Source organism: Bos javanicus, chromosome 21, assembly GCF_032452875.1.
Source record: "Bos javanicus breed banteng chromosome 21, ARS-OSU_banteng_1.0, whole genome shotgun sequence".
NCBI classification, from domain to species: Eukaryota; Metazoa; Chordata; class Mammalia; order Artiodactyla; family Bovidae; genus Bos; species Bos javanicus.
The window spans coordinates 13907046-13977402 of NC_083888.1; the positions used below are offsets into that span (position 1 = coordinate 13907046).

At 50.1% G+C, this 70357-nt stretch overlaps 1 protein-coding gene across 3 annotated transcripts; it reads left to right on the forward strand.

Annotated features, from left to right (window-relative positions):
* The first annotated feature begins 5210 nt into the window (after window positions 1-5210).
* FAM174B (family with sequence similarity 174 member B) lies at window positions 5211-46263 on the forward strand. Of its 3 annotated transcripts, XR_009732031.1 has the most exons (5): window positions 5211-5712; window positions 12339-12371; window positions 28321-28452; window positions 44538-44629; window positions 45683-46263. XR_009732031.1 is itself a non-coding variant. In XM_061394305.1 (4 exons), exons 1-4 carry the CDS (start codon window positions 5369-5371, stop codon window positions 44539-44541), a joined length of 513 nt encoding a protein of 170 aa, XP_061250289.1. In that variant the 5' UTR covers window positions 5212-5368; the 3' UTR covers window positions 44542-46263. The 3 variants fall into 3 exon arrangements, 2 of the variants coding, with proteins under 2 accessions (XP_061250289.1, XP_061250290.1); XM_061394305.1 differs by having other exon boundaries at window positions 5212-5712; window positions 44538-46263; XM_061394306.1 differs by lacking the exon at window positions 12339-12371 and having other exon boundaries at window positions 5231-5712; window positions 44538-46263.
* The last annotated feature ends 24094 nt before the right edge of the window (window positions 46264-70357 follow it).

Below are 70357 nucleotides of genomic sequence, written 5' to 3' on the forward strand. Positions count from 1 at the left end.
ATACTATCAGTAACTATCATTGAAACGACAGACTCATTCTTGTTCATTTTTTGAGAAAGTGCTCACCAAAGACCTGGGGCTTCCCAGGTGGCGCTAGTGGTAAAGAAACCTGCCTGCCAATGCAGGAAACATAAGAGATGCAGGTTTGATCCCTCAGTCAGGAAGATCCCCTGGAGGAGGTAATAGCAACCTGTTTCAGTATCGTTGCCTGGAGAATCCCATGCACAGAGGAGCCTGGAAGGCTCGTCTGTAGGTTGCAAAGAGTCAGACATGACTGAAGCGACTTAGCAGGCACTGCCAAGGACCAGGTCTGAAGTTTGTCAGGCACTCTTTTGATTAACAATGACATTCCATGAAAAAAGTGGCTGGTTCAGTTTGCAGCTCTAAGAATCGCACACATGCTTTATCTCGAGACAGTCATCATGGCTCATAATGCAGAAATAGTGGTTTATGCATACTTCTCATTTCATCACATCTAACAGTAAAATGTTCCCTTCTCAAGGGTCAAGGTTTAATCATTTCATGACTCTATCAAGGACATTATAAAGTGAAAGTGACTTTTTTTCCCCCCTGCTGTGCATGGTCATAAAAAATGCAATTACTATGAGTGTAGTTTGTCTTAATTCATGCTAAAGCATCAGTTTTCATCACGATAGCTTTTGCATCATCAATGAAAAAGCCAAATAACATCTTACTGTTATTACAGAATTCATTTCGACTTTTCAGTTTCCCTGGAAGGGTCTCAGGGACCTCAGGAGCCCCAGACCACACCTTTAGAACTTCTGCTTTAGCTTGCCATTGATTCTAGAGGCGATCCAACATGCTTCCAATAAACTCTTTTCCTGAAATCAGCCCAAGTTGCTTTCTGTTGCCAGTCACCAGTGTTCCGTGTTAAAAAGATTATTGTTTGTGGTTGGTTGTGAGAAATGAAGCATTTCCTGCCATATTGGTAAATAAGGATGTCGCAGTCATCAGCAACTGCAGCCCTCCAATATGGGAAACAGTGTCAGACTTTATTTTTCTGGGCTCCAAAATCACTACAGATGGTGACTGCAGCCATGAAATTAAAAGACGCTTACTCCTTGGAAGGAAAGTTATGACCAACCTAGATAGCATATTCAAAAGCAGAGACATTACTTTGCCAACAAAGGTTCATCTAGTCAAGGCTATGGTTTTTCCTGTGGTCATGTATGGATGTGAGAGTTGGACTGTGAAAAAGGCTGAGCACCGAAGAATTGATGCTTTTGAACTGTGGTGTTGGAGAAGACTCTTGAGAGTCCCTTGGACTGCAAGGAGATCCAACCAGTCCATTCTGAAGGAGATCAGCCCTGGGATTTCTTTGGAAGGAATGATGCTAAAGCTGAAACTCCAGCACTTTGGCCACCTCATGTGAAGAGTTGACTCATTGGAAAAGACTCTGATGCTGGGAGGGATTGGGAGCAAGAGGAGAAGGGGACGACAGAGGATGAGATGGCTGGATGGCATCACTGACTCGATGGACGTGAGTCTGAGTGAACTCCGGGAGTTGGTGATGGACAGGGAGTGCTACGATTCATGGGGTCGCAAAGAGTCGGACACGACTGAGCGACTGATCTGATCTGAATATGAGCTGCTGAGCCCTATGGACAACCAGGAAGGAGAAGAAAACGTGCTACCTGGCAGGCATCAGCCTGGAGTCACTCCCTACAGTGAGCCCCAAGGAAGCCCAGGATGGAAAAAACACAGTATACTGGCCCCAGAGAGAGGAGGTACATAGAAAAGGAATGATTTCAGCGAGCCCAGACTCTTGTATCTTCCCATACATAAGAGAAGTGCTAAATTCCTTAACTTGGGATATCTGGTTTTCTTTAATCATCATCTTGTGATGTTCAGACCACCTGCACTTCGTGGCAAAACCTCTATATAACCTGGCTCCTTCCCTCACCTCTTCAGAGCAGTTCTCCCAGGGTCACTTCAGATGCTGTCTCCTGGGCTTGAAGTCCTAAAAATTCCCACTGAATAAAACATAACTCTCAACTTTTAGATTGTGAATATTTTTAAAGTCAACAGTTGATTCAAAAATGTTTGAGGAACTCTAGGGCAGTTTATAAGTAAGTTCTTCGTTGTGATGATTTGCACAGCGAGTAATCAGGAAGAAGGAAAGGTTCTAAAGTTTCATTTTACTAAAATAATCTAACATTTATGTACATTCTTGGTGTTGTACATTCTTGGTGGTAGGTTATGTACATTCTTGGTGTTAAGTTATGTAATTCTTGGTGTTAAACAATCAAGCGAGTCTACCCCAGTCCATGAATTGTGGTAAAAGAAGGATAAGGAGACAAATGTTTTCTTCCTTCTTAGGGACATTTCCAGTGACCTTTCTGAGCTAAGTATGGCCATCCTCACTTTAGACATTAAAGACTTGGATTCTGTGGGTAAGTTTTCAGCCAAGGCCATTAAGTGGTCAAACCTCTTACCCTGAATAGAGGCTCAAAAACCCAGCACTTCTTTAACTCTCCATGGAGGGATTTCTGATAAGGACAAAAATCTAAGCCTGTGATATCTGAGGTTTATGCCTTAGAGGGCAGTCCTGCAAAATCATGGACGTCAGCAGTGGTTCTTTAAGAAATTTCTTTTCTAAATTCTATCACGATGATATGATAAAATGCTGGCTCTCTATCAACACACCATTTTTTGACAGAAAGTGGTATTTTAGAAAGTTGGAAGAGACCTAAAGCTTGTGATCTGTCCAAATTTCTCACATTCAACATGCATTTCAAATAGTACCTCCTGGGTGTTAACTTCTGATAGCCTGCTTGTTCATCCCAGTAAATCAAAATGTATCACATTATAAGTGACAGGCAGCTTGTGTGTGTGTGTGTGTGTGTGTGTGTGTGTGTGTGTTAGTCTTCAGCCATGTTTGACTCTTTGCAACCCCATGGACTGTAGCCCACCAGGCTCCTCTGTCCATGGAATTCTCCAGGCAAGAATACTGGAGTGGGTAGCCATTCCCTTCTCCAGAGGATCTTCCCAGCCCAGAGATTGAACCCGGGTCTCCTGGCAGCTTCTTAGATGTCCCCAATGATCCTTGCTTCCTGATACTCTCACCCTTGTATAACCCCTTCCCCTTGTGATGAGATCTGTAACTTGCTTCCAACCAACAGAATATAGCAAAGGTGTTGGGATGTTGCTTCTGTTGTCAGGTTTCCTAAGACAATGATTTCAATCTTGCTAACAGAGTTTCTCCATTGCCTTCTAGACTTACATATTAAAAAAAAATTATTTATTTATGGCTATGCTGGGTCTTTGTTCCACACACCAGCTTTTTCCAGCTGCAGTGACTGGAGGCTGCTCTCTAGTTCTGGTGCTCTGGCTTCTCATTGCAATGGTTTCTCTTGTGGCAGAGAATGGTTTCTAGGGCATGTGGGCTCAGCAGTTGTGGCTTGCAGGCTCCAGAGCTTGGGCTCAGTAGTTGTGGCACATGGGTTTAGGTGCTCTGCGGCACGTGGGATCTTCCCAGACCAGGGATGGAACCTGTGGCTCCTGCACTGGCAGGTGGGCTCTTGACCACTGGACCAAAAAAGTCCTAGACATGCACATTTTGATGAGGCAAGCCGCCATGCTGGAAAGGCCCAAATGGTAAGAACGGTGGACAGCCTCTGGCCAATAGCCAGTGGGGAATTGAGGCTTTCAGTCCAGTAGCCCATGAAGAGCTGAATCTGGCCAAAAACCACTGACTGAGCTTGGATGCAGATCCTTCCCCAGTTGAACCTTCAGATGAGACTCTAGCCACCAGCATCGACTGCACCTTTGTGAGAGACCCTGAAGCAGAGGACCCTAAGCTATGCTCAGATTCCTAAACCACAGAAACCCTGATAAAATATGTGTGTGTGTTTTAAGCTGAGAAATTTGGGGATAATTTGTTAGGCAGCAATAGCAAACTGATACATTGTACTGTATTTTATTTACCTGTTGCTTTTTTACAAAATAGGACCAGGAGTGAGCTGTGTAAGGTCACTGAATACTTGTCATATCACCAGAGAAGCTGGTCATATCACCAGCTTCTGGTCAGGATCCAGCCTCATGCTGAAAGGTGGAGGCCTGCAGGATAGGTCCTAGCGATCCAGGAAGGCCCTTTGTGACCTCCATCAGGTCCCACCTTTGGGCCTCACACGGGAACATCCACAACTATCTTTCTCCACTGAAGTATCATCTAGCTTGCAAACCAGAGGCAGCAAGCCAATTACTCCCTGGGGGCTGAAACTTCAACCTAGGAGGAAGACTGCAGCTGCTGCTGCTCCTGCTAAGTCGCTTCAGTCGTGTCCGACTCTGTGCGACCCCATAGACGGCAGCCCACCAGGCTCCCCGTCCCTGGGATTCTCCAGGCAAGAACACTGGAGTGGGTTGCCATTTCCTTCTCCAATGTATGAGAGTGAAAAGTGAAAGTGAAGTCGCTCAGTCGTGTCCGACTCTTCGCAACCCCATGGACTGCAGGAAGACTATTCTACAGCAAAGGTACAAAGTCAGGAATGCACGCTGGGCTTCCCTGGTGGTTCAGATGGTAAAGAGCCCACCTGCAATGCGGGAGAACTGGGTTGGATCCCTGGGTTGAGAAGATAATCCTCTGGAGGAGATCCTCTGGCAACCCACTCCAGTATTCTTGCCTGGAGAAACCCATGGACAGAGGAGCCTGGTGGGCAACAGTCCATAGCGTCCCAAAGAATCAGACAACGACTGAAGCTACTTAGCACGCAGCACAATCCAGTTCAGAAGCAGAGGTGCAAAATGTCTGCAATAGCGAAGCCATGAGATAAGAAACTCTTAGGGAAAAAGAAGTTAATTGGGGAGACGCTGAACTATAAATATACACAGTGCACAGGGCATTCGGCCGCACACTTCATTCACTTCGGAGGCTTCGGTTTCCGCATCTGTAGAATGGAGTCTTTGATTCTCTGTCTGGCACAGCCTGAGTTGCTGGGAGCTAAATCAACTCTTAAAGGAGGGTGACAGCAATACCTGTCTCCTAAGGGGGGGTGATGGTATCAAACAGATAACATGTGTAACGTGCAGCACAGCTCCTGGCGGCTGCTACTTCTCCCAGGGTGTCCCAGGTCCCCGGGGGAACAGCGCAGCCCGCACCCGGCCTGGTGGCCTGCCCCGCCCACGTGGGGCCGCGGCCCGTCGAATGACTCGGTGCAACGTGTTGGTGGCTGCGGCGGCCGCGGCCGCGGGCGGCGCGGACTCTTCCGGGCGCCGCAGCTTCCTGCCAAGCACCGCGCAGCCGCCGGGCTCCGCCGCGGGAGGACCCGGGGCAGGCCTCGGCGCCGCTGCGGGACTCGGGGCTCCGCCGCGCGCGCCCAGCCCGGCCCCCGCGCCGCCGGCCCGCACCATGCGCGCCGCGCTGCCTCCCGCGCGGCTGCTGCCGCTGCTGCTCCTGCTCGCGCTCCTGGGCGCGCCCGCCGCCCGCGCCAGCAGAGCCCAGTCCGCCGCCCCTCCGCAGCCCGGAGCCGAGCGCCAGCCGCGGCCGCCGCCCGGCCCGGGGCCCGGGAACGCCACCGGCACCGGGTCCGGGGAGGCGGCGGGCGGCGGCGGCAGCTCCAACAGCAGCGGCGACGCCTTGGTGACCCGCATCTCCAGCCTGCTCCGCGACCTGCCCACCCTGAAGGCGGCCGTGATCGTGGCTTGCGCCTTCACCGCCTTCCTCATCGCCTGCCTGCTGCTGCGAGTCTTCAGGTGGGTCCAACCGCCCCTTTGCAGCCCCGCGGGCCAGCCTGCCCCGCCGCTCCGCCGCCCCGCTGTCACCGCGCGCCCTCGGCATCCGCGCGCACACCAGACGCTCCGGCCCCGGTGCCTGGTTGCATTTGTGCTACCCCGGGACTCCCGGCCCTGCCCCTCAGGCTTTTTCCCTCTTGCACACTAGAATTTTCTCCTGTTTGAACGATAAATGTATCCATATGTATATGTATAGATATGTGATCAGCCAGTCAGTCGTGTCCTACTCTTTGCGACCCCATGGTCTGTAGCCCACCAGGCTCCTCTGTCCATGGAATTCTCCAGGCAAGAAGACTGGAGTGGTTGGCCATGCCCTCCTCCAGGGGATCTTCCCGACCCAGGGATCGAACCCGTGGCTCTTATGTCTCCCGCATTGGCAGGTGGATTCTTTACTACTAGCACCACGAGGGAAGCCCGTAATACATGCATATGTATACATAAAATTATACGTATATAAAATATTGAATTCCTTTTAACTTTTCATTAATGCTTAACACTAACAATACCGCTTCGAATTCTGACAGCCTTACGCAGATTTTATTTTTATACCCATTTCCCAGATGAAAAATTTTCTGGAGAGGCAAGGTGGCTTGTCCAAGTAAACTCAATGGTGGAAGTAGGATTCGAATCCAGGTCCACCTTACCCATCTTGCTGCCCCACCCTCTGTTTCCTTTGAGGGTCCCTGAGGTGCCACCTGCTTTTTTTCTTTTCATTGGTTCTGCTACGAAAAGAAGCAGTGTCTATCAGGTGGGCTGATTCCAGGATACCTGTGGGAGGCCCACTTTTTTGAGCCAGAGAGTTGGAGCCGGGCTCCAGGACGTTTGGCGGCCTTGGTGACCTCGGTGACTTTCTGCCTACCTCTGTGCCTGAATGAACTATCGCAGTGAAGATTTGCAGGGATGCGAGAGATCTTGGAGGCTGTTGTAGGTCTCTCAAGTTCAGGGAGAAAGTGGGAAATTAGGAAGACTGTCTGGAGTAGGGAGCTGGAGAAGGCTACAGGCAATGCAGGGAGGGCTGCATTTCCCCCCATGGCTGGGAAATTCTAGTGTTGCAGGAAATGAACCAAATGTATCCTGTTACTCAGGCGGGCCTCCCGGAAATCTGGGCGTCTGCGTGTCAGTTTGTCCCAGCCTGTTCCCTCCCCTTCTGAGTTTACACAGAGTGCTTGGGTGTTTGATCAGCTGTTGGAGGTTTGGGGCCAGGGGTTTGCGAGCATTTTCAGAGCAGGAGTAGAAACCAGATCTGCAAAGGCAGGTCTGGGAGCTCTCCCGTGAGGTTTGTTGCTGAATGCTGTGTGACTTGGAGGCAAGGTGTTTCTTTGTGGGTCCACGGGATTAAATATGCCTGTGGTCCTGAAAAAATGGAGAAGGGAGTGCTGTGGGCCCACATTCTCCTCCCCCATCCCCTCTCCTCCCCTCTCCTGGCTCCAGCCACATTGTTCCTCTCTGTGCTGATCCCCTGATCTCTTCTGCACCCCATCGTACCCGCTGCCCTTCTTCCTCTGCTCGCAAACTTCAGTGGCTCCCTGTAGCCACTACCTGGGTGTGGCATTTGGGTGCCTTGAAATTAGCCCCGGAGCACCTTGAGGCCATCCGCCCGTCCTCTGGACCGCCCATCGCTTCTCTCCTTACACTCCTGGCTGATGGCTTGTGGATTTTCCGCTTCTGGGCCTGTCCCTGCCGCACACTTGCCGTGACTGCACGCGGCCACCAGGGCCCGGCTCCCACGCCCCTTCCTCTGGGTCGTTTTCCTGCACATAGGGGCCAGGAGGTCACTTCCCTTCCTGGCCACCCCCAGCCCCAACCTTGTTCATCCTCCAGATGGCCCTTCTCACATCAGGCTGGTGGCTCCCCTGCTCAGCAGATGGTCCTGGAGGGTGGGCACATCCCATCCTGTGCCCAGGCACGGCCTGGCCATCATCAGACGCGGCCGTCATCCTTTATGGCCTTCCCGATAGCTTGGTTACATTGAACATGGATGCCCCAGAGCAGCTCTGAGCCTGGGGGTTTGAAACATTTTGCTCAAAATAGGCCGCCCAGCCCACAAGGCGGTGTACTTTTTCAGAAGGTATTTGAACTATTTTGCCAGTCTGCTCCTTATTACCCAGGAGAGGGAGGAGAACACTCAGCAGCCTGTGGCCAGATGTGAGGGTGCACGTCTGAGCTGGAGAGGACGGGCCCTTGCTGGCCAGTGAGCCGACTGTGCAGAGAGGGTCCGACTTCTCAGGAGAGGCCATTATGGCCTTCTTCTTGCAGGGTCGAGTTTCCAGGGGGAACAGCTGGCACTCTGGATCTGATGTGGAGGGGAACTTTACAGCATCGGACAGCTGGGAAAGGCCTTGATGGTAGACAGTCCGGCCCCACGTGCTCCTTGGCAGAGAGGAAAATTGCATCTCAGTGACAGTGTTAGTCTCTCAGTTGTGTCTGACTCTTGCGACCCCATGGGCTGTAGCCCACGATGCTCCTCTGTCCATGAGGATTCTCTAGGCAAGAATACTGGAGTGGACTGCCATGCCCTCCTCCAGGGGATCTTCCCGACCCAGGGATTGAACGGCAGGTCTCCCGCATTGCAGGAGGATTCTTTACTGTCTGAACCACCAGGGAAGCCCAGGGAGTGTGGGCTAAGTTATACAGTAGATTCTAGAACACTGCAAGCCCAGGGTATATACTGTGACCTTTCCACAGGCCCCTGCAAGCTGCCTTCATCAGGCTTCTTGAAGGCCTGTTGCCCTGGGTGGACATCCTCCTAGCTCCTTTGCCTGCAGTGAACACATCCTGGCCATTCTGCCCCCAGTCTCCCTGCGTGGTCTCACCTGGGCCACACCCCTCCCCTGGGGCACATCCCCCGTCCCCCCAACCTGCCGGTGCTTCTGGCTCACTTTGCTCTGTCTCTAGAGTCACAGCCGTGTCCTTCAGGCTGGTGTTCCCGCAGCCAGCCTTGTCTCCTCTCCGTGCATCCTCCTTCTCTGTTTTCACACTTCTGCCCTCCCATCCCCGCAGGCGTGGGCTCCTTAGTGTAGCTACCCGCTGGCTTTTCGTACCTGGGGTCCCACTCCCTCTCAAGCCTCCATCTCAGCTCTGCCGGCTGCCCCAGCCCTGCTTTATGTCCAGGTGTCCTCCAGGGACATCTTGTGGCCCTAGCTCCGCATGTCACTCTGATCATCTGCATCAAGTCCACTCCGCCGTCAAGGCGTCGTGACCAGCTCACTGCTGTTTGACTGCCTGGGTGTCACCTCCTCTGAGAAGCCCCCCAGCCAGGGCCCCCCAGTGCTCCCAGAGCACACTCGAGATTTGAATTTTCTACTTGGGGTCAAGAGCGTCACCGGACGTCCCAGGTGGAGGGCTCCTAAGAGCGAGACTGGCCGGTACTCATTTGTGCCTCTCTAACGCCTCCTGGGGCCCCAAGCACAAGCTGGCATCTAATACGGATATTTTTAGCAAATGAATGAACCCCTGAGTATTTTGCCTTGTTGGTGCTTCCCAGAATGTCTCTGCGATGAGCTATGTGGCTAGTGCAGGGAGCCTGTGAGGTAGGAGTTTGTCTGGATGGGGGCCACCATTTCCAAGACGATGGATATGAAGAGGTGGAGAGTGTAGTATGTGTTATTGCTTATATAGAACCCTAGCCCATGTGTCTGTTTTCCCTGAAGGAGTCACTTTACCAGACAGCAGAAAGAATGTGGATCCAAGGAAACTGTTAAACTTAGAAGCAAAGAAAGGTATACACTTTTAATCAAGCAATTCCATTTCTAAGGTACACACATTTTTTTACTGCGATATCTATTCTTTGTTTCAAATTTTATTACTTCAAAGAGGAAGCAAAGATGCGTGATCAATGAAGTTCAGAGCAGTTCTGTTTAATAGTGAAAATGTTTAAGTAAGCTTGGTATCTAACAGTTGATTATACAAATTATGGTAGTCTTTATAACGGAATACTGTGCAGCCGTGAAAAATGATGTTGGTCTAACACTATATACTGTTAAGTGGAACAGGTTACTAAAACCATGTGTAGTATGATCTCATCAAATAGATAAATTATATATATATATATGAATGTGCAAAGAAATTTTTGTGTGTACACATGTGACTGTGGGAGATACTTAAATTTTTTTTTAATTGGAGGGTAATTGCTTTCCAACGTTGTGTGGCTTCTGCTGTATGTCAGCATGAATCAGCCTTAGGCATACATGTGTCTCCTCCCTCTTGAACCTCCCTCCTACCCTCCACCCCACCCCAGCCCTCTAGGTTGTCACAGAGCGCTGGGCTGAGCTCCTTGTATTACACAGCAGTCTCCCACTGGCTGTCTTGTGTTGCACGTGGTAAGTAAGTAAGTAAGTCACTTCAGTCGTGTCCGACTCTGTGTGACCCCATAGATGGTAGCCCATCAGGCTTCCCCATCCCTGGGATTCTCCAGGCAAGAACACTGGAGTGGGTTGCCATTTCCTTCTCCAATGCATGAAAGTGAAAAGTGAAAGTGAAGTCGCTCAGTCGTGTCCGACTCTTTGCGACCCCATGGACTGCAGCCTACAGGCTCCTCCGTCCATGGGATTTTCCAGGCAAGAGTACTGAGTGGGGTGCCATTGCCTTCTCCGGCACGTGGTAATGTATATGTTTCAATGCTACTCTCTCAATTTGTCCCACACTCTCCTTCCCTTGATGGGTGCATATATCTGTTCTCTATGTCCCCATGATTCTTTATAATTTATTTATTATGTGCTTATTGTTTATGATGTGTTTCTACATTGTCTGAATTTCCTTTCAGCAGACATTTATTCATTTTCTCTCTGTGCACTCAACTGTCTGCTGCCCCCTTAAATGTGTTCTCCTGAGGACCTGTGTAAGAGTCTGGGGTGGACCCCTCGCAGTGGGGCTTCTGGGTCCCAGGGGTGCTCTTACTTGGCTTCCTTGAGGATGTATCAGCTTACCTTCCCACCCTCAGTATCTGGGGCTCTCAGATCCTCCCATCATATCTGACACTTAGTATTATCTGACTTTCTAATGTTTAAAAAAAAATAGATTTTTTTCCTGGTAGTGAGAACTTTTGGGGTCTACTCTCTTAGCTAGACCTCTTAGCTAGTCTCTTTTCTCATCTGTCCTTTCCCGGGTATGACTGGGTATCTCTATGCTTGTTTTTACAGATCTCCACTTCTTCCTGAGGTTGAGCGGCTGTCTCTTCCCATACATATTCTTTTTATAATTAAATTTATTTCCCTTATGCATTAATCAATCTGATGTCCCATCTACAGAATCATTTACAGCTTTTTCATGTATTGGAATTATTATGGAAAACTATTTTAAGACTGAAGACAAACTTGGAGGAGGGAAAGGCAGTTTTAGTGCCCGTTGGTGAGGGTATCTTCATGTGTGTGTGTGTGTGTGTGTGTGTGTATGTGTGTGTGTGTGTGTGCAGTTCTGCCTGGCTCGCAGTAGGGCCAGCCTTCCTGGGTCTGTTACTGGTTACATGGTTATGAGAGCTGGAAGGAAATCAACAAAGAAGCTGTGTTTAGGAAGTAGAAAACTCCTCTGGGTTTGGATGTTAGGAAGCATCTCATGGGGTTGCATGGACTTGGGGATAATGCGTGTAAAGCCCAGTAGCTGCTGATCAGAACCATTTGCCCTCCCCCGCCCATGCTGTCTGAGATCAGGCTCTATCCGCTGAGAGCCAGGGGGAATCCGACTTTACTCTCTGGTGTCTTATGAACGAGGTGGAGACAAGTCACAGAGTGCCACCTGAAACCACGACTCTCCTTTCCTCATCCTGGGAAGCTCCCAGCTCTCTTGCCAGGCCAGGTTTCTCCCAGATCTCTGTTGGCTGCCTGCCCACCCCCTTATTTCAAAAGCTCTGTAAAATCGTCTTATCTGAAAGGATGGTTTGTTTTGGTGCTTCCTGGGGGACGAGGAGGAAGACAAATTCTAGGTGATCTGATATTGCCCAGCTGTCGCACTTGGATCAATGGCAAAGATACACGCCATCAGAGCCTGAAGATGCTGGAACCGCGGGAGCTTAGTTAATTACTAAGGCAGGTCTTTGAAAAGGAGCCAGAACATTTCCTGCTTCTCCTGGGATCCCCTCATCTCCCATTGTTTGTCCAGAGAATGAAAGTTATTTAAGAGAAAATATAGAAGCTTAATACTTTCAGGATTTGGGGGCAAGTATTCTGAAATGTTTTTAGTTATTGTTCATTAGTGTATAAATATTATTTTAATAAGTTGGAGTTTTGGGCAGGGCCCTGGTTACAAAGTTAAACCCCTTTTTATGACTTTGGGTTTGTGGTGCTTGTGTAGCACCAGGAGGTCATTTTTTAAAAAAAATTATTAAACTATGATTGATTTTCAATGTTGTGTTTAATTACTGCTGTGCAGCAAAGTGACTCAGTTATACACATAGATATTCTTTATCCTACTCTTTTCCATATGGTTTATCACAGGCTGTTGAAAATAGTTCCCTGTGCTGTACCTTGTTTATCAGGAGGTCCTTTTTAATTGCTTGGTTAAAGCTTTGAATTAAGGGAAGAGTGATAGCTGTGAAACATATCTATCTTAGTTTTTGCTTTGCAGAGTAATTTCCTTTTTTCTTTGTTTTCCAGTTCTGTGGAGATAACACAGACATACCACACTATGTAAGTTTCCATGGACAGCATAATGACTTGATTATGTGCATTATGAAATGATGACCACAATAAACATAGTTAACATCCATCATCTCTGATAGATCCCCCCAAAAGGAAAAGAGATAGTTTTTTTTTTTTTCCTGGTAATGAGGAATTCTGTGGTCTTAGCAACTTGCCTGTCTATCACACAGCAGTGTTAGCTGTAGTCATGGTACCCGCTCCATCCCCAGGACTTACTGGTCTTGCTGGAAGTTTGTACTTTCATCCAGTTCCCATGGGTGTTTAATTTTATACACCACAGTGAAGGAAGTGTTAAATAAATCGAATCCAGCAAAAGTCCAAATTAAAAGCAGAGAGGGGAGGGAGCATGCCCTTGATTGAGATCTCCACCAAGTTAAAAAAGGGACTGTCAACCAGAATGAGGTAAGTTAGAAAGAGAAAAACAAACAAATGTAGTATAGTAATGCATATATGTGGAATCTGAAAAAAATTGGCAAAGACAATCTTATTTACAGAGCAGAAATAGAGACACAGATGCAGAGAAGGAAAAGAATGAATGTATGGACACCAAAGAGGGGAAAGGGAGGTGGGGGGAATCGGGAGATTGGGGCTGGCATATATACACTATTGATGCTCCGTATAATAGCCTCTGTTTTACACATGGTATAAACGTCCCTGATGCTGGGAAAGACTGAGGGCAGAAGGAGAAGAGGGCCATCAGAGGATGGGATGGCTGGATGGCATTCCCGAAAGAATCGACATGAACTTGGGCAAACTGCGGGAGGTGCTGAGGCACAGTCATCACCTGGAGTGCTGTGGCCCCTGGGGTCCCAAAGAGCCAGAGGCGGCTGGGCAACTGACAACAGCAACAGCAGAATGGAACAGAGCGCCGATGACAGCCCGCTGTGCAGTGCAGACAGTGCCGAGAGGAGATCGCGGATCAGAGCCCGCTGTGCAGTGCAGACAGTGCCGAGAGGAGAGCGCCGATCAGAGCCTGCTGTGCAGTGCAGACAGTGCCGAGAAGAGAGCGCCGATCAGAGCCCGCTGTGCAGTGCAGACAGTGCCAAGAGGAGCGCGCCGATCCGAGCTCGCTGTGCAGTGCAGACAGTGCCGAGAGGAGATCGCGGATCAGAGCCCGCTGTGCAGTGCAGACAGTGCTGAGAAGAGATCGCGGATCAGAGCCCGCTGTGCAGTGCAGACAGTGCCGAGAAGTGTGCTTACTGCTCTGTGGTGACCCGAATGAGAAGATATTAGAGAAAAGGGGGTTACAGGTGTGCACGTGACTGGCTTGCTGTGCTGTGCAGTAGAAACTAACACAGCACCGGAAAGCTCTGCATGTGGGAGGAATAGGGCTCTTAGAGTTTCTTTCCTGGGGCGGATTCTGCCTGCCTTGGGGTCATTTGGCCCCAAATGAACAAATGTGTCTATAGACCAAAATATGTCTTTTTTATCTCCCAAATTCAAATCATCTGGCAATTTCCGGGAATGTTTTTGGTTGTCATGACTTGGGGAGGGGTCATTTTGTGGCCAGAGATGCTGCTGGTAGGCATTCGCCAGTGCCCAGGACAGAGCCGCTCACCAGTGCCAGCCCCTGATGCCAGTAGTGCAGGCGGGCACCTTCTGGCAGTCTCCGTCAGCAGGTGACCTAACTTTTCTGGGCTTCTGCTTCCCAGTGCTAATTAAAGTCCCTGCTGCTCAGGGCTGTTGGGGTGTTTGCAGTGAGACTGGGTCTATCAAGTCCCTGGCTCTCCTTTGAGCAGCCAGGTGTCTCCTATTATATTGAAAAAATGATCCAGAAAGCAGACGTAACTTATGCCCAACCTTTTGGTCTTGCTTCTGCCAGTAAATGAGGATTCAGCCATATGGCCAGGATCATTAGACAGGTGCATCTGCTTCTGAGCCTTTCAGAAATGAAACTGGTGACTCTTTAGCCTGTGTGAGCTTCCCTGGACACTGAGGACCCCACATAGTGTCCGTCCCCGCTACTACTGAATTTCCCTGGGGAAGGAGTGCCTCATGACTGTCCTTATTAACAGGACTGTGGGGCCCCAGGACCTGCCATTGAGTTCTTCTACCAAATTGGAAAGGGACGAAAATCCCTCTTTAATTTAAACCTGAGCCCTCCAGATTAGCTGGCTTTGCTCACAAGCTCTTATGTCCATGTACCCACTGAGTTTGGGGGCTTTGCAATCACAGGCTCTTCTTGAGGTATGGTGGGGCACAAGTAGGGGTGAGGTGGGGGTCTCCAGTGTCAATATCTGCAAGAAATTCTGTAAGGAGAGTGTCTCAGGAGGGAAGCCCTCCAGGATTTAAGCAGAGAAGGTTTCATGGGTTGTGAGTGGAATTTTGGTTTTATGACTGATGTTTTGTTTCTATTTACAAAGGGAAATTCTGGAACCATGAATTTAGAATCATGTTGGCATGGTTTCACTTTTAAAAATCTGTATTTAATCTGAGGCGATCTGCCAGGAATCCAGACTTCATCCCCAGGGTGCAGGGAGAAGGCAGTCCCTTCTCATCGGCAGGTGTGGAGCAGAAGAGGGGCCGTGGCAGAGCCTGGACAGGGCTCCTCAGGCCTGGGAGGGCCTCGGGGCCTTGTAACCTCTTGGATGTGGGGCTTCTTTGCACTCAGAGCTCCACTGGTCTTGCTCCTTCTACCCATAGTACAGATGAGGAAACTGAGGCCCAGAAATGGGAAGAGTTTGTTAAGCTCACTCAGTGAGTTTGTTGGAAGAGGAAAGCTCTAGCCTAGGTGTGCTGATGCTCAGATGTGGTGTGCTTGGCTTTAGCCTGGTCATTTGGTTCTCCCCAAAGCTCAGCTAAGGATCCAGCAGAGAGCATGGCTGAGTGGATGGAGAGATCCTTCCAGTGTGTTTAATGAGACTGACTGGAGAAGGAAATGGCAACCCACTCTTGCCTGGAGAATTCCTTGAACAGAGAGGTACAGTCCATGGGGTCTCAAAGAGTCAGACGACTGAGTGACTAACGCTTTCACTTTCACTGGAAGATAAGAAGGTGTGAAAGAAACAGTCAAGGTGAGGAGTTTCCAGTTCAGTTTGGGAGATGGGATAATGCCTTTGTGTGATTTTCCTTGGCAGGTAAGAAACAGTCCAATTCTGTAGGGAGTCATGTGTCAAAAGCAGTACTTGATAAGTTGCAAAAGGACCTATCAAAGCCCCAGGGACTTTGGTGGGGGACGCAGGGGTCAGGGAAAGGCATGTGGGGGGAAGGGAGGAGGATTAGGACTTGACGGGGTGGGAAGAGAAGCAGAGGGTCTTTCAGGACCAGCTGGCCGGGCAGGTTTTGGGGTGGACAGTGTTTGCGGAAACGATCACTTGGGAATCATGGTGACAGTAATAATAGTAGCAACTAATATTAAGCCCTTACTGTGTACCAGGCTCCGTGTCACACATTTCACATGTTTCCTCATTCCTCGGAGTGTACTGTCCGAATCCCGTTTGACAGATGAGTAGATCAAGGTGCAGAGTGATGGAGTGTCTTGCTCACGGCTGTGAGGCTGGTGAAGGACAGGAGTCTGATTTCTTTCTTTCTTTATGGATTTATTTATGGCTGTGCTGGGTCTTCATTGCAGTGTGTGGGCTCCTCACTGCTGTGGCTTCTCTTGTTGCTGAGCGTGGACGCTAGACCGTGCAGGCTTCAGTTGTTGCGGGGCACAGGCTTAGTTGCTCCGCGGCGTGTGGCATGTTCCCAGACCAGGAATGGAACCTGGGTTGCCTGTATTGGAAGGCAGACACTCAGTCCTTGGACCACCAGGGGGGTCCCAGGGGTCTGATTTCTGATGCAACATCCTCCTCACCTTGGTGAAGAGGTGGTCTGGCAGGGGAGAAGCCTCGGTGAGAAAGAGGGTGACAGAAATGCCCAGAAATGCCAGCCATGCAGCTGGATGTCTCGGCCTGGGGTGGAGAGGTTGGGAGTGCCCTTGAGAAGTGGCTGGCCCTGAGCGGGGCTTGTGGTGGCAAGGGCTGACCCACTGTGGCATGCCAGGGGCACAGGGGTGCTGAGAGGGTCACTTAAGACGTGTGTCGTGAGCACAATGACCCCTGAATTTCTGGGCTGTGTTTGGGCCCCCTGGGTCCACCAGAGAGTCCCTCCTGGTCCTCATGCTGCCCATGAACCAGTGGAGCTGCCCTGAGGGGCTTCCTCCCCCGCCTTTAGCTTCACTGCCCTCGCCTGGCACCTCCCATGTGGGCAGAGTGGACTCAACCCTTTGCAAACACGCCTGGGAGCTGGAGGGAGGAGCAGGTCTTGGGACATTTGCTGTTACTGCATTTCACGTGACTCCTCAAATAGGTCAGACCGGGTCATGCTTCTTTTTTCTGGGACGAACGAGAGGTGGATCTGTCCCTCAGGGACTGGGGGAAGGAAAGGGAAGGGGGTGGAGGAGTAACCCTGAGGTGTTATGAAGAAGAATCCCAAGGCCTGTTGTTGAGCTGGTTGGGGTTCTTTGGCCTGCGTTGCCTCTGGTCCTGTGTGAATGGAAGCCCCAGGAACACTGGGCCTTTGGGGTTCCAGGTGGGTTTTGGGCTCAGCTGATGATGGTGTCAACTTTGTTAATCTCTCGGGGATGGTGCCAGGAAAGGAAAGGAACTGCTCAGCTGTACAGGTGACGACCAGCTCCTCTACATGGTGATGGAGCTGCTGCTGAGCAGATCCCAGACCTCAGCTGACCAAGCGTATCAGTCCACCTCTCTGGGCCCATGATTTTAACTGTATTGTTCTTCGTCACTCATGCGTGGCACCCAGGTCCAACTAGACTGTGGTCAGGAAACTAAGTCAGAGGTTACAGGTATGGCCCACAGGTGTGTTTTTGAGTTTTGTTTTGATCAGCACAACGTTTTTGATTTTTGTTAGAGTTGATTTGAAATGTTTTAGGCGTACAGAAAAGGGATTTAGTTATACATACACACACACACACACACATATATATGTTCTTTTCCAGATTCTTTTCTGTAATAGATTATCACAAGGTACTAAGTCCCCTATGTATGAACCAAGTTGCAAACTTTCTAAAATACAAACGTGCATTTGCACGTCCAGTCACATCAGGCGTGAGTGACACGGCAGCTTGCCCTCCGTCTCCTGTTGCTGACGACCCTTCGGCTCTGCCATCTCCCACCTCCTCTCCCTCGTCCATCAGTAACTCTTCTGGCCTGTTCACTCCGTGCCAGCCCCCGAGTGCCAGCTGTTGTACTGTATTGCTGTACTTTTCAAGGTCCTGTACTGTAAGATTAAAAATGTTTTATCTTTTGTGTTAGTTTTTGATGTATTATTTGTGTGAAGAGTATTATAAACCTATTGCAGTACAGGGCTATATAGCCGATTGTATTAGTCGGGTACTGAGGCTAACTTTGTTGGACTTATGAACAAATTAGACTTACCTGCTCTTGAAATGGAACCTGTTTATACGTAGGGGACTTACTGTAGTGAATATAATTCCCTGTTGGTAACGGTTTGTTTTCTGTGAATTTATTTCTGTTTTGTAAATAAGCTAATCTGTGTCATTCTTTTAGATTCCACATAAACACACAGTGTTTTTAACAACTGAGATAATTGAGAACACTTCAAATTGGGACTTCATCTGTTTTTTTCAACAGATGGGAATATTTATGGAAACACACGGCCCCTGTAAGGAGGGAGAATAATGGTGTGCGGGGGTGGGGGGAGCTGGGCAGGCGCAATCCCATCTCATCTGGGTTTGTGAGACCCAATCTTTGTGTCTCCTTGCCTCCGAGGCGGACCGATGTTTGTTTACATCGCACGGCTGGCTTCACTGCTTTCCTGTGCCCTTGGGCTCTGCGGCGTTTGCGTCATTCTTCCTGGCTGGGTGCTGGCACTGGAGCAGAGAGCCCAGTGAGGTGGGGAGGGGAGGCCCCAGCTCAGGGGTCGGGCCTGACACCGATGCTCCTGTACCTGGAAGGCTCTGGAACACCTGCGTTCTTGAGGGCTTGGCTGGAGCCCTGTTAGCGCTGGGCTGACCGAGGCCTTGAAGCTCTCGCTGCTTTTGTCTCATGTGACCGAGAGCCTCAAGCTGCCTCTCTGGAGCGGAGCCAGGTGAGATTCAGATCACCCCGGGTCTGGGCTCGGTTTGGGGCCAAGCCCCAGGCAGTAAGGGGAGGAGGCCAGTGATCGGGAATTGTCCCCCAGTCCCCAGCCTTCCCTGGTGGCTCAGACAGTAAAGAGTCTACCTGCAGTGCGGGAGACCCAGGTTCTATCCCTGGGTCAGGAAGATCCCCTGGAGGAGGAAATGGCAACCTACTCCAGTATTCTTGCCTGGGAAATCCCATGGATGGAGGAACCTGGCGGACTACAGTCCCTGGGGCTGCAAAGAGTCAACATGACTGAGTGACTTCCCTTTTCACTTCCCCAGCCTTGGGTTTGCCGCTGAGCCCGGGGTTGATGCCAGGCCATTGCCCCTTCTTGGGATACAGGCACTGTTGTGGCTGTCTCTCCTACACCTGCTTCTTCCCACCATGGTGGGGCTGGAAAGTGGGTTTGGAGGTTGTGTCCTTTCTCCAAGCTTGCTTGGCTGTCTAGGGAAGGCTCAGTTATGTCACGTCCCGAGGGAAAAGATGTAGGGCAGAGGTCGGAGGTTGGGCACTTCCCTGGGGGCCTGGTGGTTGAGAGTCTGCCTGCCACTGTGGTCGACGCAGGTTCGATCTGTGGTCCGGTGACTAAAATCCCACGGGCACCTAAGCCCGCGTGCCACGACCACTGAAGCCCGCGCGATTGCCCTGCGGCGGAGACCCAGCGCAGCTAAAAGCGTTACAAACAGGGAAGGCCTGTGTCCTTGGGGCCTTGGAAGCTTCGGCCCGGCACCAAGGCGGGCAGCTGACTCTCAGCAGCTGCTCGATTCGGCCTCTCCCTTACACATTCTGTTTCCATCTTCTTTATTAATTTTCCAAATGTCAAAGGTGGCGTGTTCCTTGGAATGAGTAGTGTGGTTTCAGCAGAAAGCTGGCCCCTGGGCCGTAGAGCTGTTGACTTTACTGGGCTTCACAGCGGGCACAGCTCGGGTGGAGGAGAGGCCAGAGATGCTGGGTTCGGCCCCTCATGTCAGCAGGTGAGCAGGAGGCGGAGGGCAGCCTCTGGGTAGGACGGGGCCATGGTAGGGACGGGCCATGGGCCTCTCCAGGGAAAGGGTCTCCTGCCCCAGAGGCAGGCCTGACACACCCCTGGCCTGTTTAAATCTTTACCTGAATTACTGCCTTTGAATTGTATTTACTTGTTTATGTGTTTTTAAAATAGCTCATATATTCACATGGCTTGAAATTCATGGGGAGCCAGAGTGCGCAGTGAACAGTCTCCTCCCAGCCCTGCCCCTGGGTCACCAAGCTTCCTTCTCCGGATGCTGTCAGTTTCTTGGGACTCTTTTGAGAGAGATTTTATAAATACAGAAATGAATGAATGTGGTAGACATGCATGCATACAGACATATCTATCTTTCCTCTTATTTTTAAAAAATATTTATTTATTTGGTTGGTCAGGTCTTAATTAACTATGGCGCACAGGCTCTTCCTAGCATCCTGCAGGATATTCTGGCAGGGCATGGATGCTCTAGTTGTGGCACACGGGCTCCAGAGTGTGTGGGCTCCAGCAGTTGCAGAGCAGGGGCTTTAGTTGCCTCGAGGTACGTGGGATCTTAGTCCCCTGACCAGGGATTGAACGTGCATCCCCTACATTGCAAGGTGGATTCTCAACCACAGAGCCACCAGGGAAGTCCCTGTCTTTCCCCTGTTTTTAACGACAGCTTTGTAAGTTGTCACATGCCTTGCAGCTCACCTATTTAAAGTGCCCAGATGGTGGTTTTGTAGTACATTCACAGAGTTGTGCGCCGTCACCTTGGTCAATAGTAGAATATTGTTCCAGAAGGAAATGTGAGCTCACTCCCTGCCTCCCTCCTACCCCGCACCGCGGTGAGATCTGCTCCTGGAACCCCAGCGGCGCTTGGCAGGTGGTCAACGTGGATACGAAATTCAGGTTCAAGGTGAGGACTTGGCCGGAGGCTCCCAGACAGAGGAGTTGGAAGGACTGGGGTGGAGTCAAGCCTCTGGATGCTCGGCCTGCAGATCCGATTGCTGTGCCCCCAGATTGAAGTCCTGACAGCAAACGAGCCCACCCGGCCTTGCGTTGTTCTGTGTATCTTCGAAGGGGAGGCTGGGGCGAGCAGGCCCCTGTCCACGCGGGTCCTCTGGGCTCCCCTCATGCCCCAGCCTCCAGGGCGCATGGGGAGACCAGCTTCTGAGCAGCTGTCCAGCGAGCCTTTGAATAAACAAACCCTCTGGCTGTAGGATTACATTTCCGAGGAAAGGAGTTGGGACTTCTCTGTCTTGTTAGAAATGTGTGTTCGGCCCCAGTGGAAGGGTCCTTCGTCTCTTCTAGAACTTCTCTGGTCTTGCTGAAGCCCAGCACAGGCATTTGTTTAAAACCACCCTTCGCTGTCTCTCTGTGGGGGCCTCCTGGTTTAGCGGACCTGGCACCGGAAGAGCAAAACGACGGCCACGGGGCGCCGTGCTGTTGAGCATGGGCCAGCCGCATCATTCTCATTTCCCTCCCTTGTTCCCTGAATCTCCCGCCTGTTGGGCAGCGGGTGCTGTGGCAGTTGTGGCAAGCTGCCCTCCTGCTGGTCTTCCCCATCCCCGCGGCTGCCCCCAGGTCCAGAGGAAGCAGGTCCGTAACTAGAGACACCAGGATAGGAACCCAAGTCTGGCTCTGACCCGGGCCTCTGTCTAGAACCAGATGCTCCTTCTCAAGCTGTGTCCCAGAGGCTGACCCACTGTGCCCAGGCACCCCTGGGGAGCTTCAGATTCCCTGTAGCCACATCCCCTTCGCCCTTTCCTCAGACCAGGATGCTGGTGAGCAGCCCCGCGGGAAGGGGCCATTGGTCGTCTTGGAAAACCAGTTGACTGGTAGGCCCTGAACGGAAACTTGGACAACGTTGTCACCGAGACCCTTCATCTGTGTGGCTCTTTGCCTCTAGGACCAGAACAAGGGTCCTGTGGTTTCAAAGGGTTTGACGAAATGGGAGAATTCTACTCGCGTGGAAGGTTTGTTAGAATGTGGGAGAATCAGAAGATGGTGCCTGTCCTCACAGCTGTGCTTGTGCTCCTCTGAGACCCAGGGACAGTCAGAGCTCCTTGTGTGTGTGTGACCGGAAGCCCTGGCTGGACGGGCTTCGGTGACAATGAGGGTAGTTTCTTGGTGTCAAGGAGGGCTGGCGTCATAGGCGGTTTGGAGCAGGATCTCTCCTTCCAGTCTGTCCTCTGCTGTGTTGGTTTATTTTCCATTCCTTTCTTTTTTTTAAAATAAAAAACTTTTGTTTGCATTTTTTTTGGTGGCATTTATTCCTGGGCTGTTAAGTTTTTATTTCTTGAGTTTCTTCCAGGGTATCTTTTTTCTCCCATACGGCCTCCTCTTCTGGTTTAGCGACAGTCTGTTCTTTTTTGAGTGCGGATCCTCTCTGTGAGGCAGGGAGAGCTCGGGTTGATCTGACCCTGAGCTCTGTAAGTCCTGCTCTGCGTCCTGGGGGCTTGGTTCGCCTGGACCTGCTCCACGATCAGAGAATCTACATGTAAACCTGTAAATTCAGCACCACTCCCTGCATTTCTGGTGCTGCCAAAATTCAGCACTCTTTCTGGACCAGCAACCCTTCGTCCAGCCCCACTGTTTGGCCCGTGCACGCCTGCCAACTCTAGCATTGTAACACCGGAATGACATGCATTGCGGCTTTAAAGTGACGCCCATCACATTCATGGTGGTTTTCCAGATATGCATATCCTTCATGGCCTGGGCAGTTTCACGGGTGTTCTTAAAGTGAACACGAAGATTTGAACCTCTTGGTTTGTATGATTTTGTGGGGTTTTGGGGTCAGTTGAATGGCGAACCATTTTTAGAGGTCACCTCAGAAACTGCTTACTGGAAAAGGATTTTCCGTCTCTAGAAGGTGGCGAGGTGGCTCTCACCTGGGTGATTCCCTGCCTCCTTTGCTGCCTGACCAGCAAAGGTCACTGGCTCCGATTAGTCACATACTCCCCCCAACCTCCCAGTCATGGCTTCAGGGTGGCAATACACTGATTTTGACTCAGACTTAAGTCCCAGGTCCACTCCGGGAACTGGGGGTGTAGCCAGTGGTCAGGCCTCCTCTTCCCCTAGGGACCATGGGGCAGGGGGATTCACAAAGGATACAGATGCCCAAAGGAGGGAGGAGATGGAGGCTGGCCTGTCTCAAACCAACTCGCATCCAGAGGGAGTCACTATTAGAAAGCGTTTATTATGAGCAGTCTGCCCTGATCGCTTTGAAATAGGAATGTGTGAGCTGTGTTAAGTAGCAAGTTCCAGAAAAATGTATACCAAGGGCAGAGAGTTCCCTGGTGTTAAAGTTAAGTGGAGGCGGACTCTAGTGGAGTGTGGCGTGAGCTTGCAGAAAGAGTGAGCGGAGAACTGGAGCCTTCCTCTTGGCTGGCACAAGGTGGTTCAAGGTGACCCTCCAGGGAGGTTTGTGCTGGGGCAGCCCTCGGTCCTCGGCCGTGGGGACGTCGGCCTCTCTGAGCCTTGGTTTCCTCGTCTGTAACACAGAGATAACAGTGCTGCCTTACGTGTGTGCTAGGTCCCTTCAGTTGTATCCAACTCTGTGTGACCCTATGGACTGTAGCCCACCAGGCTCCTCTGTCCATGGGATTCTCCAGGCAAGAATACTGGGATGGGTTGCTGTGCCCTCCTCTAGAGGATCCTCCCAATCCAGGGACTGAACCTGTGTCTCTTGTGTCTAACTTGCATTGGCAGATGGGTTCTTTACCACTAGCATCACGTGGGAAGCCCATTGCCTTATAGGATCATTTATGTCTTGCATGCAATCTTAATGTTAATTGGTTAGCTGGCACTCAGGAGGAGCTCAACTCTTAGGAAAATGAGTTAGACCAGAGGTCCCTAACCCTAACTGGCTTGTGTCAGTTGGAAAAGATGAATTGATTGGAAAAGATGAGTTATTGGAAAAGATGAGTTAGACCAGAGGTCCCCAACCCTAACTGGGGTTCCTGTTAGGAACCTGGTTGCACAGCAAGAGGTGAGCAGTGGGTGAAATCAAAACTACTTTGCCCCTCCCCACTTCCATGGAAAAATTGTCTTCCATGAAGCTGGTCCCTGGTGCCAGAAAGGTTGGGGATGGCTTTGTTAGAGCATTCTGAAGAGACAGAGGCCTTGGCGCAGTTGTATGCGCTCTCAGTGAGTCTGTTTTCCCCTTGTCTCACGTCTCCCTCCCGGAGGCAGGATGACTGCGTTCTCTGACTCCAGGCCAGCGAGGCTCAAGAGTCAGAGCCTCTGCAGGAAATGCTGACTGACCCTGTTCATGCACTTCCCTGCTTCTGACTCCCACATGGTAAAGAAAGAGCTCACCTTTCAATCTGAGAGACACACGAGCCACCCCACCCTTGCCCCATCCCGGCCCACTCCAGTTGTATGCCATGGTTTCCCTCCAGTGCCGCCCTACCAGCTTCACAGCTTCTGCCACAGATGAAGTTGAGCCTCTTTCAACCTCTCCCAAATCGTGGTTTCCCCTTAGTAACAGACCCAGTAGCAAAACAGCAGGAATTACTCCTCTTTTGTGAAGGGTGTTGTGTCTCAGAGATTTGTTGGAAATGCAATGTCTTCATTGTTTCAGAACTGGTGTTTGATGTATGCATGAGGGTTCCTGCAGAGGGTTGTTAGATGGGGTTCTCCAGAGAAACGGAACCAAGAGTGTGTGTGTGTTGTGTATGTGTGTGTGTGTGTACACATACAGGCCAGAAGTCTAAGACGAGCTAAGATTTCAATTCTGAAGGCAGAAAAAAAAAAAAAATGGTGTCTCAGTCCCCAGGCAGAGGAATTCTGTCTTCCTTGTGTGAGGTCAGTCCTTCTTATCTATTCCGGCCTTTGACTCGTTGGGTGAGGGCACTGGGGAGGGCAATATGCTTTGCTCAGTCTACCAATTCCAGGGTTAATCTCAACCAGAATCGCTCTCACGGACACATCCAGAAAGAGTGCTTAAACAAATGTTGGGGTACCCTGTGGCCCAGTCAGGTCAATGCATAAAATTAACTGTCACACCTTTGGTGTAATCTTGAGGTTTAAAATTATCTTCTCAGGTGACCTGGTTTGGAATGCCTGGTGTTAAAGCAAGTAGGCCATGGTGTTCTAGAGGCTGGGTTGTGTTCCAGCTTCTCCCATGGGTAGGTGTTCAAGGGTCTTATTTTAAGCTCAGTAGGTTAATTTTCTCATCACAAGACTCTGTATAAGCAGTCAGGAAGAAGGAAGGTGATTCTGTGGGTGATGGGGATTCATTCCCGTGAAGCAGGGCTGAAGTCAGAGCCCCCAGAATCTTCTCCCAGGGTCAGCGGTCAGTCCTGCTCCAGAACCAGTGACTAAGTGAGGTTTCAGGTTCCAAGTGCAGCCTGAGGTTTACAGTCTAGATTTTGCATCCTGTAAGCCTCATGATGTTTGAAAAATGGTTACCAACATGCCGGAGTCCAGGTCCAGGAGCTGGGGAATCAGCCTGAAGGGGTGAGCGGTGTCGGCAGACGATGATGTAGCCTCTGACTCATAGTACGGAACTGCATGTTTATTTCAAGCTTCAGGTTCTCTTCTATACTTTGACAAAAGCATTAGGTCAGAGGTTTGACATTTTCAGTTTCGCCCACCCAGATTTATTGTCTCCAGAAATCACTGTTGCCCTTCAAACAGAGTTCCTGCTTCAGCTTTACTATTATCTACTTCCTCCTATGTGTCCTATACTTAACTTGTGATTACATTGTAACTCATGCCACAGTCCTCAGTTTATTTCTTATCTTTCTAAATCCTGTTTGCCCCTAGCATCTTAAGATCACTATCTCCTAAAAAGGCTTCTAGCTATTCTTAATTATTCCTAAACCCTAAACTCAGCAAACTTCTTTTGCCATAAACATTTCCCTCACAAACAGGTCTCAGATAACAGTCCTTCCCATGGCCTCAAGCTGCGGCCTACGTGCTCATCCTGGGACATTCTTTGTAAAGATCCTTGAACAAATGTCAATGGTTATTTTATAGATTATTTTCTGGGCACAACTGCAGAAGGCTTTGTGCTTTCTCATGCTTCTCTCAAGAACAATAAGCACCTTAACATTCTTTCCAGCCAACTCAACTGAAGAAAGGAAAGAACAAGTCAGAATCACAAGACCTAACTCCTTCATCCTGGGACCATGCCTGCGGGATGAGGAGAGGGGGTTGGGGCCGTGCCTCCATTCTGTCAGTAATGCCTAACGTGGCTCCAATGCCTCCATTCTGTCAGCAATGCCTAACGTGGCTCCAACAGTGGTGACTTCATCCAGAAGTCATCTGGGTGCTCGTCTCTTTGGGCATCTACAGGAACCTTCTTGAGCCCTCAGGTCCACAGGCCATCTCCTGTTCTAGTGTTCCAGATGCTCGTGCAGGTGTGTGTGCCCAGTGGGCAGCCCTGGCACTGGGCACAGCTAACAGAAGGGCAAGTCCTTTGCAAAGTCAGGTGTTCCTCTGAACAGCTGTGACCCATCAGGGCGGAGATAGGAGACTTCCTGAGAAAGGTGTGGTGTGTGGGTCAGCATACTTTTGGGGCTTGACCCTAGTCTAGAGGGCTCGGGGGTGGATGGTTTTCTTGTGGCTTTGTCGTGGGTTGCCTGTGGCACATGGAGCCATTTCTGGGCTTAAATATCTCCATCCAGTGTTGGAGATTAAGTTGGTCAGGGTTTGTAAGTCCTCTGAGGCAGAACAAAAGATCTATTTTATTCCATTGGCAGGAGGTGGAGGGAAAACAAGAATCTTGATGGTGAGAATCTGGACTGGCGGGGTTTGTCACATTAGCATTTAAGCTCCTGCACAAACCTGCTTGCAAAATACTGCTGTCCTGTGGCCCCAGGGAGGCCACTGGCTGTGCCCCTCTTAACACCTGGCTCGGCATTTGCACCTTGCTGCATCGTGCTTGAAATGCATGTGGTGTCTCACACATACACACACACACACACACACACACACACACACAGTGCTTGTGATGGAAGCAGAATGGCAGATTGCTTTGTAATGAGGCTAGGGGGTTGTCAGGCTGTATACCTGATGCCCCAAAGTCTCTACACAGAGAACTGCAGGCAGCAAATACTATAGGCTATGTAGGTTGCTTTATGTCAAAGGTGTAGATAAATATATATATTTTCTATGTAAATAATCCTTTCACAAATCATGTTTTTGATGAATACTAGGCAAGAAAAGAGCTTCCCTGGGCTTCCCTGGTGGCTCAGACAGTGAAGAATCTGCCTGCAATGCTGGAGACCTTGGTTTGATCTCTGGGTTGGGAAGATCCCCTGGAGGAGGGCATGGCAACCCACTCCAGTCTTCTTGCCTGGAAAATTTCATGGACAGAGGAGCCTGGCGGGCTACAGTCCATGGGGTCGCAAAGAGCTGGACACAATTGAGAGACTAATGCTTTCTTTCTTCAAGAAAAGAGCAAGTTGCTGTTCCTAAGAAATTCTTACTTGAAGGTGAACTTCTGTTTTCACTATTTTGCAAACTTCTTGAGGCGTTTTGTGTGCTGGGGGCAAAGAGACCCCACATGTGTCTTTGACATGGTCTCTATGCAGGTACGGCTTACGGCCTGTAGGAAGCATGTTTAGAGACTATGATTCTTCAGCGCCGTATTTATGATTTGGGGGTGGTGGTGGTTTGACTGGTTTCTCACAGACAGTTTCAAATATTTATTTTCAAAAGAAGGACATCAGAGGATACAAGGCATTTGGGGAAAAGTTCAAAATAGTGGAGAAATAAATGCATAGAGCATCAGTAGTTGTAAAACAATATTGTTCCTTGTGGCATCATAAACTCTCAGCGTGGCCTGATCAATGCTGCATGCTTCATAGAGAAGGTCTGACACTGGAGACCAAAAGGCTTGCTCAGCAGTTTCCTGGGGGCCCCCAGTGACCGTCTACCATCCCAGAGGTAAAAGCCTAGGGTTACAGCTCCCAATGGTCGTAAATCCTTGTGATGGAAACAATACTCATTTGTCCAAGTCCTTGTCATATGAGAGAGGCGTAGCCTGTTTAACTCCTTTTTGTTGATTCTTTTTCTTAAAATTTATTTATTTGGCTGTGCTGGGTCTTAGTTGTGGCACACAGGATGTTTTAGCTGGGGCATGTGGGCTCTAGTTTCCCTGCCAGGGATTGACCCCGTCCCCCTGCACTGAGAGCATGGAGTTTTGGCCACTGGACCACGAGGGAAGTCCCTCTCTGTTGATTCTTTTCACCAGCAGCCCTTTTTGCTGAGAGCCTGCTGCCTGGGCTGATTGAATGCCTCGTCTCACTTCATCCTCCCTGGCCTGTGAGGCACAGATCTTGTTCTCAGCCCATTTTCTTTATGAGTACACTGAGGCCTCAGGAGATTGACCGACTTGCCTGTGATCACGCAGGTAGAAAGTGGCCCAGCCTGGGTTCTGATTCACTGGGCGGCCCATGGGGCAGTGCACACGGTGGTGCCAGGCTGTGACGCCTGTGCTTGGAGCAGTGACCTGCCGACACAGCAGGGCTGGGGCGAGGGTGAGGGGCTGGGGGTTGAGGGGACGAGGTGCCTCAGGCCTGGCCCAGGGCGTGGCTGAGCTCCATCCACAGTGAACATTCTGATCTTTGGCTCGTCGTGGGTTTTCTTTGCCTTACTTTGCCTTTTGAAAATCTTGTGTTTGGGTGTTATGGATCCTGATCCCTGGGCTTTATAGCCCTCAGGGCACATCTTTGCTTTGTGGGTGAGAACCAACGAGGGATGCTGAGGTCAGGATCCCGCCCGAGGTCCCATGGCCAGAAGTGAAGGAGCTGGATGGGGTTTTGCCAGATCTCCTGGGAGCTGGGCTGGGGGTGGCAGCGTGGCTGACTTCAGTGGGCATCACCCTAGTCTCAGGCATGTGCTTCCCCTCGTCCAGGTCTGGGAAGAGACTGAAGAAGACCCGCAAGTATGACATCATCACCACTCCCGCCGAGCGAGTGGAAATGGCCCCGCTGAACGAAGAGGATGATGAGGACGAGGACTCCACAGTATTTGACATCAAATACAGGTACTGGGGGGCTTCCCTGGTGGCTTGGTGGTGAAAGAATCCACCTGCCAAGCAAGAGATGCAAATTTGATCCCGGGGTCGGGAAGATCCCCTGGAGAGGGAAATGGCAACCCACTCCAGTATTCTTGCCTGGGAAATCCCATGGACAGAGGAGCCTTGGGGGCCACAGTCCACAGGGTCGCAAAGAGGGGGACATGACTGAGTGACTAAACGACAACAACAGAGGCTGGGTGGGGACAGCGGCTTCCTCCTGCGCTCACAGACTCAGGAAGGTGGGGAGGTCCACCTTGGAAGACACTGAGTGGCCAGGAGTATAATCTTGTTTTTTGGCTGTCTTTGACCTTGGGTGTTCTGCTTACGTGGGGAGAAGTGCTCTGATCCCTTCTGGGAATGCACAGCACCCAGGAAGCCAGCAGGGAAATGGGTGTTCTCAGCTCTTTCCAGATGCTGACACTTTAAAGTGAAAGTGAAAGTGTTATCCGCTCAGTCGTGTCCAACTCTTTGCAACCCCATGGACTGTAGCCCACCAGGCTCCTCTGTCCATGGGATTCTCCAGGGAAGAATCCTGGAGTGGGTTGCCGTTTCCTTCTCTGGGGGATCTTCCTGACCCAGGGGTTGAACCCGGGACTCCCTCATTGGGAGGAACCAGCTTTACAGGAGCAGAAGAGGGGCTGGATTTCAGACTATGAGCTTCCCAAGCACAGGCTGGCGGGGGTCTGGTGCACACAGCCTCCTGTGCCTCACGCCGTGCACGTGAATGGAAACTGCTCTTTTGGGCTTGGTTAGCTGGTAATGGAGCGTGTGGAGTGGGGGCTACTCCTTGGATGGAACTGACTGCTGAGTTCCAAAGGCTGGTGTTTTTCTTTAAGGTTGCCTATGGAAAGTCAGAATGACTGTGTGACTTCAGGATTGTCTTCTGGGTTTTGGCTCCTTTGGGGTGTACTGCTTTTGGGTCTGTGGGATTCTCAGTGTGAAAGCTGGGGTGACTGGAGTTTATTTGCTTATTTGTTTATTTATGGCTGTCTTTGGCCTACGCTGCGGCATATGGGCTCTCCAGAGTGTGGGTGTGGACTCTATAGTGGGGGCACACGGGCTCTCCATGGCTCATGGGTGAGCCATGAGCTCAATCTGGTGAGCCACTAAGCACCCAGGCTTAGTGTCTAGAATGTGTGGGCCTCGCTGCCCCGAGCCATGTGGGATCCCAGCTCCCCAACCAGTGATCAGACCTGTATCCCCTGCAGTGGAAAATGGACTCCCCACCACTAGACTGCCAGGGTGGTCCTGGTGAATGTAGTTTAGAGATGAGGGTGTGGAGACCCAGAGAGGGGCCCTGGGTTGGCCAAGGTCTCAGGTCTTAGTGGCAAAGATGAGACCCCAATGCAGGCTGGGCCCAATCTGGAGATTCCACACTCCCCCACAGGGTTCTGTAGGGAAACAGAATCAACAGGATATGTGCATACAGGAAGAGGTTTGTTACAAAGGTCCAGGTCTGAAGGCCTGGGAACCAGAAGAGCCGGTGGTGTGAGCAGTGGGAGCACAGGAGAAGACCAGTGTCTTGGCTCAACACAGGCACAGAGCAAATCTCCCCTTATCCTGACTTTTGTGCTGTTCAGGCCCTCAACAGGTTGGATGAGACCTACCCACGCTGGGGAGGGCAACCTACTTTACTGAGTTGATCCAGACAATCATTAATCTCAGCAAGAACACCCTCCTGGATATACCCAGACTACTGTTTGACCAAATATCTGAGAACCGTGTCACCCAGTCAGGTTGACCCATAAGAGTCACATCGCACACAGATTTCCCATGACTGAGAAAGTCAGTCAGTTCAGTCCCTCAGTCCTGTCTGACTCTTTGTGACCCCATGGACAGCAGCACGCCAGGCTTCCCTGTCCATCGCCAACTCCCAGAGCTTGCTCAAACTCATGTCCATTGAGTCAGTGATGCCATCCAACCATCTCATCCTCTGTCGTCCCCTTCTCCTCCTGCCTTCAATCTTTCCCAGCATCAGGGTCTTTTCCAATGATTCAGCTCTTCACATCAGATGGCCAAAGTATTGGAGCTTCAGCTTTAGCATCAGTCCTTCCAATGAATATTCAGGACTGATTTCCTTTAGGATTGACTGGTTTGATCTCTTTGCAGTCCAAGGGACTCTCAAGAGTCTTCTCCAACACCACAGTTCAAGAGCATCAGTTTTTCGGTGCTCAGCTTTTTTTATGGTCCAACTTTCACAACCATATATGACTACTGGAAAAACCATAGCTTTGATTAGATGGACCTTGTCAGTAAAGTAATGTCTCTGCTTTTTAATATGCTGTCTAGCTTGGTCATAGTCTTTCCTCCAGGGAGTGAATATAGGTCATCCATATCTCTCCTGAATTGTCCTCTTCTAGCACGACCTTGGGTGTACTTGGCTATAAATGAGTTAGATTCAAGAAAGCAGTGTTTGAGATTTTGATGAGAGCTGTGTTGACTCTGTAGATTGATTTAAAGAGAATCAGCCCTTTATACTAAGTGGACTACATCTGACAGAGAAAGACATATTATATGATATCGCTTATGTGTGGAATTAACAAATACAACAAAGTAGTGAATATAACAAAATAAAAAGAGGCAGACTCACAGATACAGAGAACAAACTAGTGGTTACCAGTGAGGAGAGGGCAACGGGGAGGGGCAAGATAGGGGTCGGGGATTCAGAAGTACAACCCACTAGGTATAAAAGTAGCCACAGAGATACATTGCACCACACGGGGAATATAGCCAGTACTTTATAATAACCATAAATGGAGTATAACCTTTAAAAGTTTTTCCTTTAAAAATTTTGAATCATTATATTGCATACCTGTAACTTACATAATGCTGTATATCAACTATACCTCAATAAAAAAAAAATAAAGAGAATCAGGCCCTTTATATTCTCTCTTCTCATCCATGAGTGTGGAATGACTTCCCATTGATTTAGGTATTTTAAGAAATGTCTTTCAAAAATTTCTCCATTAATGTATTATGAATTTTTGCTAGATATATTCCAAGGTGTTTTACAATCTGACATATATATTTTTTACTTTCAAATGCTATTTTATTTATACTCATGTCTGAAAAAAATGTACTGTTGTATTCACGTACATACTGATATTGGAAAAAGAGTTGTTAATGAATCACACATAAATTTTATGGGAAATGCACAACATTAAGACATGGGTTTGTTATATACAGAGGAACAAACCATTAACTATGATTTGCATTTTAGGTAAATAACGGCCCCCTTTGAGAAGAATCAAAACAATTACTAATATGCATCTGTACTGCAGAATACTATGTACATAAGAAGTGGTTATACTGATTTTATTGCTAAGCCATTTTATCTATCTCACATTCGAGTCACCGAAATAAAATGAAATGTGAAGACAATGCTGTCTTCATTGAGTCACAATGGAAAGGCTTGGCTGCGTCCTGCAGGCCTGCTGGGGTTATTGTACAGGAGGGAGCCCTGGATGGCTTTAGTGGATCACGGACTGTTCTGATTCTGAGCCATGGAATGGGATCTCATTTATATTTGGTGTCTGAGCTGACTCCTTGGGGGCTGCAATGGACGGAGCGATTTTTGTGGTAGCCCCAGGTCTGACTGCATAAGAAAAGCCTGAGCAAAGAACTATAATGGTCTGTCTGGACAGTCTTAACTGTAGGCTTGTTCCTGAGTATAGGTGGGAAGAGGGTCTGGATATAAGTATTACTGTCGTCTGAACACGGCTGGGTGGAAGTCGTGTCTGATGGCATGAGGAGGAGGAACATACAGAACCCACTGTCAGACCAAGAACCTTCCCCAGTGAATCTCAATGCTTCAGACAATGGAGCAAGTTCCTTTCCTAGGAACAATTAGTGCTGTATTGGCATTGCTCCTGGCTAGGACAGTCACCAGCAAAGGCAAATGATGGTAAATGATGGGTAATTTTGCAAAGGCAAAATTAAAACTTTTTTTTTCAGTTTTCTTGCATAGCACTCTATAAGTTGAAGGAAAACATATGACATACATGTATTGGGAAATGATTGCCACAATAAGTTTAGTTGATATCTAGCACGTCACATAGTTAGAAAACCGTTTTTTCCCTTGTGATGAGAACTTCTGGGATCCACTTTCCAGGCAGCCCTGAGGTCCGTCATGCAGCAGTGTTACGTGGGGTCATTGCGTTGTGCATTACCTTCCCAGGAGGTATTCGTCTCCCACCTGGAAGCTTGAACCTTTTTTACCGCCTTCGCCCAATTCTCCCATCCCCAGGGCCCTGATTCTGATAACTGCAAATCTCATCTCCTTTTCTATGAGTTTGGTTTTTCTAAATTCCACATATAAGTGAGATCACACAATATTTGTCTTTCTCAGTCTGACTTACTTCTCTTAACGTGATGCCCTCATGGTCCATCTGGGGTCTTGTAAGTGGCGTGATTCCTTTCTGTTTGGTGCTGAGGAGTGTTCCATTGTGTGTGTGTATGTATACCACACTTTATTTATTCGTCTGTCAGTGGACACTTTGGCAGATGATTACATGGAACCACCTGGTAGGTGTTAAGGTAGCAGATAATACTTCTGCTGTTTGAGAATCTGAGCCTGCTCCCTGGTCTGTGGCCATGCTCTGGAGTGTGTTCTTTGGTCACTGTAGTAATGCCCCCCGCCCCGTTCTCTAAGTCACACAGCAGCAGCATGGGGCCTTTCACCCGTGGTGATTTTTAATACAGGAATCACTTAAGGCCCCCAGGCACCTCTGTGCCTCTCCTCCACCCCGATTCTGGGCAGAAAGTCGGGACCCAGCAAGTCCTTTCATATTAGTCTTTCATCCCCGATCATCTACCGTAATGGCCCCCGTGTCCCACCGGATCAGTCTCCACGCCTGCGTTTCTGCTTCTGGGGCTGCAGGCTTCTCTCTGCTGTCACTTTGGGAACAGCTTCAAAGACAAGTGCCTCTGTAAGCCGCTGCCACACGATTCATGACCTCAATCTGAGCCTCCTTTTAAAACATGTCGCCTTCTTACTTTCCATGGTGTCTAGAAATGCAGTTGATTTTTTAAAAATGGTGATTTAAAAAATATCCAGCAGCCTCATTAAACTCTTATGAATTCTAGTAGTGTAACTGTGGATTCTTTTGAGTTTTCTATGTCGATATATCATGTGAGACTAATGGGAGTGCCTCCCTTTCCCTCAAGTCCTTCATCATTCTACCCTTTTTTTAAAAGCCTTTTTATACTCATTCTTGGTCTCTAAGTCCTTGTTAAATACAAGTGATGGTAATAGGCATCCTGTCTTATTCTTGATCTTAACAGCTGTGCTTTCAGTATTGACACTAACTGCACTGTTTGCTATAGCAAATACTATACAAACCGTATTGGGTTTGTAGATTTTTTCCCAAGAAGCTTGCCTCTATTCACAGTTTGCTAATGTTGATTTTATTAAATGTATTTCCTAGCTCTATTGAGAATATTATACTTTTTCCTTTAATCTGTTAAGGTGGTGAACTTATAATTATTGATTTTTTCCCCTAATATTAAATCAATTTTGCATTCCTGAGATAAAAGGAGTTTGGTCCTGGTCATGTTTTTATTCACAGTGCTACCTTCAGTTTGCTGATATTTTGCTTAGGACTTTCTTGTTTCTCTTAGAGACTGAGATTGGTTTGTAAATTTCCTATTTTGTCATGTCCTTGTCAGGCTTTGCCCAAAGAAAGGCAATGCCAAAGGATGTTCAAACTACCGCACAATGGCACTTATCTCACACGCTAGCAAAGTAATGCTCAAAATTCTCCAAGCCAGGCTTCAACAGTATGTGAACCATGAACTTCCAGATGTTCAAGATGGTTTTAGAAAAGGCAGAGGAACCCGAGATCAAATTGCCAACATCTGTTGGATCATAGAAAAAGCAAGAGAGTTACAGAAAAACATATACTTCTGGTTTATTGACCACACCAAAGCCTTGGACTGTGTGGATCACAACAAACTATGGAAAATTCTTCAAGAGATGGGAATACCAAACCACCTGACCTGCCTCCTGAGAAATCTGTATGCAGGTCTGTATGCAGAACTGGACATGGAACAACAGACTGGTTCCAAATTGGGAAAGAAGTATGTCAAGGCTGTATTTTGTCACCCTGCTTATTTAACATATACGCAGAGTACATCATGTGAAATGCTGGGCTGGATGAAGCACAAGCTGGAATCAAGATTGCTGGGAGAAATATCAATAACCTCAGTTACGCAGATGACACCACCTTTATGGCAGAAAGCGAAGAAGAACTAAAGGGCTTCTTGATGAAAGTGAAAGAGGAGAGTGAAAAAGTTGGCTTAAAACTCAACATTCAGAAAACTGAGATCATGGCATCTGGTCCCATCACTTCATGGCAAATAGGTGGGGAAACAATGGAAACAGTGAGAGACTTTATTTTGTGGGGCTCCAAAATCACTGTAGATGGTGACTGTAGCCCTGAAATTAAAGACACTTGCTCCTTGGAAGAAAAGCTATGACCAACCTAGCCAGCATATTAAAAAGCAAAGACATTACTTTGTCGGCAAAGGTCCATCTAGTCAAAGCTATGGTGCTTCCTTTGTAGCTCAGTCAGTAAAGAATCTGCCTGCAATGCAGGAGACCCAGGTTCGATCCCTGGGTCGGGAAGAATCCTGGAAAAGGAAATGGCAACCCACTCCAGTATTCTTGCCTAGAGAATCCCATGGACAGAGGAGCTTGGCTGGCTACAGTCCATGGGGTCCCAAGCATCAGACATGACTTAGTGGTTAAACCACTTATGCCTGCATTACATGGTTTTTCCAGTAGTCATGTATGGATGTGAGAGCTGGACTATAAAGAAAGCTGAACGCGAACTGTGGTGTTGGAGAAGACTCTTGAGAGTCCCTTGGACTACAAGGAGATCAAACCAGTCAATCCTAAAGGAAATCGGTCCTGAATATTCATTGGAAGGACGGATGCAGAAGCTCCAATACTTTGGCCACCTGATGCGAAGAACTGATTCATTGGAAGAGACCCTGATGCTGGAAAAGATTGAAGGTGGGAGGAGAAGGGGACAACAGAGGATGAGATGGTTGGATGGCATCACCGACTCAGTGGACATGAGTTAGAGCAAGCTTTGGGAGTTGGTGACGGACAGGGAAACCTGGCTTGCTGCAGTCTGTGGACACGACTCAGTGACTGCACTGAACTGTCAGGCTTTGGTAGAAGTTTTATTAGCTTCATAAAACAAATTGAGGCAGTTCCTTATTTTCCTTTTCTCTGAGATAATATCAGATTAGAATTATTTGTTTCTAAACGTTTAGTAGAATTTGCTAAAACTGTCTGGGCCCTGATGCTTTCTTTGTTTGAAGACTGGAAAACACTATTGATGTCTAATTCTTTGAATAGTTACAGGACCATTTAGTCTTTGTTTCTTCTCGGTGCAATTTTTTGGCTTTTAAAAAATACTTATTTATTTATTTGGCTGTGCCCAGGCTTGTTGGGGCATGCAGGATCTTTACTTGGGGCATGTAGGAGCTAGTTCCCTGACCAGGGACGGAACCCGGGCCCCCTGGATTGGGAGTACGGAGTCTTAGCCACTGGACCACCGGGAGGTCCTGTTCTTGGGGCAGTTTTGATGGGTTTTATTTTTCTGAGATTTTGTCCTTGTCATCCACATTTTCAAATGTATCGTCTAAGGTTATTCACAATGTTCTCTTTTTATCATCTTTTTATTCTTTGTCCTGTGTGTAGTCATGGTCCCCTTTTCATTCTTTTTCATTGTTGTTTTTGAAGTATTTGTTTATTTGGCTCTGTCAGGTTTTAGCTGTGGCACGTGTAATCTTTATTTGCAGCACGTGGGATCTCGTTCTCTGACCAGGGATTGAACCCGGGCCCTCTGCCTTGGGAGCATGGAGTCTTAGCCACTGCACCACCAGAAAAGTCTCCCCTTTGCATTCTTAATATTGCTTGAAAGTGAAGTCGCTCAGTCGTGTCCAACTCTTCATGACCCCATGGACTGCAGCCCACCAGGCTCCTCCGTCCATGGGATTTTCCAGGCAAGAGTACTGGAGTGGGACGCCATTGCCTTCTCCGATAATAATATTGCTTGTTTGTCTTTTCTCCTTTTTCTAGATCAGTCTTGCTGTACATTTAATTTTATCTGTACAAAGAACCAACTTTTGGTTTCTTTGATCCTTTCTATTATATTATCATTTTCGATTTCAGTTGATTTCTGCTTCTCTACCTTAAGCTTTCCTTGAGTGCATTCTGTTCTTTTTTTTTCTAACTTCTTCCATCGGCTATTCAGCTCCTCTATTTTCAGCTGCCTTGACGTTAGCATTTATTCTGTAATCTTATCTACTTCAGCTGCCTCCCTCAGGCTCTCCTTATCAGTGCCAGGCACTACCCTGCCTCCCTGTTTGTTGTGAAGGACGATGGGCTTCAAGTGGTTCCTGTGAGAAGTTGGTGCCGTTTGTGAGGATGTGCGTGAACTTGGGGCCGAGTCATCCGACAAAAGATCCCTCTAGTCCTTGGGCTCGAAGACCTTCGGTCATTGAAAAAGACAAAGACTGGGTCATAGCTTTTCTTATTACAGATGTAACGTATGCTATGGAGATTACAGATTTAAAAAAAGGAAAAACAAAATTACGTTTACTCTCACTACTTAACGATAACCACTAGAGTGTGTGTGAGTACGTACCTGTAGAATCCTTTTTTTTTTTTTTGACAGAAATAGGACTGTGTTACCCACATAGCTTTGGAACGGTTTTCCACCTGAATGGCATGTCACAAACCACTTTTTAGGTCAATACGTTTGAAAGAACAAGGATGTTAAGGCTGGTTTGATGTCGGCTTTAGTGCTTTTGAGACCTTCTCTGTCTACACGTGATGGTCTGCTCACCGGTCCTCATCTTTCCTGTTTAGACATAACTCAGCTAAAGTTTTTGGTTCCTGCTGGGAAACAGACTACATTTAAATCGGATGTGGCTGAATCATGACTTTAGTTGGTTTTATGAATGAGTGCAAAGAGGAAAATCGTGTTTCTGGCGCCCGGGTGGTAAGGTGGTACCCTGCCTTGTATTACGCTCGTGGCTCGGATAACATCTCACTTAGAGCCCATGAGCATCAGCCAGGCAGGAAGTGGGGTGGAGAGAAGGCACGCAGGGCAAGGCTTCCGTGGGCAGCCCTCCTCCCAGGTTCCCATGGCACCGAGATGTTACAACGTGTGAGGTTAGAACCCCAACGTCTAGGGCCAGGTGCGGGGAGGGAAAGGGGCTGCCCACGTGGTGCAGTGGTAGAGAACCCGCCTGCCAGTGCAGGAGGCTTAAGAGACACAGGTTCAACCCCAGGGTCAGGAAGATCCCCTGGAGAAGGAAATAGCTACCCACTCTAGTATTCTTGCTTGGAGAATTCCAGAGACAGAGGAGCTTGGTGGGCTACAGTCCACGGGGCTGCAAAGAGTCAGACATGATTGAGCGACTAAGCACACAAACGTGCATGTGTGGGAGGAGGGAAGAGAGTCTGCGGAAAAGAATTTCCAACTCTGTACTTAAAAAGGCTAATTGGAAGAGAGAAATGATGGCTTAGTGGAGTGCAGAGAACCCTGGGGTTTTGAAATGCTTCCTTATTTCAAAAGGCATTTGCATCCTGGTTGCATGCATTTGAGCTTGGTTGGCCTCGCGTATATGGTGGCTGATGCTATGGGCCTCTGTACCTCCTCGATTTATTACTGAGGCCTTTTGTGACATCCTCTGGGCAACCCCAGGGGCGAGCGGATGCTACTCTTTCTCCATCTGGTAGGCGGCACCAGCAGCTGTGACCAGCACAGCTCAAAAGCGCTCTGCTTGGAGAACACACGGCTCTCGCCAGACTGGTTCCCTGGGGCCGGGAGGGAGGGTTCAGTTCCTCTGCGTCTTAAGTCTGGAAAAGATGTGACCCGTGGGAGTGCCGATGTGCGTTCCAGAGATGCCTGCCACCCACCTTTTCCTGGATAGGGCTACCGGAGAGAATATAATTAGAAACACACGAGATGTCCCCTGTACCTCTGGGGGCTGTGCCTAGCATCATCTTATCTTTGGAACAAAATGCGTTCAGTGGCTGTTTGCAGCCAGAGGCCCCTGGAGGCTGTGGGAGGAGAGGGAGAAAACAGATTTGATTTGGTTATCCTAGACTGAGGTCCAGGACCTGGGTCCCCACGGCCACCCTAGGGCAGTGCCAAAGCTAAGTCCCTGCTAAGCACACTCAGGGCAATGACTTCTCGAATCCTCGAGCTGGGAAAGCCCATTGGCTCGCCCCACGAGCCCTCATCTCCTGAGGATGAGGAGTGAGGCTGTTGGAGTGTCAGCGTGGGGACAGCTGCAGAGGCAGTGGGTACCCTGAGCTGCTGGGGCCTGGGAGGAATCAGAGGGGACCCGAGGACCTGCCAGCTCCCCAAGGGTGCTGGAGCATCCTGTTGTTGTTGAGTCTCTCAGTCATGTCGACTCTTTTGCAAGCCTATGAACTGTAGCCAAGCAAGCTCCTCTGCCCATGGGGTTTTCCAGGCAAGCATACTGGAGTGGGTTTCCATTTCCTTCTCCAGGGGATCGTCCTGAATCAGGAATCAAACATGTGTCTCCTGCATTGCCAGGTGGATTCCCCCAGGGCATCCTACCTGGACCTGAAGCAACCTCAGAGGCCATCCCCAAAGCAGTCTGACTAACTCTCTGCCAGCCCTCTTGCTTGCAGAATGCTGAGCTTATGTGTTATATGTAAATGAGTGTCTCCTGAGGCATTTTTGTTTCTTTGAATCGCAATACTGGCATTTTGGGGGCAGTTCTCAGCTAAGGTATTGTGCCCCTTAAAACTAGTTGAGTTTTATGTCTATGAGGAGGGAGACTATGGAAACAGGAATTTGTGTGGTGATGAAAATTTACTGCTCAGTGACTCTCTTTTTTTTATTGAAGTATAGTTGATTTACAATGTGTTAGTTTCAGGTGTACAGCCAAAGTGATTCAGTTATACATATACATATATCTGTTCTATTTCAGATTCTTTCCCCTCATAGGTTATTACAAAACCTTGAGTATAGTTCCCTGTGCTGTACAGCAGATCCTTGTTGGTTATCTATTATATATATATGTTCGTGCCCAGTTGTGTCTGACTCTTTGCGACCCCATGGACAGTAGCCCACCAGGCTCCTTTGGCCATGGAATTGTCCAGGCAAGAATACTGAAGTGGGTTGCCATTCCTTCTCCAGGGGATCTTCTGTTGACCCAGGGATCGAACCCACATCTCTTACGTCTGCTGCCCTGGCAGGTGGATTCTTCACCACTAGCGCCACCTGGGAATCCCTGTTTTATATATAGCAGTGTGCATGTATTAATCCCAGACTCCTAAGTTTTCCCTCCTCCCTTTCCCTTTCGATAACCATAAGTTTGTTTTCTGTGTCTGTGGATCAGTTTCTGCTTTGTGTAGAAACTCATTTGTGTCATTTTCTTCGATTCCACTTTTGAGTGACATCCTGTGGTATTTGTCTTTCTCTTTCTGACTTACTTCACCTCGTACGATAATCTCTAGGCCCGTCCATGTTTCAGTGAATTTGATTGAGTGGCCTGCTTATGTACATATACGGTTTGCAGTGCTGTGTGAGAATCAGGCGTGAAAAGGGGGGAAAGGGAAGGAACACACACAGTCCTCGCCGGCAGAGCTTTGGTAGAAACTTGCCGCACTGTTGGGTTGTTCTTTTCTGTGGTCGGCGTGGTGGGATCAAAGCAGGGGGACTGCCCGGGGCCCCTGGCACAGGGTGGTGGGGTCCTCCTGTCTGCCGGTCTCCAGAGCACTCATATGTGCAGCCCGGCCTCCCGCCTGGCTTCTCCATCGTTTATTCCCATGCCTGCTGTGCTGTCCTTCTGAGGCATCCTGGTTCCCAGACAGCTGGTCCCCTGTGGAGGGCTCTTTGTACTCACAGATAAGCTTCCTGTGAAGCACGGGACAGGGACAGGTTGGGGAGTGTCTCTCCTTTTCTGGGATGGCTATAACCCAGCGTCGTCATGCAGGTTAGTTACAAATCTGAAGGGAATAAACATATCTCATGGTGCCTAAACATGCCTTCACTTCACCTGGAGTCTCCAGGAAGGGTGGGGACAGGGTCAGATCGGACCTCCTTTCTGGTTGGCCTTAATGACAAAGCAAGGATGTCAGCAGTGTTTTGGCTGCTCTGGAGGAGGGAAAGGACCCAGAGAGCCCCCTTGGGAGTCTCTGCCCATCATCTTCTGTGTGTGCCCAGATCACGGTGAGTGCAGGTTCTGGGCTGAGATGGCGAGACGGCAGAAACACAGACTCTCACAAGAGAACCTGGTCACACAGGGCTCTGTGGGCCTCCAGGAGGGTCTCGTCTTGCTGGCACCCCTTCCCAGTGGAGATGAAGCTTTACAGGGGGTTAGGAAGGACCAGGGAGTGAGCCCGGAGCCGATTAACGGGCAGGGGGCAGTGTGAGGGCATTGGAGGAAGAAATAATGGCATGTCGACAGGTGCAGCTTTGAGCAGGTGTGGGACTAACCAGGTGGCACCAACCAGAAGGAACCCACCTGCCCATGCAGGAGACGTGAGAGATGCAGCTTCTATCCTTGGGTTGGAAAGATTCCCTGGAAGAGGGCATGGCAACCCACTTTGGTATTCTTGCCTGGAGAATCCTGTGGACAGAGGAGCTTAAGTCACAAAGAGTCGGGCACGATGGAAGTGACTTAAGCTAACCAGGTGGCCTAGAGCTGTGAACCTAGGCCCCTCCCCAGGAGAGCACCCCAAAGTTCATGGCCTCAGGGAAACAGCGGGGTGAAAAGAAGAGAGTGGGGACTTTACGGCCAGCCTCCTCACCCCAATCCCCATCTTGGTTTTCCCCAGGACTTCCCAAGTCCTGGTAGCAGTGGAGTCTGAAGCACAGCTGAGCACAGCGCTCAGACTTGAGATCCAGAGCCGGTGACCTCAGGGGTGCTGGTATACGCCCCCAGAACTCCCTGTGGGGTGGATGAGCAGGTCTGTTTCCTTTGTCCGGGAGCAGCCTCCGAGGTTTAGTTCCGCTGGAGAGGGAGCCTGAGGAATCCGATGTGCTTGATTCCTCGTGGGCTCCCCTCCTCTTGATCCAGTTCCACCGGCTCTCTGTGTGTGTGTGTGTGTGTGTGTGTGTGTGTGCACACGGGGGTGTTTATTCCTATAAACACAAGGGGTGTCAACAGCTGCACATGGTGTATGTGGCAGGGGACGGGGTGCAGGCAGAGAACCTATCAGAGAATCAGGGGTGGGCCCTCAGGGCATCTGGAAGATGCAGTTCAACTATCAACAGCTGCACATGGTGTATGTGGCAGGGGATGGGGTGGAGGCAGAGAACCTATCAGAGAATCAGGGGTGGGCCCTCAGGGCATCTGGAAGATGCAGTTCAACTAAATGGCAATTTGGGGATGCCAGTGAAAGGGAATTTTCAGCACGTTGGTGGTATGTAAAGTTCACATCTCTGCGAGTGCTGACGGTCTGCTTTTTCCAGATTCAGCAGGCTCACTGGCTTGTGCTTCTGTTCACATGCATGTCTGCTCGGGGATAGCTCTTGGGAATCGGGCCCCTTTACTCTGGTCCGATTCTCGTTTTAGGAAACCTTTGCTGCTCTGTCTCCAGTGTCCTGGCCCCTGCCCTTCACGCTCAACACTGAACTTGCAGCCGGATGCAGTGGAGAGCCTGATGGTGGGGTCAGGGCTGCTGGGAGTTCCTCAGGCTGCGTCTATAGAGTGGGGGTGAGTGCCTTGGCTCTGTAGATTGTGGATGTCAGTCAGTGGGAGTGAGCCGCCCACTCCCCAACCCAGAGAAGGGGGCATGTGGGTGATCTAAGCCTTCACAGTGTGGACGTGGCCATGGGGATTTATCTTTCTCTTCTCTACTCTGTTGAGTAGGGGACCCTAGTGGACAGTACGAGGATACCCCCACCTTTTTTTTTAATTGGAAATAATTTCAAAGTTAAAAAATGTTGCAAAACAAATAGAGTATAGGGAACACCCAGATACACTTTATCTAGATTTTCCTATTTTAATATTTTGCCTCATTTGCCTTATGGTGGCTCTGTGTGTTCAGATTATTTTTTCTGAACCATTTGAAATAAGTTACGTGTATCATGTCCCTTCCCCCCAAAATAAAGTGTGCATTTCCTAAAAATAGGATGTCCATGTCTTTCAGTAATTAGCTACCTGATATTTATATTTGGGATAACATCAAAGCTGTGGTTTTTCTAGAACTCATCTACAGATGTGAGAGTTGGATCATAATGAAGGCTGAGTGCTGAAGAATTGATGCTTTCGAGTTGTGCTGCTGGAGAAGACTCTTGAGAGTCCCTTGGACAACAAGGAGATCAAACCAGTCAATCCTAAAGGAAATAAAGCCTGAATATTCATTGGAAGGACTGATGCTGAAGCTGAAGCTCCAAAATTTTGGCCACCTCACTCGAAGAGCCAACTCACTGGAAAAGACCTTGATGCTGAGAAAGATTGAAGGCAGGAGGAGAAGAGGGTGACAGAAGATGGGATGGTTGGATGGCATCACTGACTCAATGGACATGCGTCTGAGCCAACTCTGGGAGACTGTGAAGGACAGGGAAGCCTGGCATGCTGCAGTCCATGGGGTTGAAAAGAGTCAGACACAATCTAGCAACTGAACAACAGTAATATCATGCAGAGAAGTTTGTTATTTTATAAGTTCTAATAAGTCCCTACTATTTTTTCATGTGATTTTATCATTGTTTAGCTGCTCAGTCATGTCCTACTCTTTTGCGACCCCATGGACTGTAGCCCACTAAGCTCCTCTGTTGATGGGGTTTCCCAGATAAGAATACTGGAATGGTTGCCATTTCCTTCTCCAGAATATCTTCCTGACCTAGGAATTGAACCCATGTCTCCTGCACTGGCAGGTGGATTCTTTATTGCTGGGAAGCCCAGATTATATAATGTCCACATTTAAACATTAATAGATGGACACGTCTCAGATTTTCCCTCCTTTTGTAAGTCTTTGGATGATGTCTTGAATAGATTTAGTCTTTCAGCTTTCCTTGATCATTGCACAAATATCTCTTGCACCCCCTACAATTGTCCGATGCTGTGCTTGGTGCTGGTGTTTAAAGGTGAACAAGTTCAGACAAGCATCTCATCTGCAGGGAGCTCCCAGTTTAAGCAAGAGACAGACATCAATCAGATTATTACATAAACCACAGGTCATAATCCACAAACCAGGGGCCGGCAGCTTACGGCCCCCAGACCAAACCTGGCCTACTGCCTGTTTTTTTTACGACTCCGGAGCCAAGAATGATTTTTACAGTTTTGATGGTTGAAAGAGAATCAAAAGAAGAATAATGTTTCATGACATGTAAAACTTAAATGCAGTTCAAACCTTGGCATCCACAAATAAGGTTTTATTGAAACTCAGCCATGCCAAGCATTTCTAGCAGTTAGGTCGAGCAGCTGCCACAAAAACTAAAGGACCTGAAAAGTCAAAAATATTTAGTACTCTCCGGACTTCTAAACAGGGAGAGCTTGCTGAGTGAGTGAGTGAAGTCGCTCAGTCGTGTCCAGCTCTTTGCGACCCCATGGACTGTAGCCTACCAGGCTCCTCCGTCCGTGGGGTTTTCCAGGCAAGAATACTGGAGTGGGTTGCCAATTCCTTCTCCAAGCCCTGGTGTAAATACCCGCAGGAGTGCTAAGAAGGAGGGTTACAAGAAGAGAGGTTGTGTATAGAGGTCTGTGTGAGGACCTAGGAAAGGCTGCTGAGCTGGGAGCCGAGCGAAGGGAAGGCGTTACCTGGAGGAGTGGTTGTGCATTGCAGGCAGCACGTTCAAAGATCCTGGAGTTGAGGAGGGTGGAGTTTTCAAAAACTGAAAAGACGGCTTTTCAGTGTGATGGGAATAGAGGTGGGGTGGCAGCTCAGGAAGTGCTGCTGGAGGGGTGCCATCCAGCAGAAGGGTGCCATCTGCCCTGCCATGGTGACAGTGATTATGTGGCCTGGGGGATGGCCGTGGTTAGGGAGGGGTGGCAGTGGGTGTGCGGCTCTGCCAGAGGCCACTGACTTGTTCTTCCTCTTCTTTTAGGTAAAACTTGTTCACCAGCGTGTCGGCGTCCTGTGGCAAGCTGGTCAGCTGAGGCTCGGGGTGTGAAAGATCTGGAAGCTGTCCCATCCGAGGTGTTGAAACCAAAACAAACATTATTTGTGCAACTCTGGCACACTCCTGTGTGTGTGTGTGTGTGCAACGTCGGCTCTGTGTGTCACTGCAGGAGACACCACCCTCCGGACGCCCCTTTAAAATGTCACCCCTTCCTTTCTTCCCCGAGAGGGCTTTTGCCTTGCTAAGGGGTGGAAACAGGCTGATTTTAAAAATAATTTTAAAGCAACTCTGTCTACAAAAGTGAGAGACATCAGAAGTGACCAAGGACCCAAGGGTTTCCGACAGTCCGCTCTCCTGGATCAGCGATGTTTTGGACGTGGTTTTTCTGGGCTTGCTGGAGCGCTGGCCTTTCGTTGGTGGTGGCTGTGTCCAAGTTTTAGAGCGCGGGGCGTAGAGCTGCTCAGCTCGTACAAGGTGTAAACCAGTCCTTGTGGTTCCTTTTCTTTCCTTTTCCCAAAGGGTTCAGCAGAACTGGCCATGGCTAGCTCACAAAGAATTCTGAGTATCAGGGAGAGACCTCTACCTGTGTTTGCTGTGAGTGAGTGTGTGAGTGTGTGTGTGTGTGTGTGTGTGTGTGTGTACGTGAGATAATTTCTCCATCTCCAAAGAGAAAGTGCTCACCCGTCTTCAGTTAGTAACATCCGTTGTTTCTCTGCCCTGTCAGCGTTCTACGTTGTTGGTCTTAGAAATGGAATTAAAACAAAAAAAAATCACTGTGATCATTTGAATGGTGATCTGGTTGGCTGATAAAAAACCCCTGCCAGGGACTGTTGGTCCAGGCCAGGCTGGTCCAGGAGCCCACCCAGGTACAGGTGCTGAGAGCAGGCGGGCCCCTCCTGCAGGTGGGGCCGGGGGTCCGGGCGGCGGGCTGTCCCACAGCTCGAGCGCCCAACACTTGCTGGCTTCTGGAAGCGGGGCCTCGGGCTGACTTCTCGGGACGCTAGAGGCCTCCGGTCTCCCAGTGTCCTTCTGGCTAAAGTCTCCGGGCAGTGCCTTGGGGTGCGGGGGACTCTGTTCTTTCTGGAAGGATGTTTTTAAAATTTTTCTATCTCTTTCCTGGCGTTCTGCAGGGTTCCCATATTTGCCTGTGTATTGGCTCCTCCACCGCTTGGGATGAAAAACTCCAGCCTTTTACCACTTGCCTCCTCTATTCAAATTCTTCAGTTTCCTGAGAAGGGGGCTGCCCTGCTTTGGGGTCCCCTGGCTCCCAAGCCCAGCTGGGCCTGCCAGGCTGACTCGCTGGCCTGTGGGGGACGGAGGACGATGCTTGGGGATGGCCAGCCTGAAGGTGGGGGCCCACTGCCCCTTGGCGCCTCCCGTGACCACACTGCTTTCGCTGGCCTCCCTTCTCCCTTTCTCTGCCCTGTTTGCCGGAGGGCTGGGACAGCTTTGTCTCTGCCATCTACTGTGTCCTCGCGGGGGGTGACTCAGTGGGCCGGGGCACCTGGGAGCTGTGTGCCCTCATAACCTTCGAACTGGAGCCACGGCTCCCACTTGCCTTTCCATCCTCGGAGAAGATGGTTCTTCTGCCTGACGGGTAAATACCAGGTGCTTGCCACTGGGCCTGGCAGAGGCAGCCCCCAAGGATGACCTTCCAGATGCCAGGGCTCTGGCACCACAGGCTCTTAAATAAAAACCCTTCTGGCGCAAACTGTGTGCATTGCCTTGAATGTTTTCTGAGCTGGGAGTCCAGTAGGGTGCCTTCCTGTGATCAGAAAGGCGGGCCTGAGGCTGGGAGGGGCAGAGATAGGGGACCATGGGCAGGTCCCTGGTCCTGGGAGTTTAGAAAAATATCCCAGGGGCGTGGCACACTGCCCTGCTTTGTCCACTGCGCACCCCTCGCTGGTGGAGAGGCGGCAAGGTGAAGTAGGCAGGCTGGCCTTTGTGTCGACTGGAACTGGGGGGAGTGGGTTCCCGGGCAGTGGGAAGAAGGGAGGGTGGGGTGGGAGAGGAGGCAACGGGGGGACCCTTCCATTACCTGCATTATCCAGCCCCTCCTCTATGAAGATAAGTTCTGTTTCTTAAAAGCAGAGTGAGTTGGGCCTTGGAAAAGCAAAGTTGGGCTGGAGGGAATGTCAGAGCTGGTAGGTGGTCTTCTTCCCTCTTTTTGTTCTTTTCCTGGGCCCTTCAGAGGGGCCGACTTCATGGTGAAAGGGGCCCATGGTCCAAAAGGATCCCACACCCCCAGCATCTCTGCTTTCCTCCCTTGGGGAAGTTTAGGTGTCCTTAAATGGGGGTACCCCGATCCCGAAGACCCGGTTCCCATTCTTTTACAAGCGCATGAAATTCAAAGTGTTAGTCCATCAGCTCAACTCTTTGTGACCCTATGGACTATAGCCCGCTAAGATCCTCTGTCTGTATTCTCCAGGCATGAATACTGGAGTGGGTTGCCATTCCCTTCTCCAGGGGATCTGCCTGACCCAAGGGATTGAACCTGGGGTTTCCTGCATTGCAGGCAGATTCTTTACCAGGCTTTATCTGAGCCACCAGGGAAGCCCCATCACATGTCCAGCATCAGATCTGAAAGGTGTGAATGCTGTGGAGACGCAATCTAGTCTGGTGTCTTCTGGATTCACTTAAAAAATAGGACTGGAAGTTATGAGAAAAACATTTCAGACTGATTTAAAAAGCAAATTTTGATTAAAAGTGAATTTATTATAAAAGCAATGTTTTTATGGGGGACATTTTGGAAGATAGTTAATTATAAAGAAGATAAAATAAGTTATCAGATAACTCGGAATGGCATTTCAGTGTCTCTCCCTCCTTCCCTTCCTTTGGTCATTTATCTGCATTTATCATTTGCAAACATTTATTGAGGACCCACTTATGCAGGGCTCTGTGTTAACTGGAAAGCTCAGGAAGCTGAGTCTGAAGGGAAGACCAGACACGGTGGCCTAGAGGGATGGCAGGGTGACAAGGGTGTGGCAGGGATGGGGGTGGATGGGGGCCTCAGAAGCCTTGACAAGCGAAGGAGCCAGCTCTGCTTACACTTCTGTGCCTTTTCAACTGTTCTCTACACATTTGGGTCATATGACCTGATTTTTTTCACTTACCATTATGAGCATTTCCCTGTGTCCACAAATATTTAACACTTTTTAAAAGAGACTTGGCATTGTATTTGGGAGAACTGCACCACCGAGGGACTCCATCTCTAACTGATACCCGCAAAAGCAGAGGGACAGGAAGAGCCCCTTGGCCAAGCACAAGGAGTGAGGCCCCTGGGGTCTGAACTGCACCCCAAGGAGAGCTCAGACTATGGCTAGTTTCTTTTTCTCCTCCTCCTCTTTCCTCCCTTTTAGGCCCCTTCCTGGGGAAGGATGAGGTCGACCTGAGTGCAGAGCTTGGCTCATCCCGGTCTAGCATCATCTCTGCTGGCGCCCAGGCCCGGCTGTGTGTGGTTCTGACCCTTGGCTGTCTGCACCCTGGTCGAGCAGCTCAGGGACCGTCCATGTGTCACTGAGTGGAGCTCACAAAGGGCAGCTGCTGCCCTGGCTCCCGACCTGAGCGCAGCAGACTCATCAGAGCCCTACCTGGCTTCCCAAAACCGCCGTGGGCGTGGCATCAGCACGTGTCCCCGGTGATCCCGAGGTGCAGGGGGGGGGTTCCGGAGCACTGGCGCCCCCTGCCCTGTCCTGGAAGCGGCCGTCGAAGGAGGTCAGGATTCAGTCTTTTTTCAGATGTCTATCCGAAAGTCTCGGCATCACTGACATGGGATGCCGCCTCTGTTGCGCACTACTGCGTTCAACATCAGAGGTTTGTGTTCAGTTTTGCAGCTTACCTCTGCGGTGCTGACGGTCATCCTTGGAACGAGATCCTAGGGCCTGGACGGAGCCGACCCCAAAGTCTGCACCCCGGGATGGAGCGCCGCGGAGCGAGACGACGCTGGAAAGTGTAGGGCGGGGGTTCAGGTTGGGGTCGCAGAGTCCAGCACTGTCGGTCCACACTTGAGGAGACTCGGGCTCCGGAGTTGGCGGGAGCTTCGGCCCTCTCCCCCACTGAGGGTAAGTTCCCGCTGAGCCCGAAGCGTCTGTACCCAGAACCCTAAGCAAGACCCAGCCGGAGGCCGCCGCCTTCGCCTCGCCTCGCGGCTCTCCGCGCCCTGGCTGGCGCGGCGGGGGTGCTGGGGGCTGTGTCTCCGCACCCCGGGACTGGAGAGGCTGTGGCGACAGCCTGCGGGGCCGGGGGTGGATTCGGACCCCCCTATAAAAACACACACACACACACACACAAACACACCTCAGATTGACAACACGGTGCCCCTCTAGGGAGACCGCCGTCAGGGCGTTCCCGAAGGCAGTCAGGCGCCAAGACTCAAGAGTCTGAAAGCCCCGAACCTCACCTGGCCTGCCCAAAGAGCACTGCGGCCGGTGGGGGCACCCCGACACCCGACAATTTGCCCCCGCCCCACCCTGGCCGACCTCAGCTTCCGCTGCGGCGACATCGGCTGCACGTCTCCTGGTACTGAGGAGCCTCCCGAGGATGCACTCGCTGGAGCTCATCATGTGGGCTCTCAAAGAGCAGGCCTGTGGCCTGGGACTCTGCATTTCCAACAAGCTCCCAGGCGAGGCCTCATCCCGGAGAGCTAGAAGGCGGCGGGCTCCCTGTGCCCCGCCCGGCGCCGCGGCCCCGGGCCTTCCCGAGTTCTGGCCCCCCACGCCTTGGCCCGTCTTCCGCCATAGCCCTTAGTTACCGCGATGCCCACCCCCAACCTGGCCCCCGATGTCCCAGCTGGAGGGTCACCCATGGTCCCTCGTCCCAGATACTGGAGGTCAGAAAGCCAGCAGGGGCTTGCCCGACGTGCCTTGGAGGGAGAACGGGGACTTAGAGGGGCGGCAGGTCCCTTCCCGTGCGCAGGAGAACCATCCTGCTTGGAGGATCAGCGTTTCCAGGTTCCTGGGTACCTGGTAAGATGGTCCTGATGTCTAAGGAAGGGTTAAAACTAGTCTGAGTGGAGGGTTGGTTGTCAACCCTCCTGTATGTCCGGGCTCTTCCTGGTGAGCAGGGGGAAAAAACAAAAAAACTTCAAAAAGTACTACTGAGTTTCCTTCTCAGAACCTACAGGTGAAAAGCTCCAATTCAGAGAGGGTGTCTTGCCCATGAGGAAAAGCCAGCCGCCCACTGCAGGGCTCACCTGGTCCCGCAGGGCCCACCTGGTCCTGCAGGCCAGGTCATCTGGAGGCAGCGGCCTGGGTCCTGCCTGGAGCCCAGTGCCTTGTTAAGTCCCTGATGACAGGCCAGGTCTCAGGCGCACTGAGCCACAGGTGCCACGCCAGCACCCGCTGCAGCGTGGGTCTGAAGAGGCGTAAGAGAATCATGCAGGTGGATGGGTGGCTGTGCCGATTCTGAGCGGGCGTGGGGGAAGATAGCAGGGCGGGGGTCCCTGGGCCTGACTCCCAGAAGGACCCAGTGGCAGAGGGGAGGGGCTGCGTAGCTCGGGCTCCATGCAACTGCTGCGAACTGGGGAGGGGGACGTGAATGGGGCTGTTTGGGGTGGCACACGTCTCCATCCAACGAGACGTCGCTCTCAGAGAAGGGCAAGGTGGCACGCCACCTCCAAGCCCTTGAGAAGGCAGAGGAGTCGGCCGCCAGCAAGTCTGCTCCTGAGGAAAGCCTGAGCCTCCCGAAGCACCACCCACCCCCCCCAATCTCTCTCTCCCCGACCGTGAACTCATCAGGTGCATCTCCCAGCTGGCTCCCCAGAGCCCCACTGGCCTCTCTCTGGGGTCCCCTGGGCACGCCCGCTTACCTTCCCAGGCCCTGATGTCAGCCGAGTCATCTTTGACTCAGTGTCTATTCTCCTCCTCCGCCCTCCCCGCCCCCACCCGGTGGCTCACCAGTCCTGTCGCGTCTCCAGGCATCCTAAGTTTTCCCCTGCCACCATGCTTCCCACCCACAGCCCCTGCTCTGGTCAGGGCCCCTCCTCCAGAGACCCTAAACTCCTAGCTGGTTTCCTAACTGGTCTCTCAGCCCCTGGGCTCCCCTGGGCTCTGCCCACCTTCTTTGCAGAGAGGGCAGTGCACCCAAGTGCTCCTTTGGTCAATAAACCTTCAGCGGCTCCCTGTTGCCAACAGATTAAAAGTCCAAACTCTTTAACTCAGCCCTGGAGGCTCTTCACAGCCTCTCCCAGCCCCTCCTGGCCCTCCGTTTCCCTTCGCCCCGCCAGTCACCTGCCCAGCCCTTTTGTTTGCATCCAGCCAACCTCCTCAGTGGTTCCTGGATGAGCCACACACCGTCCCTTTCCAGTTCAGATCCAGTTCAAGGTCTGCTTCTCCATGGTGATATCGCCCACCGTGCTGGGTGATGGCTGTGGTGGCACTCTGCAGAGGGGTCTGTTCTCCGAGGTGGCCGGGCCCTGTTGGCATCTAAGATAGCGGGATCTCAGAGGCCAGCACCATTTGCGTGTGCTCGTCGGTCGCCTGCGGGCTTGAGACCATGGGGTCATTTTGGCCTCCTGGTTTCTGCCTTCTGCACATTTGCAGCTGTATTTATTTACCAGGCCACCCTGGGTGTGAGATGCCATTAAGACTGCATCATATAAAATATTCAGGGGCAGTGCTTTGACTTTCTGGAGGAACGGGGGCGGGTGTTCTGGGGAGGGCTGACCCTGTGTGTCACAGGCACTCATGCACACACTTCTACAAGGGGGCTTCAGACGTTTGCTGCTTTTAAACCTTCTTTCCTCTTGCCACTGGAGTGTCCCCTGGGCCCCCGATCAGCGTCCAGCCTCGCATGGAGTCTTGCCAACAGCCCTCTCTTCTCCCACCCTCTCTTGACTCTGGATGCTCCCCTCCCATCCCTTTCCCCTCAATCAAAAGCATCGGCCCTCCCTCTACTTGTTGCGGGCAGTTAGTCCCCACTCTTCGCTGAGCCTTGGGATGGTCTCCCTCAGGCTCTGGGGAACCTCGCCTCCTTCCATGAGTCTTGATCATACCCTTCCTTGCTGCCTCTGCCCCAAGCAAACAGCACTCTTTGTCTCAAAAGGGGCTGTTACTCTGACGTTGCCCCCCGCGTACTTGTGGATATAACCGCAAGGCCAGCCAGCGCTCACTGGCCAGCCTCTCCCTTATGATGCTCTAGCTTCTGGGTGGGTGTGGACTGGAATGCTTTGTGTGTGTATGTGTGTGTGTGCCAAGTCTGGGCACTTGGTCGGGGGAGCAGTGATCACTTTTGATAGTGACAATGACGGTAGTATGAGGATCTGGCGGTCAGTGACCTTGGAAATAGCTTTAGAGTGAAGGATGGTGTGTCAACCAGCATTTCACTTTGAGAGTACTCTGCAAGCCCAGCCACGATCCAGTCACCTGTAAAGTTTCATACAAAAGGAGAAGACGAAAGAAGAGGTACATCAGGAGAGCTAGGAGGAGGGGCCCCCAGTATTTGTAAATGAAGGGGGGAGTACATCACTGCAGTAGTCACTGCAGTCGGTACATCACTGGCCGTCCTGAGTCTCTGGGCCTCATGGGAGATGCTGTGATTTCATTCATTCGCCCTATTCTGCCAGGTTCTAGGAACTGGGAACACCCAGGAGGACAAGACAGACTCAACTTCCGCTGCCATCAAATTTATGCTAAGCAAAAGACAGGTAAAAATCCTGCCATCCTGCTGAAAGCGCTAAGGGGTGATGGTGCACAGGTGGTGGTCAGCCAGCCCCTGAATGGAACTTGAAGGGACAGAAGGGGACTCTGGTTGGAGGATGGATGATCCAGAGGGAGGCTCAGGAGGAATGGCTACGAGGTGGGCTGTGTCCAGACACCATCATGGGGACTACTTTGCTGCCAAAGAGCCTGATTTCCCAGCATCAGACATCCTCTCTCCAAGAGCAGGGCTACCCTGCTCCTGAGAGAGCCTCATGACTCCTTGCAAAGAGAAATGTGGGAGAAGAGGGGATGGGTGCCGATGGTTCCAATCTGGATTGTTTCAACTGTCACTCGGGCAGGATGAGCCCTCCAGGAATTATCCAGCTGATTTCCTAGAGAACCTGCAAGGCATCTAGATCCAGTTTCATCCCAGAAAAGGGCACGGTGAGTGGAGGGCGTCAGGTTTGGGTCTGCCCCCAGGCTCAGACTTTTCAGCATCCCTGACAGGTGACTCCCTCGAGTCTCTAGGCAGCGGGACCCACCAGGATTTCCTGGTGGGGAAGGAGTTCCAGGATGGCTCTCTCTTTGTAGGAAAAGTTGGAGGCTTAGGTTGATGCTGTCTTCTGGAGAAGACTCTTCTCTGCTGCGGGCATGTACCTGCTGGCCGTGACAGACGGGACCACCATAATCCAAGTTCATAGTCGGAGGTGCCCGAACCAACTCGATGACAGGAAGCTGAGCTGCAAGTGCGTGGAGGGCTGGCTCATTCTGGTTCCCCATGCACTCAGAGGGTAGCCCTTCCTTGGGGTCAGGGTTAAAGGAGGTGAGGGAGGGCTCGCTGGGCTCCCTTTTGTCTACAAACCCACTGGCCGCACAGCTCGGTTTCTGAGCAGATTTGTCTGGATCCACCAGTGCCCTCAAGGCAAAAGCAGCTTCGAGAGCTGGGTTTACTGTTCTGGGTTCTCTTCTCTATGACTCTGCCCAGTAATTCCCAGCTATCTTGATATCTCTTTGATGCCTTTAAGAAGATTGTCCATTTTATAATATTCTAGCTTTTGCTTTTTTTTTTTTTTAAGTGTCTCCAGGGGATAGTTTCAAAGGCCTAATGGGCCATTTCCACCAACGGAAGTCCTCAGTTACTTTTCTCAGTGCCACCCTGCCATGGGGCTCCTGGCCAGCTTCAGAGGTGCCCACCCTGGGAGGAGAGTGTCCTGCAGAGCCGTGGTGGGGGACGGGCAGAGGGAGATGGTTGGGCCCTGGGTCTTTGAGGCAGAAAGAACTCAGAGGGACAGCCTCAGGTCAGGGTCAGAGGCCTGCCCACCTTCCCAGGAGGGTATGCAGGGTCCCGCCGCTGGGCCACCCAGGGAAGCCTCTCACACTGGCCTCTTCATTCATTGGCTATTGAGTCCTTATTTTTCTCAGGGACTTCAGGATAGGAACAACCAGAAGGAAAGAAGAAGAGTCAGGCATGCGGGGTGGGCCTGCAGGCTCAGAGGGCCAGAGAGGAGGGATCAAATTGCCTGCAGATATAAGGCACCCCCAGATTTTTAGGGGACTCCCACCTAAGCCTTTAGGTAGGGTATTCTGTTTTTTTTTTTTTGCCCTGAACTTAGGCAATATTATGAGAGACCCAAGTGGAAATCAAATTACATTTACATTTGTTCAAATTCACTCCAATTATTTCCCCACATATATGTATTCTACCCATCCATTTATCTATTTACGTTACGATGCTCAGCGTGTGTCTCTGACCCAGGGTGTGCCTCTGCCTTGTCTCATGCACTTCTGTGCCAACGGTCGCTTATTTGGCAGAGGACATGTTGTATTTACGCCTCTCTTATTACTAATATCAAATAAGGAGGAAGAGAGAGGCAGTGAGGAGACTGAGTCCAGAAGGTCTAGATGACCGCCAGGTGCTCGGGAGGCTGGGGATGAGCCCGAGGAGACACGGGGACAAAAGCTAAAGACAGCAATATTTTCTCTTTTGTGTCAAACGCTGCACGCTCTCTGCAATGTAAGTCATCTCCACAAAAACCCACCCTTCCTGCCAATTTGCAAAATCCCCTACAGGCTTGGGTTGGTTGCATTTGGGGTTCCTGCCACCCCTTAGTTCAACAATGTTTCCAAGGACATGGATGGGGTCTCCTGAGGAACGCACTGTCTTTTATCTGAATGTTCTCCTATTCCAGGACCTTTACATGGTTTCTTCCAAAAAACCTCCTTGCACGAGCCTCTGACGACTGCCTTCTCTGATCATTTCAAAGGATAGATTCCTGAAAAGGGGGACCTCAGGGCAAAAGCTTTTGGTGCATTTTATACCATTGCTTTTGTTTTTCCTGCAGCGTTTATACCAGCTTGCACGCCAAGAAGCTGCAGATGGTCACCTGAGCCTCATTGGACACTCCTGTGAACGTACCTTGTCCTGACTCCGTGATTCCTCACCCTTCTGTCAATTCCACGTGTGTCCTGGAAACAGCCCGGGAGGAGGGAGGAGTCAGGGTTGTCGGAAGGGCTTACAGACCTCTCCTCGGAGAGGAGGGTGCGGATACTAGGGAGGTGTGCCTACAGCCCATGCTAATGGCCCCTGGGAGGAGGTGTTTTTTTTTTAATGATTAGTTTGGCCTTGGAGTTGATCAGTTTTGGATACCAAAGAAAACCAGGCTTCTGAGCTTGTGAAGCCAGGTCAGAGGTCCTTCTGCCTCCTCTGGGCCTCCCGTGGCCTCTAGGGACAAGGATGCTCCTAGGTAGTGAGCCAGCCAGCCCTTCCGGTAACCTCCTTAGGCAGCTCGGCTGGCAGGGAGGGACCCCCCTCAGTCTCATGGTTGCACAGGTCTTGATTCATTCATTTCACAAATATTTACTGAGCACTTACTATGCGTCAAGCCCTAATGTGAGCATGAGGTGGGGCGGGTGGGTCACACCAGCCAACAAAACGGAGGGAAGCAGCCCTGCCCGTCTAGACTTCATATTCTCAGACACGTTTTTCTGCTCGAGTATCACCTTAGAAATCTTTCACCCTCAGAGTTGGACTTCCCTCCCTCTCTGCTTCACGGCCCTCCCCTCCCCACGAGGCTGACTTGGTCCTGGATCAAGGATGGCTCCCCCAGGGCTTGTATTTGTCGCAGCTTAGTGTGTATGCATTTTCTATAGCTTCTATTCCCAGCCTTTGGGGACTGAGTGGACCCCTTTGACAAGTTTAGACTGGAGGGTAGTAGGGGCAAGTTTCAGGGAAACCAGAGCTTAGCATTGGCACCAGCAGGCTTTCAGTGGAGTAGGGGGCGAAATGCAGGGCTCCGGGGCCTTGGGGGTGGCCTGGGCACTGGTCAGATGCAGCCTGTGGTATATTCCCTGGGCGGCCCAGACTCAGTACAGATTCATTCAGCTGCGTGTTGTGACCTGAGATCCTGGCACTGCTGGGGTTTAGATTTCTTCAGAAGGCAGCAGTTGAAGAAAGGACTTGATCCAGCCCTAAGTATCTTCTGGATGCGTTCATTTTCATTCTGTCTTGTGTCACATCACATGGATTGAGGAATGGGATGGGCCGCGTATTTGCATGATTGCAATCTAGCACGTTTCCCTACGTGCGAGTGACTGAGCTCCTGTAAGCCCTGCCTGTCACCGGCAGGGTGGGGGCGTGGCCTGCTGGCTGGGCCCCTCCCGCCCATCCAAGTCATCCGCAACCCTCGGGGTCCCGTGGCCTCCTGTGCTCCCGGCCAGGGGTCAACGGAGGGCCAAAACACACCTGTGCTATCCTGCCACGTCCCGCAAAGGGGCTTCTCACGGTCCCTTGGCCTTAGACATCAGCTTGAGGAAGCAAACGTGAAACACAGCTCCTTCCCCATTGTCCCCAGTCAGACCAGTCCCACCAGACATTTCTTGGTCTCTTCTGTAGACTTGGCCAAGACTTCAGCAAGGCTGGGGCATGGGGGTGGGGGTGGGGGTGGCAGGCTGAGCCACAGAGAGTTCTCAGAAACCGTCACCAGGGCCCTCCCAGCCCCCTGATAACCATTTCTCCTCCCCCAATCCTGTCCTGTGAGAAGGAGAAGTCCTCCACTATAAGTCTAAGCTGGCACATTCTGGCCCCTAGGGGCGCTCGACGCCGTGAGATACCGAGATGCTGTCCACTCACAGAGCAGCCCACCCCCACCCCCCAGGGGCAGGTAAGGGGCCTTGTCACCTGCTAAATCTGGATGTGGGCCCTCGGGTGGCCCTTCTGTCTGAAGTGCCGTGGGAGACTCTGATGCGGGCAGGGCAGGTGCTCCATCCACCCCCCACCCTGCACCCCCATCTCCCACCCCCATCAGGAGACAGCTTCCTGGGAGGACAGGGGAGCCCCCTCGGGTCTCGTGAAACTGCCGAGTCCCAGAGTCGGGGGCGGACGGGTGAGGCCAGGGGGGTTCCATGCCTTCCTCGAGGCAAGCAGTCCTTCTCTTGATAAGAGGGCTGTTGGTGCGTCTTCTGCATCTGCCTCTGTGAGTAAATGAAGTGGTTAGGCAGGGTCGCTGGGGTCCCCCGGTCGCCCCAGGTGTGGGCATATTTTGCGGGATATTTTAACGGGGCCCAGGGAGGGGCTATCCTATCAGGTTCCATGGCATGCCGACACATGCTTTTACAAACTGTGTTGCTTTAAAAGTATGAACTCTGGAAACATCCTAGAGGGCGTCTTAACAGCTGTCCCAGGGTGAGCGTCTCTCCCAGCCTGGGGGACCACTGTTTGCTTCCCTACTGCTTGAGGATGATGCTGGGCTGAGAACAGCAATTTTCTTCCTAAGACACAATTCTCCTCCAAAGGAGCGTTCTAAGCGTGGAGAGCAAACACACCAGCCCATCCTTGTAGAATTTCTTGGTTTCTCTCTTTTATATGTGTCCTGTCAGGCCATGTCAGTGTGTTCCAGGGCCAACAGAAGCGGCCTGGCGGGAATTGGCTGGGTCTCGCTATTTGATTGCTTTTTTAGAGCCCAGTAAAGGGGACTGTTGTTTCCGAGGGCCCCTGGAAACACACATGTGGGCCACAATGTCAGGACCGGCTGAGCATTCTGAATGCCTGCTTCTGGCCCCTGCAGCCCCTGCACCCCCCAAAACTCAGCACACTCCTGTTAACGGCTTCAGTCAGAATCAAACAAGGTGTGTGCCCTGAGCTGGGACGCAGCTGGGTCAAGCAGAAGGAAAGGGCGGAGTCCTCCAATAAACTGTTGATACTTATCTCTGATATGGCAGCTGCGCTGGGGGCCAGGGCGGTGGCTTCCTCCCTTCTGTACTCAGGCCCCTTCCGGGGAGCTGGGGAAGCTCTCAGGGAGATGGTTGCAGAAATGAAAAACAACCCCCTGATGAGAGGCCTCTTTTGAGAACGGACTTCCAGACCTGCCTTTAAACAGAGGTGCAGGGAGCGGAGGCTGACACCTCCCAGAGGTGCGGGAGAGAGTGTATGAATGTGTAACCCTTCATTTGAATCACTGCCCAGTTGCCTCTGCCCCTAGGCTGCCAACACCCCTGCATATTTGTAAGGAATCAGGTGTCTAGTCACTTAGCAGACTGGTAAAGGAAGACTCAGGTTAAGGTTAACCTCAGGTTAACCTCAGGTTAACTTTGAGGTTATGTTAGGGTAGGCCAAACTGCTATAACAAATAGACCCAAAATATGAGGGCTCCAACACGAAAGACGTTTCTTTCTTTCTTGCATACTAGTCCAGTGCAGGAGCTCCACATGGTTGACCCGGGGGAGCGGGGAGCAAGCACTGTGCTCTAGAGAGTCTCTGAGGCACCCAGGCCGATGGTGGCTCTGCCATATCTGAAAGGTGGCTTCCCAGGTTGGCACCACAGTCAGCACCCCTCCAGGCATGTGAGGAGGGAAATGTGGAGGGGTCATAGCTGCCTGGAGGAGGGACACCCCCCGTCCGACCACTTTGCAGAGAATGTGGCCACCCTCCCCCAACCCCCGGTGCCACCTAACATCATGACTGGGAAACGGAGTAGTAGTGGGCGGGGGAGCCTGCTGGGCTGCCGTCTATGGGGTCGCACAGAGTCGGACACGACTGAAGCGACTTAGCAGCAGCAGCAGCAGTGACTGGTGAGCCGTATATACATAGCAACCCTGGAAGCAGGGGCCGGATTTGGGGTTCACAAGAGATCTTGTGTCTCCTTGTCCAATGACCAGCCCACTGCGAGCACTAATCTTGCTGTTGGAGGTGCTCTGTGCTCCCAGTTTCATGCCTATGTGGACTTTCTCATCAAAGGCTCCAAGGACCACAGTAAGCCCAAGACTCTGGGAAGAAAATCAGGAGGGGTCTCATCTTTCACATGCTTTTTTTTTTTTTTTTTTGTCACTTGACATAGTGACACACAGGAGGGAGAAAATAAATCCAGAGAGGCTGCTTGCACGGGGAAGCCCATTCTTTGTGGTCCTGGGAGACTGGGATGGCGCAGTCCCCATGCCTTGGTTATCATCGGGTCCCTAGAAATGTGCTAGGTCACTGATGATGTCACAGGACCCCTGGAAATGGCAGAGGCTTGAACTGTCACTCCTGCTTCTGTACGGATGGCTACTATTTTCTGTGATGCTGGGGCTGGGTTGGGGAAGGCAACGTGCATCCTGACTGCCTGCCTCATGAAGAGGCCTTTAGCTTGGCTGACCCCACGTCTTCATGCTCCTTCTGCCTACACCCCAGCCCCCCATTCCATTAACTTTCTTACGCAAATCCTCCAGCTCTGGCCTCGGCGGGAAGAGGTCTCTGATTATTCTTGGACTTGCACATTTCTACCACTGCCTTCGAACCCGGAGTTGCAGAGGCATCCTGCTCAACTCTCACTGCCTCGGTCCTCATCTTGGGCACTTGTGGGCAGCTTCTTGTATTGCTTGGACTGTCATGTCCATGGTTTCAATGCTCACCATGTCTTCCAAGTGACATTGTAAACTCCTTGAGTGCTGGGAAAATCTGTCTCGTCTTTGGAGGTTTCCTGGGGCTTGAGTGTGGTGTGATGAGCATTCTGTAGATGCTTGGAGCGATGGTGGTTGTTAAGAACTTGGGGGAGAGTCTAACAGTGACTTAAGTTGGAGATGTAAATGAATTCAGTTCTTGGATGGCAGGCGTCTGACAAAAATCCCTCTAACTAGGCTGGTCCCAGGTGTCCAGGAGCCAAAGAGGAGACTCAGCAAGAGGGGAGGACAAAAAGGATGGGCTCCCAACTTCGCTCAGCGAACTCAGCTCTGGTGGGATTGGACCCTGGCGTGCAGCAAGCACTCCGGGGCTTGGAGCTGTTGGGGTGATGTCAGGGTGCTGGCCACCTGAGGGATGTTACCAGAAACACTCAGCTCAATGGGCAGGATGACAGATTCCTAGAGATGGTGGGGAGTGGGGTGAGGCCAAGCCAGGGTGGTGAGAAAGGGCTGCAGCCAGAAGAGGGGTCTTTGCTGGGGAAGGACTTTCACCCACCCTTTCTGCTTAATCCCCACAGGGACCACTCAGACAACGTTCCTTGCCCCGAGAGAGGAGAGGGTGCCACAGGGAGGGGGCACCACTTGTTTCCTGTGTCTAAAGTGCAAGGGTGTCAGGGTCTCACTCTCCTCAAGCTGGAATTTAAAGGCGTCCAGGTACCCCTAAATTCCATTCACTTAGGAAGTGGGTGACAAGCTCAGTTTTATTTGAGAGTCAGGGTCCGGGAGCCCAGGACTCCCTGGGTGACTCTCTCCTGGGATGAACAGTATTTCTTCAGCAGGAAACAGAAAGGGTGCTTCTGCTGGGCACACTGGCCTGGGATGCGCATGTGGGCTGTGCCTCCGAGCAGGGGGTGTCCCTTGGAAATTTCCCCTTCTCCCGGGGTCTTTCCCACAGGGCCTGGCCCTCCACCCACTGCCCAACCTGGGGGCCTTGAGATTTTTGCCTCCTCAACATAAAAAGTGACAGGAAGTATGCAGGGGTGAGTGTTGGAGAAACACGAGATTCTGGAACGACATCTGTACAGCGCGCTGTCTACCGAGGCAGCTCATCCCGTGCCTTTTCTACGGTCCAGATTCCAGGAGCAAAATTTCCAGCGTCTCACCCACCTCGCCTGGCAGCTCTGCCAGGGCCCCAAGCGTTCCCTGTGGCACACCCTGGGGACCAGGGAAGGAGGGCAGCCCCAGCACCAATCCCTTTTAGCCCTGGTCCTTTCTGACACCTGTGCTGAGGCTGCCAGGGGTGCACGGGATAAATAACACCCATCTCCGAGGGCAGCACTTCTTAAACTGCCAACTGCCACCCGAGAAGTGTGCTGTGAAATAATTCAGTAGGTCCGGACAATGTGAAATAACCATAGAAAACAGAGTGAACTGCACGTAGGCTAAGTCTTGTTCGGTGAAACTTCTGTTTCATCTTTAGGTGCACCAACGGGTGTTTCTTACGGGAGCCCATGTAAGAGGTTATTGCTTTTGCAGTAGTCCTGGTTTAAAAAAAAAAAAAATCAGAACTACTCTCCCAGAGTATCTCAGTTGATCCTGCTTACTCCTAGAGTTATGCAGAGTGAGAGGGAAGCCCAGAGTGAGAGAGGGGAAGAAGAAAAGCTTCCAAAATAAGGGGTGGACTTTCTTATCGGCTTCTGGGCCTCCATGTGACATACCTGCCCTGTCCCTGGAGTGTCTAAGGTCCTGTCTGGGTCTGGGGGACCACCATGAGTCTTGCGTCTCCACCCCTTCTTGGGGCAGGCCTTGCCAAGACTACCTGAGAAGGAGGGGCTGCCCTTTGGGAATTTAATGAAAAGACGTTCTGCAGCAGTTAGCTATGACAGTGTAAATTACATGTCCTGGGACTTTCCTTCATCCCGGGAATCCCTTTGAATTTCTGACATGCACAGACTGGAAGAGAAGCCCCTTCTCCCAGGGTCTTTCCCACAGGGCGTGGCCCTCCACCCCTCCCTCCCTGTTGAGCACCCCCCGCCCCCCACCTCCTCCAGGTGGAAGGAGATTGGAAAAGACAGTCTTCGAGGCCACTGGGGCTCTCTTCCTGGTGTGTCAGCCCCACAGTGGCCCAGGGAGACCCAGTGAAGGGGCTGGGGGCTACAACAATCCTGGGGCGGAGGGAGTCTTCCAGAATGGGAGCTCTTGGTTGAAGTCCAAGTGTTGACCTGTGTGGCTTGTTACAGGATACAGGAGTGAAAAAGAAAAAGCAAGGGAGAGAGAGGACAGAGGTGGTCCTCAAGGGTCCTAAGAGTCAAAAAAGAAAATGAGAAGGGGCTAACCGGTGGCGAGGGAGGGTCCCTGAGCATAGGCATTCCTGCGGGAAGCAGGGCTTTGCTGTTATTTTTCCAAGCTGCAGCATCTTTAGAAGAGCCGTGGTCATAATTTTCCCCAAGCCACAGGCTATAAACCAGGGCTAAGAAATACTGCTTAGGTCATTCCCACAACTGTGTTCTTCCTCCAAGCCTTCAAGGTCGGGGCTGGGAATTTGTTTTCTCTTCCCATTTCCCTTCTTTTTCGTTTGCTCGTGGTTTTTGAGCTGGAAGAGGTCTCTGCAGAACCAGTGTGTACAAGGAGGCGGGGGACGGGGAGTGGCCCCCTTCTGATCAGATGTCCTCCTTGGGCTTGGTTCAGGGAGCCCGACTGGGGCAGGGCTTGTCCATGTGAAGCGTGCTTGCTCCGGCAAGAGCCCTTCCAGAGATTAGCACCTCTCCTGGCTCTGTTTATCATGATCTCCCACCTTCACAGTGGTTGCTGGGGTTTCTCTACACCCCAGAATGCAACGACAAGCCTGCATCCTTCAACTTGAGGATGTTCAGAGTTGTGTACTTAGAATGCGTTACCACCATGTACTCTGCCCTCCCAAAGTCTTTTCCAAACATCCCCTTTCAAATCTGAAAGACAGAATGAACGAGAGAAAACTATAACAATCCCAAGAAATAGCTTCTTCCAGGGAAGCCTAGAGTCCCTGGATTGAAGGGGCTCCGCTCCGCCCTGTTTCCATCTGCTCCCAGGGCTGCGGGCGCAGTCTCTCGGTGGCCGCCCTTGAGTCAGGTAGGAGCACACGCGACCATCGAAACTCGCTCTCCTTCTGGCTCTTGAGGGCCATCATCACTTTCTCCGGGTGGACAGTTCAACTGGGGGATTTCGAGGAAATTTAAAGAGAAAGGAGCCTTAGTCCACTGGCCCTGCCCACAGCCTTCTGCCGTTTCCATGGGCTCGTTGGCGTAGCCCTTGAAGACTCTTTGCTGGTCTGGCTTAGACCTCTCCCTCACTATTTTCTATCCCTATTCCACAGTATTTTCATAAGCCCTCATTCCTTCTGGGGGTTCAGATCCTGCTCTGCACATGTCATTTCCTCCCTGTGGCCCGTCTCAGCATCATCACCCTTTGCATCCGGCCTGGGCAGGGGTCCTCTTGCCTTTCATGGTGGTTTCCAGATATAACGCCAAGCTCCGGATCTACTGAGCCCTCTTGTTTTGGCTTAACTTTGAATTTTTTTTTTCTTAAAGCAACATCTTCTGGTTACAAAAAATTTTATACTTTTGGCAGAAAATATGAAAAAGGCAGAAGAGTATAACAGGGAAAAAAAAATCATCATTCTGTCCTCAAACATAGTCACCCTGTACATCTGGGTGGATTAGCTGTCTTTTTTCTTCTGTATGTCTCCGTTATAGGTGATGATTTATCAAGCTGATATTGTGCTGTCAACGTAGCTTCTCAGTCTGCGTGGCTAAGATCGTATTTTCCCAGTCAGGGCTCTCCCCAAACCTGACCACACAGTGGCCTCTTGAATGAAGGAGTATCCCAAGTCCATTGCTCAGAAGCTTCTAAGAAGTGCTCATTTACACGCCCATCGGCAGTGTGCAAAAGTGCTTGTGCCACTTCATCTGCCAGTGTGGTGTCTGAGAAACATGCACACGCCCAGTTGGATTTGGGGAGGAGGGTGCCCATGAAGGGGAAACGGTTGGCCATGAAGGGGAAACAGTTGGGGGAGCAGGCAGCGGGGGGAGCCCTTGGGTCTGACACCTGGGCAGGCAGGAGCGGAAAGGATTTGGTAGGACGTCTTAGACTGACCTCTGACTTTGAGAACGTTTCTGACAGGGATGAGGATCCCCAGCCCAAGTTTCTAGCAGGCAGGTTTCCGAGACTTAGGCAGGAGTGAACTGCTCCAGGAGCCTCCTGGCTCTCCAGCCTTGGTTAGGGACCCTTCAGGGCAATGAGGGCACGGGCAGCTGGGGCTGTCAATCAGCGCTGCTTCCCCGGAGCAGGCTGTCCCACCCGTGGCCACCCCATCTCACCCAGTCCTCTGTGAATGCCATCAAAGTGTGGAATGCCATCAAAGTGTGATTAGCTGCAAAAATGGTTCCGTTTTGCTGACGTGCCTTTTTCTGATTAACCTTGAAATCAGCCACTTATCATTCTTCTAACACGTCCTGTGGCTGGCTTCCCAGTTTGTCCATGACTCTTGCCCTTACCAGTGTAGAGAAGAATTTGCTGGATATTAAGCCTACTGTTCGTTTCTCGCAAATAATTTCAACCACTGTCGTTTACATTTTGTGTCAGGTGTTTTCGATATTGTGTTTAAATAACTCCTTCTTCTGTTACAATCACCACTTTCATTCGCTTCCTGCCCGGAAAGTGTTCACTCACTTTCTACTGTTTTGGATTTTTTTTACTAATTTGTTTTGGATTTTCTGTTTTTTAAACTAGTGTTTTTTTACAAAAACGCTAGAGGTTTTTGGATTTTTTTTTTTAAACTAATATACTGGGATTTCATCTGGGGGTATGGTATGAGGAAGGGATAAAATTTGATTCTCCCCCCAAAAAAGCTGCTTTTTCCCAATTCAACCAACTATTGCTTTTTTTTTTTTAAATGGAAGTAAGTTGATTTACAATGTTGTGTAAGTTTCTAGTTTACAACAAGGTAGTTCAGATATGTACATATATATATGTTCCCTTTCAGATTATTTTCCATAATAGGTATTGAATATATATATATATTGACTATAGTTAGTTCCCTTGCTATACAGTGTCGCTGCTTCTGCTGCTCAGTTGTGTCCAACTCTTTGTGACCCCATGGACCGTAGCCTGTCCCTCTCCTCTGTCCATGGAATTTTCCAGGCAAGAACACAGGCGCAGGTTGCCATTTCCTACTCTAGGGGATCTTCCCATCCCAGTGATTGAAACTGCGCCCCTTATTATAAATCTCCTGCATTGGCAGGCAGATTCTTTACCACTAGCACCACCCGGGAAGTCCCCTGTTAATCTCAAACTCCTAATTTATCCCCCCCCCCCCCCAACTATTGCTTTTTGGTGATTCCTGTCTCAGATTTTTTTTAGATATATAATAGATTTCAGAACTTCATTGATTGGTCTTCATAGTCTCACACCAGCACCATACTGTTTTACTTACTTTATCAAAATACTTACTTTATCAATAATAATGTAGTTAAATCTCTTAGGGAAGTATTTCCTTGACCTCTTGATACTCTTTAAGCAATTCTTAGCTATTTTCATCTTTGTTTTTCCTTTCAGATGAGCTTTAGAATCTTTCACCAAGTTAAAAAAAAAATCCCACTGGAATTTAATTAGGATTGTATTTCACCCTAAAAACTAGTTCAACAAGGATTAATGGCATCAATATATCTAATGTTTCAATCCAAGTTTATATCTTCCAATTAATTTTTTCCTATTAATCTCTATAAGAAGTTTGTGTTTTTAATATGTTTTGGATATTTCTCATTAGTATTTTACATTTTTCAATATTCTTATGAATGCAAGCAACTCCTCCCCATATAGTCTGGTAGTTGTTGGAATATAGGAGAAGTATTGATTTGGGATATTTTGGCATATTTATCTTATACCTTACCACTTCCTTAATATCATATTAATACTAAGAATTTTCCAGCTGATGCTTTTCTATTATCTTGGTCCATATCGTTCTGTAGTCTACAGATATTAAACATTTTGTGTCTTCTTGTCTATGGCAGAGTTTGAAGACAAGCTGGCATGTTGTCTTGTTGCCTTGAGGGTGGAGTTTTCAAGTTATAGGTTTGAATTTATTTTGAAACGTCAGATAACTTTACAAGATACATGAGATTTGGGGGTTTATTGAAATGAGGGCAGGGTTTCAACAAGGCAGTTTTGGAATGCCAAACCAACTGGCCCATATTTCAGGGCGGTCCCTGGCTTTTTCTCAACTGAATCGTCTGTCACCCCTGATGAATCCCACGCATGTGGGCATTTCTTGACGCTGGTTAATCAAAGCAGGCCTGAGACCTTCTGAGAGTCCTAACAGGCCCACAGGTTGGAAGAGCATGAGGTTGAGGAAGCTTGCACAGGCCAGGAGGAACAGTGTAACAGGCCCACAGGTTGGAAGAGCGTGAGGTTGAGGAAGCTTGCACAGGCCAGGAGGAACAGTGTCATCCTTCAGACAAGCCAAGAGGCAAAAGCACCTCTAAACAAACACTCGAAACTGTTTCAGAGTCCTTGTCATTGTGCCTTCCCGTCAGGTGACCTAGGAGACATTTCCCAGCTGCTGGCTCATGAACTCTGAGAGGCAGGTTAGGGGAATAAAGGAAGTAACAGGCATGCTCAGTCGCTTCAGTCATGTCTGACTCCTTGTGACCCTATGGACACTGTGGGATTTTCCAGGCAAGAATACTGGAGTGGGTTGCCGTTTCGTCCTCCAGGGGATCTTTCTGGTTCAGGGATTGTCTCCTGCATTGCAGGTGTATTCTTTACCCACTGAGCCACCTGGCAAGCCCAGAGGAGGTAAATGTCTAGTTAAAAAAAAATAATCTGTGGCTATATTTCAGCAGTTCCCCTTTAAGGCAAAGTGGGGATGCTCTGTGCATGTATTGTTTGCACACGGAGGAGGTTCACAGAGGCTCTGAGCTCCTTTAGGACCCTAGTCATTAAGGGCTGAGCTCTCACTTGATTACTGCCAGCTGCCAATGTGCTTTCTGACCATCAAAGAGCTTTAAACACTTTCTCTTAGTCCTCTAGTGTTGGCTTTAGACCCATAATGGACTCGTTAGTTAAAATTGGGAAGCAAAGGGAAACCTGGTGTTGGATTACAAGTCAACGCAGAGTGTGAGCGTGAAGATAATTCTACAGGTGCTTTGCAGGATCACCTTTGCCAGAATCTCTAGGTTGCCTGCGTCTCATCAAAATCCTTAGTTTGAAGAACATTCTGAAATGTTCTCACATCAAGAGTCGCCTCAAAAACCAGGACATTTTTAAGAGGACGATGAACTCGTCGGACAATGAACCTTTTCAAGAGACTTCAAGGAGGCCAGAGTAAAAGCGTTCTTCTGCTGTGACGTGCTTTATGTGGAATGTGCATGATCACTCTTACCATTTAGAAACAAAACCTAGAAACTGCAAACTCTGCCAGTATTTTTAGTGTGAAAATTCACACAATTAAAAAAAAACAAACAAACCTGTGTTTAGTTTTGAAGCTGTGTGTAGTTAAATTTCAGTCTTAGCTTTTAATTTTTGATTCCACCACACCAAACACAATGCGTGTTTATTCACATTTGTTGTGTGCGTTTTCATCTGCCTTGAATCGTTCTGAACAGGTGTAATCAGATGCCCCCGCCTTAGCCTAGAGACACATTCCTGAAATTACTTAATTGAGGTGAGATGCTCCATTAACTCTGAGCAAGGTAAGTTTCCTGTATCCTTCAAGAAAGGCACGTTTTCAAAAAGTCACCCCAGTAAAATAAAAGTGTGGGAATATAGCCAAGTCACGGGGGCAGAATTTGTAACAGCTGCTGGGGGGGTCATAGGGCCAGTTGTCTACTGAAATCGCGTCATGTACATGGAGGAGACTTCAACTATTCCTACCCCTCTACAGTGGAGGACTCGTACCTGGTTCATCTAGAAGTGATCTTAAGTTACTAATAAATGTGAACGGTTATAAGACTACATTCTTATGTACCTGTACTAGGGTTTTTTATCTGATAGATGACAGTTTCTATATGTCTTGCTTTGTACAGGCTTCCTACATACATCAGTTAGCACATTTCAAAGTGTTTCTTGGAGTCAATACAAGCTAAAGCCTTATGTTATTTGTAAAAGATTTTTCCTTAGGATGATAAATAAGCCAATTGGGTTCTAGACCATTTTTGCTTCAAACTCTTTTTCTTTTATACAACATGAGCTGAAGACAGCAGTACGTGGATTTAACTAAGAATGAAACAGCATTTTCCGAAACATAAAAAAATTAACAGTTGTAAAACTTGGAAATAACTGCTTACTGTAGAAGTGTCAAATGATCTGAAATGATGCATAATTAAAAAGTTAATGCTCAACTTCACCTGCACCCCACCCTTACCTCTTCCCAATACATCTCCCTTCCCTGGATCTGATGGGCAAATTCTGGTTCTCCATCAAGCATTTATTTTACCTGAGATTTTTATTTCTTATGACAAAGAGAAATTTGTAATAATAATTTGATAAGATTGGATGTGGTCTTTGACCAGAAAGATTTATTTTGGCTGAGGGCTAGTCACATGATCACAGCTTTGTCTAACTCAATGAAACTATGAGCCATGCTGTGTAGGGCCACCCAAGATGGATGGGTCATGGTGGAGACGTCTTCAACAGTTATTATAAAACCTGCCACAAGGAGTTAATTAGAAGGAGCAGAGAGGGCTGATAGGCAGTGAGGTGAGAAATCCCTGCCTGGGATGTTTATTAGCTCTGGTGAGGGTCTGCTCCACAGGAATAGGTGGCCAGTACAGTTTGGCCTATTCAGGTTTCTAATCATCCCAAGCAAATATCACAGAAGGTTAAAGGAGGGTGGTGCTGCTGCTGCTGAGTTGCTTCAGTCGTGTCCGACTCTGTGCGACCCTGTGGACTCCAGCCCACCAGGCTCCTCTCCACGGGATTCTCCAGGCAAGCGTACTAGAGTGGGTGGCCGTGCCCTCCTCCAGGCTGTCTTCCCAACCCATTGATCGAACCCGCATCTCTTGCATTGCAGGCAGATTCTGTACCATTTGAGCCACCAGGGAAAGCCCAAGGAAGAGCGACAAACAGATGCAAACGTGATGCAGTTTATGACGTGGCCCTAGAGTAGAAGGTTAGGTTTTATTTATTAATATTTCTTCAGACTTATTCCACGTACCAAGTTGAAGACTATCAGTACTATTTACGGGTAAGTGGGTCAAGGGATTTTCTGTTTAGATTAACAGTCTTTTTCTAGAAGAACAGCCCATGGGAAAATACTCTCTTTTCCAGCTCTAAATAAGGAAGGCCTATTGCCTATGCCAAAAAAAAAAAAAAAAAGAAGCTTGGCATTTAGGTTTTCATAGTTAACTCTTTAGTGGAACATATAGAATACATAAGAGATCACCGAAGGGTGACCATATTCCCCAAGCAGACAGAATGGACCACACATGCAGAAGGAATGTTAATATAACCCTCTTCAATTTTTTTTTAAATTTAAAGAAGCTAATATTTTCTTTTAAAAAACCCACTCGAGCATCCTTCTTAGTTATGCAGAAAGAGCAAGTAGTCATTTTTTTAAAAATGGATTTTCATTGTTGTAGATCCTTCTGTGACTTGCTTTGAATCTCCTGAATGCAAAACCAATTAGATGAGGAGATGGATTATATGCATAGGAGCTAGGGTCTTCTGAGGAAGACTCCCGCCCCCAATTCCTGATATTCAAAAATCCTGCACTCCTTTGGGGATAGGTGAGGGTGTGCCAAAACTCAGGAGTAAGATGCTCCCTTGAGAGAAGACCGCCAATGAAGGCTCAACAATAAGCAAGGTGCAAAGAGCATGAACTGGGGAAAAGGTGAGATTCTAGCACAGTGGTGATGGTGGAAGGAAGCAACCCTTTGGCCCAATCAGCCCAGTGCACTGGATGGGCTTTGGTAAATAGTGACCGAGAGTGAGTGTTGTGTTTGTGTGTGTGTTCGTTGCCTGTGTGTGCAGTTGCGCTCAAAGGTGGGGAATCCTAGAGTGAACTTAACATCTAGGGAGTGGGACCATCTTCCCTTTAAGAAGCCTGCGTCCTGCTCTGGGACCAACCAACCAGGTCGGCATCCAGGGTCTGCACAGGGTCAATGTTCAACAGTGACAACTTGTGGCCATGAGACCCAACAGCCAGAGAGATCTAGACATTCTCTCTTTCCTGGGAACCTTTGCAAGAGCCAACACAGTCCTCTTGTAGAAGCCCACTCAGCCAGAGAAGGGCAGAGCAGAGTGAATCAATTCCTATAAGCCGAGCTTTCTCACCTTCTCTTAGTCGCGTCAGCCTAGGTGCTTCTCAAGGAATCTCCCCAGAGAAAGGGTGTTGAGTGAGAAGTGAGGACAGCCTTCAGACCTGTGTGAGCTTTGTGCATCTCAAGAGGTGAACTGACGGGGGTCCAGACAGGCTGTACAAGAGATTCAACTAAAGGGTTACCTGGAGACAGTCACACATTTAGACCTGCCTCAGGGAGCGTCTGGAGAAGGCAATGGCAACCCACTCCAGCCCTCTTGCCTGGAAAATCCCATGGACGGAGGAGCCTGGTAGGCTGCAGTCCATGGGGTTGCTAGGAGTCGGACATGGCTGAAGCGACTTAGCAGCAGCAGCAGCAGGGAGCGTCGCCTGCCTGCTGGAAATTAACCTACATGATGATGCACAAAAGAGGTGGGTCTTCTTTGGGCCGTGGTGATGGGATTGAACTCTCTGGAGGGATTTCCGAGCACCTGTTTCATGGCCGGGAGGGACGGGAAGCAGACCCACGCCAGCACGGCCTCTCCAGGGCAGAAAGGCACCAGGGTCTGCCACCAAGTGCTTTTTGAGTTTCCCTTTCTGGAGCCAGGTTCAAAATCATTTGGGCCTTTTTGGAAATAAGTGACAGAAATGTGGAACAGAGGAGGGTTAAAAAAATAAAAAACAGCCGTCTAGGGACCCAGCCTTCCTGCACGCACAAGGCCGTTGATTGTTTTTGTGCTGAGTGGCTGCCACGTTTCTGTGTGTTTAGCCTGAAACCCGGGGGTATAGGTGGGTGAGGAGATCTTGCTGGGGCCCCTGGGAGCCCCAGGAACCACTGAAACCCTAAAGGTGGCTTCTTGGTCCAGTGGGCATTAGAGTTACCTGCAGGGAGGCCCTGTTATCTCACATTTTGGAACCATCATTAGATGCTGAGCAACAGAGTCATTAAATATATAGCTGGGAGAAGAGGGAACTTGGGTTTCCTGCAGTGCCTTTTCTCCACTAACCTGCATGCTGATTCT

Coding starts and splice junctions, on each gene's coding strand:
- FAM174B (XM_061394305.1), top strand. CDS start 5,369: ATGCGCGCCGCGCTGCCTCCCGCGCGGCTGCTGCCGCTGCTGCTCCTG. Junction 5,713..12,338: donor CTGCTGCTGCGAGTCTTCAG/GTGGGTCCAACC, acceptor TTTGTTTTCCAG/TTCTGTGGAGATAACACAGA. Junction 12,372..28,320: donor ACACAGACATACCACACTAT/GTAAGTTTCCAT, acceptor CCCCTCGTCCAG/GTCTGGGAAGAGACTGAAGA.